Source organism: Meleagris gallopavo, chromosome 3 (genome assembly GCF_000146605.3).
Source record: "Meleagris gallopavo isolate NT-WF06-2002-E0010 breed Aviagen turkey brand Nicholas breeding stock chromosome 3, Turkey_5.1, whole genome shotgun sequence".
Lineage (NCBI taxonomy): Eukaryota > Metazoa > Chordata > Aves > Galliformes > Phasianidae > Meleagris > Meleagris gallopavo.
This window is the reverse complement of record NC_015013.2, coordinates 90,817,437-90,875,308: the sequence shown is the minus strand read 5'-3', so window position 1 is coordinate 90,875,308 and position 57,872 is coordinate 90,817,437. Positions and strand designations below refer to the sequence as shown.

The following is a 57,872-nucleotide window of genomic DNA, read 5'->3' as shown; positions in this document are numbered from 1 at the left end:
GTGGAGACAGGACGAGGGGAAACGGACATAAGCTGCAGCATAGGAAGTTTCGCACGAATGTGTGTAAGAACTTCTTCACGGTGAGGGTGACGGAGCACTGGAACAGGCTGCCCAGGGAGGTTGTGGAGTCTCCTTCTCTGGAGATATTCAAGTCTCGCCTGGACACCTACCTGTGCGACCTGGTGTAGGGAACCTGCTTTGGCAGGGGGTTGGTCTCGATGATCTCTAGAGGTCCCTTCCAACCCCTACAGTTCTGTGATTCTGTGATTCTGTGATTCTGTGATATCTCTATCAATATCTGAACCATTACTCCTAAATTTGCAGGTGTCTGGAAAAAGATTTTGAAGTGAAATAAGGCAGAAGAGTCGGAGCTCTTTTCTCCCCGGGAATTTCACATGCTTGAAGAAAAGCAGTTGGCTTTGCCTTCTGCTGAAATGCAGCTCTCTCTGGGGTAGAGAGAAGCAGCTGTGTAACAACATATAGCGATGGCACACAGGAACTTGTCAGGAAAGGAAAAATTGCACATGAAAGTACAGTGGGATCAGGAAGTTTGCTAGACAAATTGTGCTGTCATTACCCATTCAGATTATCAGATTATTGGGACAGAGAAGAGGATTAAGTTTCCAAACCACACGGTCTTTAAACACTCCTGTGTGGCGAAGTTTGATATCTTATTTGAAGGTTGGCAACCACCACCTCATAGGGCGCTTTGCTTTGATACTGCTGCTCTGCTCCTACTTAAGCTGTACAAGTGTCATAACTGCTGATATATTTTCACTGAGGAGCAACATTTGGTTACAGACTGAGAATGCTGGTGCTAATAACTTGGGCTGTTTCCAAGAAGGTTAAAAATAAATAAATAAATAAAAAAGGAAAGGAAAGGCAACAATCCAAATATGTATCAAAAGCTGCACAATTCACTGAGTCAACAGGGTCCTGAACTGAGATAATAAATAACGGGCTCTGGATGGACATTAAAGGACTTAGCAATAAGCTAATAGGAACAATACATTCATAGACACATTAAATAAGGCAGTGCTGCTCAAAAGAAAGTAAATTATAAATTGCAGTTGGCTAGGGTGTTTTTTGTTGTTGTTGTTGTTTGTTTGTTTTTAATATATATTAGGAAACTCTTTGAAAAACAAATTCCTGAGTACATTGCCTGCTCTTGAGATGTATCCATAGCAGAACAAAAGATCTGCAGGGATGATTAATAAGTAGCTCTGTTTCTCAAGCGCTGATTAACAGCATTCCCACTTACACAATACTCCACTTGAATTAGCAGAACAGGATTGTCAGTGAATGGCACTAATGGGACTGGTAGCAGAGCAGCATAAGGAAGTCAGTTCTTTCCTGCGAGCATATTCTGATTATCAGGAACTTATTTGTAATCATCTCTCTTACAGTCTGCATTTGTACAAGCGAGAAAGCAGAAGAGGAAACACAGGCTTCATGTTAAGAGTGATTATTCATTATTAAATTAACTACTATATTAACGACTGCAATTATTTCAACAGCAGTACGTATGGGTTGATAAGGATGTGTCAGATAACCTCTAGACAACCAAAGGAGGGCTCTAGCATTGGAGGAGTGCTCCCACATTCCTTTGGACAAGTCATATCTGGCTGGCCTGTTTCTGCCTTTCATCCACTGCTCTCTCTAAGAGCTGTCCATAGAGGAAGCCATAACAACCGCAGGACCAGACTTAAGAGCACATTATGTGGGTCCAGAACCACCTGAAGCACATAAGCCTTTTTATGAACTGGAGGAATTTACTTCCCCTGACACTGTAAATACCTTTGAAAACCTCACAGATTCCGATAGCATCCTACAAGAATCAATTAGAGGTGCAATGAACAAAATTGTTACAATGGTCTTATGCCCGTTGGCTGAGGGAGAAAAAAAGATGTGACTGTTACTGACTTGATGAGAAAAAGCAACAATAAAACATGCTGTATGTTTTTAACCTTCTTCTTATGTATCTTTACAAAAGGGAAAGAAGGAACAACCTCTTTTGTTTTAGATTGCTCTTAACTATCTTGGCTTGGGAAAAGTTGGACAATTAGCCCAGTGTACAGAAGAACAGAGGAATATTTGAGTGAAGATGCATTTCTCTATCCCTTCCACTTTTTCTTTCAAAATATGTATCTTTGGAAAAGGACTTTGGAATAAGTTTATTTTGAAATGAAATAGTAACTCTGTTCTAAACTCTGAAACAACTGTTTTTCTGGGTTTCTAAAGAACATCAAAATTAAAAAGTTCAATAAAAATAAAAAGACTTACTGGCACATTATCCACTGAAAAACTGCATTGATGAAAAATTAAGCTTGTTTTGGCTCTTTTTCTGTGTAGTACAAAAATGATCTATGTACATTACCTCTTCCTTAACACAATAGAATTTGAAAGTCTGCAAATTCCTCAGATGTTAAGAACCATAGGAATATACAGCCTTAGATTTCCATTAGTGGAAGTGCTGCATGTTTTCTGTTTTTAGTTAAAAGATTTCCTACCCATATTCCAGAGGAGAACTAATCTTATTTATACAGCTCTGCATAACTGGAAAAGTACAATGAAGGCTTTTATTTTCTTTCTATGAGGCATCTAATGGTTATTACTGGAGGCTAGATACTAATATTTTAGCTACTAAGTTGAAATAGGAAATATTTTACTTTCTTTGTGCTAAGTTTTTATGCACAGAAATTCAACTACATTTTCTAGTCTCCAGTCTTTGCTGTAGCCAATCCCATTTAAATGTTTCCTTTAAGCAGCAGCTAACATTTATACATAACCATAAATTTCCTCTTGTATGAGTCGATTCAGCCAATGTTGAAGCTAATCCTTAGATTTAAAGTGCTTATGAGCAAAGAGAAGTGTGTAGCAGCGTTTAACAGAAGGCTCTGGGAATGAACACTAGGTATGGAAACACACAAGCCAAGAAGGCCACGTCACAAGAACATTTGAAATGGCAGCTATCAAAGGATAAGTCTTTTTCTGCTAAACCTTGGATAGAAGGAGAGGAGGAAGGTAGGCAATAAACATGGTTATGTACACCTCTCTCACCTACTCCTACTCTGTAAAATCCCCTCTATACTGTGTACCAAACCACATCTTTCACAAATTACTGTGACGGCTGTTTTCTGTGAAATTTTCCAAGTTTCTATTTATTTCCAAACCATATCAATTGCCATTATTTTCAGTGTATCAACAAACCTAGATTTGGAACTGAAATATAAGTGGAAATCACCATGCCTCACTTCAGACATCTAAAGATTAAACATACAAATGAGTCTAATCACCCACAAAATCATGGGGAAAGAGCCTGTTGCTTTCAGAGGATGAAACACCTGATCTCAATGTACTTCAGTCTCAGGAAAGATGAGTTATCATTTGAGCCAGTTTCTCTTGGTTGCCTGTGACAGGAGTCTGAGCAACCAGTCTGGAGTTTGCTGTCTGAGTTTGAGATGCATAAATTGTCACAGAAAAACCCTCCAAATTTCTTTTCTTTGATCAAACATACAGAGACTTTTGTTGAAATAACTAGATGCTTTAAAAAAAATTAAAAGCATAATTCATAGTGAACAGTATTTCTAAATGTTTCTTGAATGGGGAACAGCAGCTGTATTCACACATTAATACTAGTAAATACTGGCTTAATGTGGCTTTTACTATTTGAAAAAGCAGTAAGAGATATGTAGAATTACTGTTTTCTTAACTACCAAAATAGAGAATTCTTGTTAATAAAATGTATTTTTACCATCTCAAACCTTGGAATACACCGTCAGCTTGTAAATCAGAAAAAGAAAAAAGCTTTCTTTTGATGGTTTGAATTTTTATACAGTCATCACAGATCCACAGTTTCAGTTCAGATGCAGTTATTAGTTATTATTCAACCTATTCTCCTATGTAGAAAAACACTCAGAAGCTTGTTCTCCTTCATTTAGCTTGCTCCTATTGCTAACCACTGTCTTGTGAGCCTAACTTCACAGAATCACAGAATTGTAGGGGTTGGAAGGGACCTCTAGAGATCATCAAGACCAACCCCCCTGCCAAAGCAGGTTCCCTACACCAGGTCGCACAGGTAGGCGTCCAGGCGAGACTTGAATATCTCCAGAGAAGGAGACTCCACAACCTCCCTGGGCAGCCTGTTCCAGTGCTCCGTCACCCTCACCGTGAAGAAGTTCTTACGCACATTCGTGCAAAACTTCCTGTGCTGCAGCTTATGTCCATTTCCCCTCATCCTGTCTCCACGTACCACTGAAAAAGAGACTGGCCTCACCACTATGGCCGCCACACCTCAGATATTTATAAACCTGGATCAGGTCCCCTCTCAGTCGTCTTTTCCCAAGGCTAAACAGACCCAGTTCACTCAGCCTTTCTTCATAGGGGAGATGCTCCAGGCCCTTCACCATCTTTGTGGCCCTCCGCTGGACTCTTTCCAAGAGATCCCTGTCTTTTTTGTACTGGGGAGCCCAGAACTGGACACAGTACTCCAGATGAGGCCTTACCAGGGCAGAGTAGAAGGGGAGGATCACCTCCTTCGACCTGCTGGACACGCTCTTTTTAATGCACCCCAGAATGCCATTGGCCTTTTTGGCCACGAGGGCACACTGCTGGCTCATGGCCAACCTGCTGTCCACCAGGACGCCCAGGTCCCTCTCTGCAGAGCTCCTCTCCAGCAGCTCATCCCCCAGCCTGTATTGGTGCATGCAATTATTCCTCCCTAGTTGTAAGACCCTACACTTGCTTTTGTTGAACCTCATCCAGTTTCTTACTGCCCAGCTCTCCAGCCTGCCCAGGTCTCTCTGAATGGCAGCACAGCCTTCAGGCATGTCAGCCAATCCTCCCAACTTCGTATCATCAGCAAACTTGCTGAGGGTGGCCACTATCCCCTCATCAAGGTCATTGATGAAGATGTTGAACAAGACTGGACCCAGCACAGACCCCTGGGGGACACCACTGGTTACAGGTCTCCAGCCAGACTCTGCACCACCAACGACGACCCTCTGCGCTCTGCCTGTCAGCCAGTTCTCAACCCACCTCACTGTCCACTTGTCTATCCCACACTTCCTCAGCTTTGTTATAAGGATGTCGTGGGAGACAGTATCAAATGCCTTTCTAAAATCAAGGTAGACTACATCTACCGCTCTTCCCCCATCCACCCAGCATGTGACAGCATCATAGAAGGCCACCAGGTTGGTTCTCATTTAAGATTGCAGAGCTTTTACAGTAGCATTAGTTCTTAAGGTTTTTTTTTTCCACTACTGGTGTCATTTAGTACTTTTTATTCTATCCCTGTGCAAGCAATTATAAGCCACAATCAAGCTTTTCAAGTCGCTCACAGTAAGATTTCTTCTGTCCTTTGAATTATTTTTCTGAAGAGCATTTACCAAGTACTTTAAATTATGTACACATGCATGTAAATACTACTCAGGCGTACATAGCGACCTTTCAATGAGGTACTGATAATAGCATTGCAAACATTATCTGCTTAGTTAATGAGGTTACTACTGCTGTATGAGGGATGCCAATGCCAGACTAGTTAGTACAGATAGCACAGTTATCAGAGATCATGCATAGAACCCACGTTTTGCTCTTACAGGAGACCCCTCTGAGCTAGGACAGATCGCTTCAACTTCTTAACATCAGATATATCTAATTCAAGAGTAAGACCCATGGAATCACGTAGGGAATACTGTGTGCAAAAAATATGCTGTTTTGAAGCAGCCATTACAAGGCCTCCCAGACTAGCTCAGGAAAGCTGTGCTCTGGAGCATAGAAACTTTCTTCTTCCATTCCAGAGTTGGAAATACAAATTGCTTTTAGTATTTAGATTGCTTTTTTAACTACCTGTTTTTCCACATCCAGAGTTTCCCATTAATTAATATGCTTATTCTAACTTCCATTTTCTCCTGTCTGAAATATAATAAAAAAAGTAAATGCAATTGATGATCACCACCATAAAATGTATCAAGAAACTTTGCTGCAATTCCTTATTTGTTACAGTTCTTTCAAGAGGAAGAAGCCAGAGGATCCTCTCTGCTTTCTCAACTTCTTCTGAAGTATAACAATCTTAGAGGGTCTCAACTGCTGACAGAACAATGATAGAATAAGTGAACCATGAAGAAGTACACGCTTATTAATGTGCTGCATAACTGAGAATGTCATCCCTGGTATATTTTAAATGTCTAATTAAAGCTTCTGTTCAAACCATTGTAAGTTAAGAAGCTTAAGTTCAGTAAAAAAGAAAATTATAAACTGAAAATGGTTAAGTTTTGCTTTTGGAAAATGCCAGTCAATAAATGCAGATAACCTCCACAATTCAGGTAGACAGAATTCACCACAGTTAACATATACTTGGTCCTCTCATCGGCTTTCAAGCCTGTCATCAACTATCCTGAAGAGTCTAATGAGTTTTTTAAACAGTAAATACTCATATTGCAATATAAACATTGCAAAACCATCTAATAGAAGCCCAAAGTTCATGAAAAGTACATTTAGCAAAGCAATTCTATAGCAGTCTCTTGACACTGGAGGTGAAAGACTGCATCTATGGATTTATGAGCTGGTAACTGAATTACCAGAATTAATTTCAAAACAGATGCTTATCTCAGATACTTCCTCAATGACAGCAGTGATTTCTGTCCACGCGGAGTCTGCATCTTCTCTCTCAGTAAGAGGTACGCAGGAAATAGCCACTTCCAAATTATGAAGAAGTAAAAAAGAAACCACTCAGAAGAACAAGGAAACGAGACAATATCAAATGAAGATGCTTGGTGGGGTGAAGGGGGTCAGATCTTTCACAGGCAGGTCAACAGCATTAGCACAAGTTACCACTTTAATCCTTTGCCTTAGGAAGCAATGAACAACTGAGTTTGTTTGCCTGAGTCAGCATTTGGAGCAGTTCAGAATGTTTTCTGTTGGAGGGGAAAATCACTCTAAGGTCAGTAAAACAACCTTCTCTTTGACTCCACCAAGGGAGGGGACAGCAATTCACTTCAGATGAAATTCTTCTCTCTTGATTTGATACGTTATATAAAGATAAGGTCACTTAAGCTATGTTACACCAAATTGTTCCAAGCGTAATGAACTGTGGATAACTTTAGTTTTGCAAAAGCAGAACCTGACTCCATGGACTGATTCACATGGGATTTCTCTCAAGGCGATAGGAGCAGAACCTCTTTAGTCAGGAACAGCACAGTAGCTTTCTATCTTGAAATAGCATGAGTTATTTTGATATCTGGAAGAACACATTTCTGAGAAATTTTATCCCATACCCTAATTAAATCTAAATTATTTTTATTTCATAAATCACAAGTATGATGAAAGCTGGAAATTTCCAGAAAGTCTCTTCCCTCATTTGCTATTCTTAGTAATGTCACCATTTCATACTCTCTTAATACTTTCCAATAAGGAGACTAAAAAAGAACTATACAGCAAAGCAGCTTTATTTCTGCCCTTGGCTAAAGTTTCTGAACATTTTAAAGATGCAAGCCAACAGAGATGCACTCTCAGCTTGCAATCGTAGAGACAGCCTGCCTAAAGACAAGCACCAGTGCACTGCAAACTCATTCAAGGCTGCACAAACATTTATCATCTTAGCAATATGTGCTTTAACACTAACTATCTTCAATAATTTCCTTTACCACAGGGGCATTTTTTTCCCCACTAAGTAAAATACAGCTGTCTTGGAAAAAAAAATTGCTGAGCTAGTGAAAAGTAATTCTCAGCCCCTTCAACCAATTAATCTTTTTCATAAACTTGAAGTCAAAGATGCTCGATTCTTGTTGTGCATTTGCTCAGTTCTGACAGCATTAAGGTTATTGGACATCAGTTACTTGGCAATTTTACCACCCAAGGTACCATTTATCGGCATATTAAATATGTTTTTAACTTTTATAACTATTTATTTTCATCTTTAAAGTTTCCATTGTCTTACTCAGAAGTTCCAATTTGAAAAGTACACTCAGCAACATTTTTTAGGAAGATGGATAACCAAGGTTTGATCCAATTCATCCAGTTACAGGTTTTTCCAAAATTCATGTACCTAAATGTGGTTAGACCACAATCATTAGACACTGAAATACACTACTGGGAAGACCAGGATGCAGACTGAAGCTGGAGGCTTATGTCCTTGATCCAAACCTTTAGCTAATGCAACGTTACGACCTGATAACACAGAACCATAGGGGCACAGTAAAGGTGGGAGTCATCAATGACTGCATAGGTGGGATACACCCTTCCTTCCAACATCCATACAGGGTCTTGAGGTCAATGACAAAACACTCCTCTCTTGCAACATGACCAAGATTTCACTCAAAAGAGATCACAAAAACCACGTTTGCACTTACTAAGAATAAAACCCAGCAGTAATGAAGATCAAGACTCACAGTGCAAGTTTTTAGGGGAATCAAGCAAATTGCTTTTAATGCAGAATAGATAGCCTGCAGTCAGCCCACTTTCACTTGACCCTATCAGTTTCCATGTTAGGCTACTCAGTAATTAGAAAACATAGCAAAATTACTGGCAATGCTAGACAGGTTTGATGGAGCCATATTTTAAAGTAAGTAATATTGGCAAAACATTTCAGTATCAGTGTTAGGAAACTCACTCTGGAATGAATATCTTACTCATTAAATAGTTCATATTACTCCTCAAATGAGATCGTGCCAGTAATCCTACTGCCCAGTCCAAACTGCAGCAAGTGAAATTGCATTGTGCTTATCAAAGTTCCAGCCTCCCAACCCCCTCCAGGATCTATAGATAATTTTTATCCTTGGCCAGCACTTAAAATGTTAGGTGCTGTTCCACACTGGAGGCTCCTGTCTGTCAGTGTGAAGAGAATCCATTACAATCCATCTCTGGAGCTTACTCAAATGTTTTTGGAGTTTGCTTTTAAAGTATGTTATTTATTTACTATTTACTTATTGCTTGCTGTGGTAAACATTGCAAAAATGCAGTTGTAATATAGTGAGAGATGACGGCAGGGAAATTCTTTCCCAACTTTGAGAGTAACTGGTAAAATCAACTTAAATATTCAAACACTGGAAGTAGACTTTTTTTCACTATAATCAGAGTTGGTTCCCCCTCCTCCCCCCCATTTATTACTCAAAACATTCACATCAGTGTAAATGTTAACATGAAATCTTAATATTCCCTTAATCCCCCAAAAAATTCCAATCCATTCTTCAATAGTCAGTATTAGAAAATAATATATGCTGAAGAGGAGTCACTTGGTGTGAAGATTTTACCTGACATTTCTTATTCAAAGTAAATTAGGCCCAAGTTGTAGTTTTTGGTGGAATGAGATTCAGTGAATACATGAAAAATACATCTGATGGACGTGTAACAAGAATGGGACATTCTTGGTTTGTTTTTTTTTCTCCTAAATATTACTTCCAAAGCACAAGGACTTGAATTACCAGAATTTTATTTGTTACAAATTATCACAACCACAATTGAAATAAAGCAGAAAGCATTGAGTAAACAGAACTGTAAGTTACAAGATTAATCAAAGTGTAAAAGCCTCATCCAGGACTACTACTAGAAAACCAGTGATTGCATATCAGAGAAAACAATTCTATGCAAACACCAAGTGAAAGAGAATAAGCAGCATAATACAACTGACAGGAATTAAAACACCATGTTATACAAGTTTCTGAAGGAAACTGGATTATCACTACTACCCATGAGTTTTGTTTGGTGTTCATGTTTAGCTAATACATAAATTTCCAGAAGAGACACTGATCCTCCGTTTAATTTATCCATGTTGTTCATACATCAGACAATCTATTTCCAAAAGCATATTTAAAGTCTAGTTATGAGAATTCACACACGCTTAAAGTTGCTGCGTAAGGCTAAGAGTCACTACAGGAATGTGAAGTTGCATTATTGCTTTGTAACAGGAACTTAAATGAAAATTCTTTATTGAGCTGCAAGTAGAACATTTTGAGTCACTAAACAAATAAGGGTTCATATATACAATTATTTTAAAAAGTATATAACATTATACACTTTAAGGCTTTAATACAAGAAATACAGAAACAGAGTTTTCATACTCCGAAGCCTGTCTCATTGTTGCCTAGGCACATGGACAAGTACAATGTTCTAAGCAGTCAGTAATTAACATGGCAGAAGTTCCTGAAAAAGAGAAAAACAGAATTTATTTGTACATAACCTGAGAGTAGTAACTACTAGTTTTCTGAAGACTGTCAGATTACAAGCAGAAGGATCAGGCAACAATGTGTACAATAAATACACACAGACTTAGGGAAACCACTGCAAAGACTGCTGTCATTGAATTCAATGCAAGTATGATAATAGGTTCAATAAAGGCAACTAATTGTGTCACTATAATCATATTATTTGACCAATAATGAAGCAACTGACCTGTGCAAGAATATAAAATCCTACTAGAATGAATCAAGCAACATTTATTCGTTCATTAAGTTTTGCCTTAATAAAAGAAAGGCTGTCTTTTCTCCCTCTCACTTTGACTTAGGCCCCTTTTTAGATTACTTTTCTCTTTGTTCAAAACAGATTTCATTTCATTTGGATTAGTCCAAAATTAGTCCAAAAAAATAAAAATAAAAAAAAAGCAACAGCTCAACATAATACTAGTGCATGTTATCTCAGAAAGTGTCAAGAAAAAATTCATACTACAAATTTGCAGTTTCTACAAATATGCAGAATTTTAGTTTTAAGTGACGTAAACAAATTTTCATAGGAGAAATAAAATCTATTAAAGTGAAGCACTGTAAGAAGGAAGACTTACTGGATTTAACATTCTAACTACCGTTATGCCCTACATACGTATACCTTTTTCTTAAATGAATTTTTGAAATTTTCTTCTCATTAGTAGAGCAAATCAAAAAGGACTGAAATGGTCAGCTCTCCTGTCAAGGTGGGACACGTATACCAAATGGGAACACCACACGGTTGAGGATTATTACATTTCCTGTCAGACGCAGATATGGCACAAGACCAAGGCCGATATTTCTGAGTGTAGAATGAGCGTATGCCTGAACTGAACACGTTCATCCTTCATACAGAAGGACTAACAAAGGATAACATCAAAAAATACAACTTGCATAACCATTCCAGAAGGTTGAATTCACTTCTGATTCACTGGTTCACCTACTCACCAAGCCCAACCACTAGCCATTTTAGTTTTAAGCCATACAGTTCCATCGCATATGCAAATGAATACTTAATGATTTACATGAAACATCATTATCTTTCAGTAGATAAAGAGGGGCTATAAGAATGAAGGGGACAGACTCTTTAGCAGGATCTGCTGTAATACAATAAAGATAAATGGTTTCAAACTAAAAGAGAGGAGATTCAGATTGGATGCAAGGAAAAAGGTCTTTTACAATAAGGATAGTGAAGCACTGTAACAGGTTGCCCAGAAATGTGGTGGATGCCCCATCCATGGATAAACTCAAGGTCAGGCTGGACAGGGCTACGAGCAATCTTATCTAGCTGTAGGTATCCCTGTTCACTACAGGGGAATTGGACTAGATAACCTTCAAGGGTCCCTTTGAGCTCAAACGATTTCATGATTATATGGTATTGAATGTGTCAATAGAGATTTAAACAATTTCACTGTGTGTTTTTTAAAAAGATGCTCCGCTTTGCTGCTTCTAGCAGCTACTTTTTCTCTGTTATTGAATCTTTGCTTTTCGAACCTATTCAGGCAGAAATCTTCTCCAAGCTTTCCTAACCTTTATAAGGTCTTCTACTTTAAATCTTCGCAGTAGTCTCAAAATTGTTCTAAAAGCATATTTGTATGTACAAAAAAGAATCCTTTAGCTTGTGACAGTTGCCTCCTAAATATACTATGCAATACAATGTATAAAATATTTTAAGTATGGAGCTCTAAATCATGTCCACTACAGGCAATGAGTGCATGGAGTTAGCAGTAAGAATAACACGTCCAACTAGGAAGCAAAGAGAATATCTGTGCAGAGTAGTTCAATTATTTCTTACTTTATGTACTGGATTTATCAGAAACAGCACAGCTAGCTATTCTATAGCTAATGTTTCTCAGTGACTTGCTCTCCATTCGTGCCAAAATTAACTTTGCTTCTTGTGCAGAAATGCTCACCTTTAAATCTTTTTACAAAATGCTTTATTCAGCTTTATAAAACCACTTTAGACAAGCCTGCTGACCAGATCAGGATTTTAAGTTCCCATTTGAAAATCAGCAGCATAAAATTACATTCACTTTCATTCACTTTCTCCTTTGATAAAATTCTTAATTAGCTGAAATGCTATCAAAGGTAAATATATCTTTTGTTTCCCAGTCTCAGATACATTTACACAATAAGCAAACAGCCAGAGGACAGTGTCTGCACCAGTACAGTTTAATGTTCAGTTTAATGACAATTTAAAATCATGCCTTTTCCCAGAGAAAATGAAAATGGCCAGTGATTTTGATTGTATTCTATTTCAGTACCTTTAACCATTATGTAATTAAAGCCTCATGTATAAAAAATTAAGGACCCGATCAGAAGCTCCATTTTTTATTTAATAATTTCAGAGATGAGCGAAGGTACCTACCAAAGCATCAGAAGATTAAGGTTTTTGTTTTTGTCTTGGCTGTCCAAGGAGTTGAGTTTCCTGACAAGAGAAAAAAAACATTTTACTAAATCTGAAATATTTTCAAATAAAAAATAAAGAAAACAATATAAATTGAACTATAATAGAAACTTAATGATTAACAAAGCTTCAGATAACATTTGCAATGTTTAAGTTACTAGAATTTATGGAAAAATAATATATTGCAAACTACTGGTTATGAGGTTTTACAGTTGTTTAATAGGGAATAGTTTGTCCACATTTAACTATCTAAGCTAAGGATTTTAGATTACTAACACAAATTAAACGTTTTAAAATGAGAATTTAGTTGTTCTTGAAACCTTTCCTACATTCTGAAATGAAACCTTCTAAGTTGTAGTCTCCCTGTTTTTATTGGTTAAACTAAAATAAATTAGTGAGATTAAAATCTTATTGGATTTATTTACCTTTGCAAATGAAGACCGTTTTAAGGGTTACACATCCTCTGCCTCTGACGAAAGCGACCTCAATTAGTCAAGTCAGAAAGTCTTTAAAAGCTTTGTGTTTATTGCTTCCAGCACGGAGCGAGGTGGTCATTAACGTACCAAAATTCTCATAAAAATTCCAAAGTTGCACTAGTGAAAAAACGCTCAACAAGGTGAAAACTAGTCACATCGTTTTCAGAAAATTCATTAGCTATTTTAACCCATTTTTTACAAAAATATTTTGATCTAATGTGGCACTCAAGCAGATCCATACCATTTGGATACTTTAAACAGCATTTATATCTACGGTGAGTATATAAACGTACATTTAGGTTTATACCTTTTTTTTAAAAAAAAAAGTTGTGCGATGTTTAATATAAGCCTTTTATGCTGATGGCTGTTAAATGGATTTCTCCCTGTTTACTACTATTTATGAAGTTTTATAAGATAGAGCATAAAATTAATCTCACACACACTGATTTTCTTTCAAAAGTTTATTTAGTATCAAGCAAGGGTAAAACTTTGCTTAACACTACAGAACATTTCAAGACTTGAGTTACAAAATACCACATTATTTGCATTTGTAATTTGCTTCCCTTTTTACGCATGTTTGCAAAGAGAAAAAAACTAGCAAATGGCTGAAAATAAAAACTAAAAACTAAGTTGTTGAAAACCTTTAAAATAAAAGGTTACGCTTATGTTAAAAGAACGGACTAACATATTTAGTAAACCTAGTTTAACACTAGTTAATCAAAGGTTATTTTTTTGATCACCTATTTTTCAAATACAGTTTGGAAATAACAAAGTTCCTTGTTTTACATATCTTTCTGTCCAGGTTGTTCTTTCAACAAAATATTTTAAGCTCAGTCCATCCATTCAGATTTTTAAGCGCTTTGATTTAATAAAAAGGGATTGTTCATAGAAAAATTACTTTGAACAGTATACAGGACTGGTGGAGATTGGATATTTCACAACATCAGACAGTACAATCAGTATCTGGCATATGGCTGGTCTCTGTAGACTCCTTTTGTCGTCCTTGCCGAAGGCGCCTTGTGTCTTGAGTTGGTCCATTCTTCTTGCCCTACAAGAGGGAAAAACACAGTTAGACCTCTTTCAATATTTTTCCAATGTTGTCATTTTGTCTTAAATCAATAGAAACACTATTTACTGAAACCAAGGTACACAAATGGAACCTTAACACTTGGTCAAAAAAAATGTGGATGCAACAGATCTGAATGAGCTAGTTTAGTCTTTCAGCCCATAACAGCACACAGTGTGACAAGACTTAAGGTGAAACAATCTAAGGTTCTGGCATTCAGCTGAGCCTCCATAGTGCAAAGGTAAAAAATGCCAGGTACATTAACAGACTAATAATTACACTAGAATGAAATAACTGAAGAATATAAGTTATATTTAAGTAACTCAGAAATAAATTTATTTTGATCAATACCAATTTAGGCCTAATTCATATGTGCAATCTAATAGTGAAAAGCCACAACTTCACTGCAAACACTTGTGGCTACTAAAAATCTCAAGACAACAACTGACTTCATTGAACACTCACTTCCTCTAACTGGCAAGGAATATGAAGGTAGGTTATAAAATTAAGAGCATGATACATCACGTTTGAATTTTTGACAGTAAAATAACTGTCAAAAATGTGAGCTACAGTTAATGCTTCATAACTCTGACATTTTCATGGTCATAGATATTAAGAAAAAATAGCAACACATCTTATTAAATGAAAATCAGAAGGCAATGTCAGGCATTCATAACAAGAGGAAAATTCAGGACCAAATTCAGAGTTTAACAAACGTGGCTTAGGTATGCTTTAAAATGTAAGCACAACTCAGAGCACCATATAATCCTTGAAAAAAAGAAATCCCGAAAGCAACCACACCCCTTCTAGATCTGTCTTCTGAGAACTGCTCTGCACTAAGCAGGTGTACAACTGAATCCAGTGCTATCCAGAAACTAAACGTGAAATCTAAATGGCTAGATATAGTAATCAAAAATGTTCAAGTCAAAAGAACAAAAACATTACAGTCAACAAACAAAGAACCACTGTATTTCTTTGAACGACAAAACAACTTCCTCTGATGGCAGATATCTGCCGTCAGCTGACACAATTAGGAAATCAAGTATTTCAAGAGTACAATTTCATGATCTCTTTATAATAGTCTAATTCCAGCTATTTTATTAAAAAATAAAAAAAAGGAGGTTACCTCCAGTGCCTAGGCTACATATCACACTGAGGTGGGTGGAACATTTGGACTAGTAAGTAAAAGATGCAAGTTCAAATTTCACTGTAAGGCTGGAAGAATTAAAATTTACCTTAGCTGTCCAGTAACAGAGTAATATGCATGAAAAGCAACCTCTGGGGCTTATTCATTACAGAGAAAACAAGGCTCATATTAAGCAAAAGAATGCTGGCCACACAGCTGCCAAAGGTATAAGAAATTAAAAACTATTCTAGTTTTTTAGCACTGCTGTAAAGAACAGTTTACATATAAAAAGCAGTGTTATATGTCCAGATCTGGGCTCCCCAGTACAAAAAAGACAGGGATCTCTTGGAAAGAGTCCAGCGGAGGGCCACAAAGATGATGAAGGGCCTGGAGCATCTCCCCTATGAAGAAAGGCTAAGTGAACTGGGTCTGTTTAGCCTTGAGAAAAGACGACTGAGAGGGGACCTGATCCACGCTTATAAATATCTGAGGTGTAGCAGCCATAATGGTGAGGCCAGTCTCTTTTCAGTGGTACGTGGAGACAGGACGAGGGGAAACGGACATAAGCTGCAGCATAGGAAGTTTTGCACGAATGTGCGTAAGAACTTCTTCACGGTGAGGGTGACGGAGCACTGGAACAGGCTGCCCAGGGAGGTTGTGGAGTCTCCTTCTCTGGAGATATTCAAGTCTCGCCTGGACGCCTACCTGTGCGACCTGGTGTAGGGAACCTGCTTTGGCAGGGGGTTGGTCTCGATGATCTCTCGAGGTCCCTTCCAACCCCTACAATTCTGTTATTCTGTGATTTAGTAGTAAGCACAGTCTGAGGGGACTTACTGTACTTTTGCATTCTTGAAATACTTAGAAATATCATACTTGCTTTGCCAAAGAGTTTACTTTAATGAAAAAAGTAAAGATTTCACTTAGATATATCTACCTATCTATCGATACCAAATGAAAGTGATGTGGGATAAAGAAATTTCAAATTAGCACCTCTTTTGATGAACTGACTTTTCTCTTAAGCAAAAAGAACTAGATTAACCAGGTGACATTGTAGAAACTATCATATTAGGTATATTTATAGAATTGTAGAATGGTTTGGATTGGAAGGGACCTTTAAGATCAGCTAGTTCCAACCCCCCTGCTATAGGCAGGGACATCTCTCTTTAGACCTGGTTTATCATGACAAGGATCTTGGCTGAGGTAATTTTTGTTTCCACAGGAAATGTTTTAAAATATAATTAAAGAAATATTCATGAAATTCTTTTAAGTTCTAAAATCCTGTGACATGCACGACTCAGAATCACAACTCTCATACTATGTACAAGCAGTCCTCAAATGTATGATATTTGAATGATCTAGATTTTAATTTCTCTGATCTCTAGCCAGAGATTTAATATTTATCCCTTAAGCAAAGGTGCCTTTTAACATGCTTTATGCCTCTAATCCGTAACAGATTTCTTTAATTAAACCTGTCACTACCACACTTCTACCTCAAAAAATGTGATCTTTACTACTGGCATATGGTTTTTGCTTCATTACACATTGTTTTGTCTCTGGATGAGTAACTCCCTGCCCTCATGTCTGTTAGCCACCTAAAGTACTTCCACAATCTTTACCTAATGACTCTCTGCTTGATTTCACAGGACTGACGCATGACAATGAAATAATGCAAAAAGACCATAAAAGTTTTAAATGCATTTGGTTTGGCTCTGTATCAGACAAGTTCAGCATATTCTTTGCGGGTATAGAGTTCACCACCAGTTAGGCCATACTAGAAACATTTACTTTCAGCAGCAAACAACTGTTGAACTAAGGACCAACAAGACCTTTTTGTGGTTTAAATCTCACTGAATGAGACATGAAAATGATATTTGCAGCATAATTTAGACTATTCTCTTTTAGTTTGTTTCTTTGATTTCAGATTCACATGAGTACACTAGCTAATAGACCACAGAAGCCTCCTGCAGTGTTCTTCTCAATAACCACATATGGAGATCTGTGACAGTACAGGAATTCCTAGCAGCTGTTAGCCACTGCAGAACTGAAGTTTGCCTTATGGAAATTCTACATCTTTGATTATATTATTTTTTCAGACATCTTTACTACTGTAGTCACTCAGCTCAAAGCTACTCACCATATGATTCATATGTTTCTTCACTCAATCCATGGCCGTAGTCATAGTAATCAGCTCCGCTGTACAGGAGGGAAGCAGGAAGGAAAGCAAGAAATAAAGCAGTTAGATTTTAAGAAACAGTGCTTACCATTACACTTTCTGACTTCAAAAAGGAGAATCTAGAATGTAGATGTGTCCTAAGCTAAAGAAACTAAATATTCAAGTGACAATGCAGCTAAAAGGTCCTCACTGTTCACTAATGAAAAGGAAAACCAAACCACATTTACATTTGTTTAGGTTGATTTTTTCCATCACTGAGACCCTAGTCCACAGTACAAAATGTTACATGGGAATTTTACATTTGTCATTACACCTACAGATTGGAAAGTTGAAAATTTTTACAGTGCCAAAGATTATCAGGTAATGTTCTGAAACTAATTCCTTTGCTATCATTGTCTACCAGTTCCTAGTGGTTTGCATTTGAATCTGAATTCACAGGAAAAAAAAAACAACAATAAAGGATAAGCAAGGGTTATACATCTACTACGTGTTTGCAGAGGTCAGCATCTTCAAAACAAGACAGATGTGCACAAATGCAAAGGCTATCACTTAAACAAGTAGAAAAGAAATAATAATCAGAATTTCAAAGCTTAAAGCAGGACTCTGCAGTCATTAGTATTCAAAAATGTGTATGAATACTACAACAATGGACTAAAACAGTTTTCCATTTCATAATGACATTTTCTATTCACAGTAAGATCATTGAATGGAACCTAGAGAACAAGCACTATTAAAAGTGATACTTCCATCATCCTTTCATATTTTGTATAAGTGTAGCTACGTATAGGCTGTTATATATTGCCCATTCCATCCCTTATGTAAGAAAAGTCTATTAGACACCTTTACAGGATATTAAAAAAAAAATGTCTCATTTTCTTCCCTTTTCTTTCTAACCACAGACAGAGCATAAAGATGATTCTTGGAAAATAAATACTCCACGAGCCAATGTCACCAAATCTTTACTGCTGGGTAAAGAAATCCGTGTGAAATATGATCATGAATAACTAATTGCAAATACTGACAAAGCATTTCCAAAATTAGATAGATTGCTAACAAAATAAAAACCAGAGTGAAAAGGCAATTTATAGCCTAACATGAACTAGCAGATAGAACATCATAATACAAATTAAGTCACAGTCACTTCTAATCTGAACAAGATCATCACAGACTTTGGTTTTTGACTAGCAACTTCTGGATTCCAGAAAATAATCTAAGCCAAATACAGTAAAGCCCTGATGTGTGCAAATACGTATCTGAAAACTGTAGCTGAGTGCTTTTTAATTGTTAATGTAAAACTTCCTGAACGAAAGCGCTAACAGTGCACTATGAAAACCCACACAATATATCTGTACCCAACAGAAATATTGTATGTGGTTTGTCAGTCCATGTGATATACAACACAGAAATAAGGTCAAAGTTTGAAGCCTAACATATAACATAATCTTTCCCTGCAGCAGCCAGTGATAGAACAGTCTTTATTCTGACAACCAACCTGAAATTGACATGCACTATCCCTCCACACAGTACATGATTATTTATTTTAAAACTGTCAAGTTTAGAGGCCTATAGCAGCTGAGCCCTATTCCCGTATCTGTCAATCCTGTCAGAATGACTTCTGCAGGGCTTCATTTCATAGACTTAAATATCTATTAAACAAAAAGTGACTCATTTTACATTATGTAAACTGCAAAACAAACAAACATCTGAAAGGGAAAATCTTCTACTTGCACTAAAAGGATATCATGACTTATCTATGTTAATTGTCTGATCCTTCAAAATTAATAATCTATATAAAAATAGAAATAATAATAGGAAGGAGAACTTGCCCAGTGAAATGCAATACTTTTTACTTCAATTTTTCCCTCTTCTCAGTGAGGAAAGCCAGCTTTTTTTTTTTTTTTTTTTCTTTCTTAAAAAAAAGAAAAATCTGTTTTATACATGGATATCAGAATTAATTTTGGAACTGATGGAAGGCAGAGCATTTTCAGAAAGCAACCGAAGAAAACTTCCAAACAGGGAAGGTATTTTGTTTTAAGAGTAGCTTCATAAATGTCACCTTTGTCCTACAGAATCACACACAACAGCGATGTAAAAAGAACAAGTAAGGATTGTTTTAGCTACAGGTCCTACATGATAGACCCTGACTTGTAGGATCATATCTGAACAGAACTTTTCCACAAGGACAAGCCTCTTTCTCTCCCTCCCCTCAGATCTTCATGCACAGCTGCCACCGCTATCAAAATCCATCTGTCAACAGCAAACAGGAATAAGCATGTCCTAAGTATTACTGCCAAGACAACCATCATCTTAGTGAAGCTTCTCAACTCCACAACTGTCTTGAACATTAAGTTGAGTATATGTTCTTAATGCTTTTGTGGATCATTAAAACAGATTCTGTAATCCAGCTTATAGAAGGGTAGCATGAAACCAGGACATCAAGAGAAGATTCGAGTCCCTTCTCGGATCTTATAGATATATTTTTTATTTACTGCACAGCTGTAACACTTCTTGGCAGAAGTTTCTTTGGCTCATATTCTCAGCCTGCATCTCAGCTTATGTCTAATACAGAAAGCAGCTGAGACCTATTCGTGCAAGCTTTATAAAATACGAGAAAATTATGCAATCACTCTTAAACTACATCCCATTTTAATCTCATAATACAAATAGCAAATCTATTTCCTATAATCCAAAAAGATGACCACAGTGCCCTCTCAAGGATTCTCTTAGCTATCACTGTTTAGAAATTACTTTTACGGCAGCAATTGTAATATTTTTTATTTGTGTGGAAGAACAGTGAAATTACTTCATAAACATCTGCATTTTGAAGCTACCTACCAGGCACAAAACTAGGTCTATGTATTTCCTTAAAGCAAACAGTTTTACCACATGGAATGTCTGGTTACTGATATCCGTAAACTCATTCAAGTCACTTACCCCTGGACTCCACTCTCATCATGTGTCATATCTCAGAAAGGAAAACACAAAGGACAAGCAGCAGGAGTGACTACAGTGCACAAAGCAAGTATGATGACTTCTCAGGAATGGCAATAGTAGGAACCTATAGTGTTACAGTGAAACCAGACTACAGTAACAATCCATTCCATGGATTCCGTGGGAAAGACAAAAAAAACATCAAACCAAAAAGCACCAGCAGAGAAACCAACAAGTTGAGCTACTGGCATTTTGGTTTATCCTGAGAATTAGAATCAAACCCTAACTAACCCCACATTTCTCTGGCTTGCAAAGCAGTCTGAGGGTGAGAGAACAAGACTGCTATCAAAGGACACGAAACTGGAAACCCTGAACAATCCAGGCGTGTACCAAAGTGTTTCAAGAGCTAAACGAGAATAGAAATTTGAACCAACGTGAACATTAACACTGAAGTACGTGTTTTCTTCCTCACATTTCCAAATAGATAAGAACTCTCAGTACAGTGGGAGCAGTGGGAATAACGAAGATCTGAATGGCATCAGTTAGACTTTGCAGTAGAGTCCAGTAATGCATCTTGCATTAAAAAGATGAATCCACTTAACAGCAAAGGCTTGTTTGTTGGTCTTCTGTGAGTCTGTGTTGAGTGTTCCAACTGCATTACACATTGCTCTCATTTGATGTGATTATATCACAATAAAATTTGAATTCTGATGGGTACTAAACTGATCGTTTTTCATGGCATCTCATGCCATAATGGTACAACTTCCATCTGCCAGTTATTTTTTCTAAAGCAAAACTCAAGAAAGAAGAGGAAAAAAAAGTACAAGTTTAACGTTTTTCTGCAACTGTCTAATTTGCCCAATTAAATAGATATTCTCCCACCAGTGGAAACAAGTAGAATTTTTCTTCCAAGAAAAGCAATACTTCAGGGTAACCTCTAATAGATAAAGCTACAGTTTTCAATTAATGCTCATATGCTTACATTCTGTAACATAAAAATTCATCCTGAACTGATAAAGACCTGTTTCTCATGTCTCTGTCATATGCCTACTATTCACTGGCTTCCAGGAAAGCATGAGCTTTCAGTGAAGCTCCTTCTCCACCTAACATCAGGGAAATTAATCTTATTTATGTATATTTTTGAATCTCTTGCAAGTGTGAAATTATGATGCCATCCTTTTTCTTGCTGTAAACGGGTGATGTAGTCTTTGTTCCTTCCTTATCTTTCAATGAAACTGGTTACTACATATGACAACTTTCAAGTCATATCTAAGTGAATAATTTGTAAACCCTGGAAGTCCAATCATCCAGCTTTTGTTTCCAAAGATCATACTTCTGGGATCCCTGCTGCTGCATACTGAGGCTTAGCAACTAGGTATAAATTCATTTAATCTCACTAAACGTAGTCTTCATTATTGAAGCTTAAGTCATCTTCTTAAGTAGAAGCTTAAGTCACAACTGTGTATTCCAAAATTCATTTTACGCTACTCAATATAAGGTCTTATAGTCTTCATTACTGAAGATTAAGCTACCTTCTTTTTAAAAACATACTCTAATTAAATTTAAGCACTAAAATTAATGTATTTTTAATTTGTGACTAATTCCAGAAGTAACCATTAACATCTTCATAGCCTTTTATGTTCAAAAAATATTCACTGTTAATTATTCTTTCTCCTTATCAAGTATTTCTTACACAGATCCAATTTTACCTAACTTTTCTCACACAGTTCCACCTGTATAATCAGTCAAGGAAAGATTTCTAAGTCCCACCAAATACCCTCTTTAATTATACTGTGCCAATTCAACCATATTGTTTTTAAGATTCTGTACAGACACCTAAGTTTAATTAAATCAGTCATATAAAATGAAAAAAAATAAGTCTGTCATCAAATTCTGTTTTTAGATTTCTCAATTACTCACAATTTTACACTACTTTGCTGTACAGTTTTAACACCATTCGAAGATTTTTCCAAGGTCTGTGGATCATTTATTATTACATGCACTTTGTATGTTTTCAAAAGTCTGAGGAACAGTCACAGTAAACTTAAACATAAAAACCAGGACAAATTAAATTAGTTTTGGTATCTAAAAATGTTCTTTATTAAGTATTGTTATTACAATTTCTAATTAATTGTATTTCTTAAGTAGTGAACTAGTGACATTCATTAATGCCTACATAAAGATTTTGAAAAACTTTCCCCTTTTTTTGGAACATACAATGTGAAACACTTGTGTTATGATTTTTTACCCATCTGAAGTTTTCTTCCATCATTACGCTGAATTGGCTTAGCTATATTCCTGTGTACTGAGGGTTCAGATCAGTGATTTTTGTAACTTTATAATTTTTTTAATTGAAACACATGTGCTAGAATCACAATTAAAAGTGACTGTGCCATTGAGACACTAATATTTTATCTTCTCACACCTTCACAGATGACAGAAAATTATATATCTAAAGAAGTACCTGAGGAACCAGATACGACAAAGTGTAGAAAGAAATTTCTACCAAAAAATGACCCTAAAAATTAAACAGGAAACCACATGGCAGAGATTTTCAGTTAAAAGATATATTACCTTGTTTATGATAATACTTTTGAAGTTTTATTTGTGCAGAACTGTAGCCTATAACAAACTTCTACATACCAGGTGCTCATAAGCAACAATTAAGAAATTGCAAAATAGTGGCCATTCTCACTATCCCAACAGTGCTCTGAATTGATTTGATTTATAAGCCAGAGCATGAAATACTAACTGCTACTAGCATTAAAATCCGGAGAATCACATCTTGAAAAGCTACTCTAACAGACACTGTTTTGCATATAATGCATATTTATGGACCCTGGAAATGCTTGACTGCTGACAAACTAACTTAATGTAAATTTAAAACATCAAGCATCACAAACAAAATGATAGCAATTAACATGGAAATGCCAACACCTAAATAAGCTAGCTTCAAATCCATCTACTCAACTCTTTGCAAAATCCCTCCATTCGCAAACAGTAACGCTGCCTGCTTTTGTATAAGTACTAAGCACAGTTTAAGAATATAACTGAAAATTTGAGTTCTTCATTGAAAATGTGCAGGACCACATTTCTGGGCCTGGGCAAGAAATACAACCTCAGAATCAGTTTGCTGAAACTAAGGTGCCACTTCAGTGGCACTATAAGAGGGATGGAGAAATCTGGAGAACTTTAGCCAATCAGTTTACCTATATTAATTCGGCATCAGTTGAGCAACACCATTATCTGACCTTATACCTTTGTTTCCTGATCTTGATGCGACATCCAGTAATATTTTCTTCATTAACTACCTCAAGCTACTAACCACAAACTTCCTTAAACCTTTCCAACCAGAGTCCTTGTACAGTCTTCTGCAAAAAAAAATTGCCTTGAATCAGTCACTTGATGAATGGTGAAGAATAAGGCTTCACTGCATGGCATCCATAACACTGAGTTTTTAACACTCTTAGCAATTGCCACATGTACATTTCTTTTCTCAGGCTTTTAGATCTGAAGTTGCATCATGCACTGTTCCTTCAACACATTAAGGAATAAGCACACTGAACTAGATGCATTGAAAGGTGGACTGAAGAGAATTTGTAAATCCACTCAGAAAGTTCAGATTAGCTTGACAAGATGGCACTAAAGTTTGCAGACAAACTGCAGTTATTTGAATGCATTGCATTTTGGTGTAATTTAAAGAGAAGTAATTGTTCAATATGCAAGAAAAGTGACTGAGAAACACTGCTTGAGGCAACAGCACAATGGTTGTTGCTGAGAGAAATCTGGAGGATTAAGAAGGAAATGTGGAAAGCAGAGAACAGCATAAGAAACTAGACAAAGCCAGCAATTATTTTAAGTGCTAACCTTTCCCTGTTTTTAATCAGTGTTTAGATTAAATTCTCCTGCAACGGAGTCAAGATCACTCAGACTGAAGATCTAAAGCAACTTTAAAATAATAACAGCTGCAAATTAAACACCGAATGACTACATGACTACAGGAATGACTTACTGTTTTTGGCCCTGAACAGGCACAGATTATATGAACCATTTCTTTTATAGTAGAGACTGCTCATCTCCATTGTAGGTAAAAAAATAATGAAAATAGTCATTATCATTATTTTTTTTTTCCCTGACGAAAAGTTTTAAATGCTAGCAGAAAAGCCTGAAGAGTTACCAGAAACTTCTGAGTGGCACAAGCAGACAGATGGGGTTCTCTAAATTTTTTTTTTGTGCTACAGTAGCAGCATTATCCATTCTCTTGATAGCAAACTTAAAAGCAAACAGTAAACCTTTAATGCTGCTGGAGAGGTAACAAACCCACCCCCTTTCTCAGCAACCTTATCACATAATCTGAATTTTAGTAACAAACCTCATTCTCTGGCATGTTAACTCTCTGCAGCATCTGTCACTGCTATGAATGGTTGATCATAAGTACCTCTGTAGTCATCTCAATGCTATTAAGCAGATGGCAACGCTAAATCCGAATGATGTAGTACATCTCCCTAGTGGACTTTGTTTCCATACACTACCATTATTCTACAATTCCTCAGCGATAAATCTTATGTATTCTAGAGAACATTTAACAGTGAACTGACAGTGCCAATTGATTTATTAGCACCCGTTTCTCTTTGCCCTATTATCGTCTTCGCAAACACTTGTGCAGATCATGTATGGAGCCACTAAGGGACAAAAACACATTCGCTCAATTTGCAACACATCTCAGAGATTTAAAATTAACAGATTTTTTTCTTCACATAAAAAAATCTCAAGATTGATCTACCAGCTAAAAAGTAAGACCCCATTAAATTCTCTGATTTCTTCCACAACATTCTTCTCTACGTTTTTGTACTAAAATTGTTCTAGCACTAATATCAGAACCACAAAAATGCCCACTATTTTCTGCAATAAATCTGAGTCAAAGATTGGAGTTCTAGATGGATTTGGGAAGTCTCTCTGAGTTGGTCTCTTCGCACTGGTGACAGCATGAGAGGAAATGGCCTCAAGCTGCACCAGGGTAAGTTTAGGTTGGATATCAGGAAAAACTTTCTTACAGAAGGGGTTGTTAAGCACTGGAATGGGCTCTTCAGGGAGGTGTTTGAGTCACCATCCCTGGATGTGTTTAAAAAACATTTGGATGTATTGCTCAGGGACATGATTTAGCGGAGGGTTGTTAGAATTAGGGTAGTATGGTCAGGTTGTGGTTGGACTTGATCTTTAAGGTCTTTTCCTGAGCTATTCTATGACTCTAAGTCAGCTGTGTTGTGTGAGCATGCACACACTCAGTAAGGGGTGCTATCAAATCTACATGCATCTGACACACACAAGTATCTGAACCAAGAGCCCCACAAGGAGATGCCACAGTAGTATCACTTACAACTCACACATTCCTGTAAGATCCCCAAGTTTTTGACATAGCTCTTCAATATTAATTACTATATGTTTTTATACGACAGATTTCCTGAAGGAATTACTGACTGCATAATAGGATATCTGCGCTGCATGACCAACTATCTTCAGCTCTACTTTTGCTGCTTTCTTTAGCTATGCATTATGCATCTCCCTTAAATGATCAGAGCTTCTGACCAGTTTTCATTGCTCTGTAAGTAAAATTATTGGCTGCTTCAATTGTTTGATTTTCAGAAGTTGAGAAATTTGTGTTAAATTCATTTTAGGTTGTTTAGCTTCTTATGAAAACACTGAACAATGTTTAACCACCTTACTAGTTTGCCCTAATATAAATTTTGTCTAAGGATCCTCTGCAAAAAATTAGATGTAATTTAGTTACATCTCTTCTGAAAATCAGTTAAGATAACCAGTCAAACTCAGTGCAGCTCCAAGGGATATCTTTTTAAAGTTTCTTTAACCATAGCAAATAATTCTGATTAAAAAAAAAACACCCCCGAGCACTACAATCTGGGGCTTTGTCGCATGAACAAACAACTGTGGATAAGGAAATGTTTTAAATGAAAGCAACCTCTACAGGATTACAGGGCATTAAGATGGATCAGAACTTAGAAAGAACTCTGATGTTTCTCTCCTTATTAATGCTGTGACAGGCTTTAACTAAAGCTTCACACTGTGTACGACTTAGATACTTTCTCGTACTTGACAATGTTAAATAAAGCAGCACAGAAATTTAAACAAACATGATGTGGTAGCCTCAAACGATTAATAGGAATGAAGAACTGTGCAAACAAATACAAATTCTGAGCTACCACACTGCACTTATAAATATACAGTATGTTCTTCTTCGTATACTACACCATCATAGTCCATCTCAAATTTGGCCATTTTTGGAAATTACACTAAACATATCAAAATTACAAAGAATACTGGAGAGTATTGCTGAACTGTACTGAATGGCTGAATTTGAAGAACTTATGCTCCTGATGCATACATCTTAAAGATGCAAAAAACAATTTGGAACTATTTCAATACTAGTGCAAATTTCCATTTTTAACAAAGGAATCATAGAAATAAGGAAAATCTTTAAAAACAAAATAAGTATCCAAACCAACTCAACTTTATCACACAAGAAAATACATCTGTAAATATTAACAAATTCTAATGAGGTGCAGGAACAGAATTCATGCACTGAAGAACTACTGCAAATGATTTAATAAACAAAACTCATCTTTTCAGTTTATTAGTCATCTCCCAAATTTCCTTGTTAATTTAGAATATCTTTACTATCAGAATATTCTTGAGAAATCAGTACCAGAAGATACACTAAAATACTATTACTTTTTAAAAAGATCACTGCTTTGAACATACAAATGGAAATAAGAATACGTTTGTTATTAAATGCGTTTTAAACATGTGAATGCTCTCTAAGCATAAACATCTTTTCTATCCATGCACCACAAGTGAGGTAAAATATAAAAAAAGTTTAAACTATGACAACAATTCTATTTTCCATAATTTTCTTCACAGAAAGAACATTGCAATGCAACTAAATATGATAAAACTTCTCTTTGTGGTTAAAAAACATTTTGCAATATGGACTACTACTGATATTCAAATTAAATGCTATTAGTCTAGGTAGCTCAGATGGCTGTTGATAGTTACTACTTATTGCCTGCCAAGACAAACTTAATATTCTTTTCTGCCAAACCAGAAAACATGCAGAGAATGAGCATCCACACCCCAAGAGAAATGTACAAATGAACCATTTTTTGTTTTCTTTTAGCATACTTAACAAAATTATGGGAAAAATAGTATTTTGAAATTAAGTGGAAATCACACAGTAATCAATTTGTGAAGCATCTCCTTCCATAACAAGTTTAAGCATATCAGAAGAATATATAATGTCCACACATACACATATCATTGTTAGGTCTTTATATGAGCAATTTCATCTCTAAGGAAAAAATTTGCTAATTTTAGTTCAAAGGAAAAGAAATCCTAGTGAAATCCTTAGTGTGAAAAAGAAGCAAAGCCTAGCAATGTTTTCAGTTTTGGCTCAGTCAAATGACTTGGTAATGAAATCTGATTGCTATGTGCAATAAACCCTGTTACCCAACACTAGAAGCAGTAAAATAGTACAGAATTACCAACATAAAAGTTGAGGACTATTCTGGTAATTTTCTTTTTGGGAAGAAAAAAAATCTATTACCAGCAGCTGGTCTCTAAATGCTTACAGAGCATTGTATTTTGGAGGTTCTACACTGCTGGAATCATGCCTTTTTTTTTTAAATCCATTTTTAGCAGCTTATAACACTATAGGAATCAAGTACCATATATACAAAGGTAATATTTCCCTTGTGTTAGTTCTCAACAATAATGACATTGGCTCTTTCCACTAAGATTTTTCACATGAAGTTGATGGGCACAGGGAAGTATTTATAAATATAACAAAATTTAAGTTGGGTGTGTCAACACTAAAGTAAAGCAGATGTCAGTTACAAACAGCTTTGATTTCAATTTTGCTTTGAATTGTTTTGTAGTCTTTCAGACTACACTGAAAAAAATAGAGTAAACACTGTTGAAACTAAATGCTATTTCTCTGATTCTTTCATTGACGCACATCCAGCAGCATCTCCCTTCCCTTCTGTCTTGCTTCCAGTGGGCCTGGTTTAAAGCTCTCATTATTCCAAGCAATCAAATTACACCTCAGTAAAACATGCACAAGAATTCCCTCTCCTTTTCAAATGTATCCACTAGAAACAGCTCATACTGTGGATCATCAGCAAAACTTTGTGCAACATGGTGTTTGCTATTAATTCAAATTGCTACCTAATGCAAGTAGCTGGTACTTCACAGCTTTTTTTTTTTTTTGTCCCACTACTGGAAATCTGGACACATTATTTTTCTACGTAATTCATGGAATTTTCAAGTAACTTCTTTATGCAAAAATCAAAGAAAATAAATCACTTCTGTAATCACTTCTGTTTCTTTTCAACCGCTCAGTAATTGACTTTCATACTCGTGATACTAGAGACAAAACACAGCAGGTTATTTCTAATAAGCTTTTTATAATATTTTTGTTGCCTAAAATGAATCTGAAAAAGTCTAAGGAAAAATTAACTTTCCAACTGCACAGTATTTCATCTACAGAACTTGAAACTTACCTTTGTGCTTGAGTACTGTAGCTGTTATCATACGAATCATAGCTTTGCTCATCATAAGCAGTTCCATAGCCATCATCGTACTCCTGAAAGGATATAAAAGAAACATAAAATATTAACCCCCAAAAACTTCACAAACAAGATAGTAACTCAGTCCTAAATATGAAAGATTATACTCTCGAAAAACAGACATGACATATGTGCACCCTAAAATAGCAAAATCTTGATGTTCAGAGAAACTAATTCCACACATATCTAAGATCGTACAGTAACTTTGAAATTCTCATGAGCTACTGGCAGCAACATGCTTCAAAACAGAACTTTTAGTTCAACACATTGGCTTGTGTAGAGAACAGTACAAATGCCTCATGTTTACACATACTTGAATTTGAAGCATGAGAGGCATAGAGCTTCAAGAGTTCTGGAAAGGACTTCAGATAGGAACCAAAGCATCTGAGTAAAAGACTGTGGACTTATGTAACTGACTCTTTATTTTGGACACCAAATTCAATATTCCTATGTAGATATAAAAGATAGCACTTGTAAGAACCATGACTTTACTTCAAATGTCTTCTGCATACTCTTCAACCTGTGGGAGTTTAACAACTCTTACTTAAAACATTGAAAGTAAGGAATGTAATAATGTTCCTTCTAAAGTTTAAGAATATAGTGTAATACTGCTCTTTCCACAATAGCACTGCGTTTCAAGCTGAAAAAAAAGCTCCAGCTACACACCACACAGAAGTTTAATATGAAAACGGTTGACAACGATGCTGGGCTTTCCTTAACAGATGAAATGCAGAAAAATAAAGAATTGCCACTAATTTACTACTAGATAACACAATAAGCTGAACTAAACTCAGCTAATGATCAGTAAAAATGACATTTCCTTGGTAGTGATCTCTCATAAAGGAGAATTAGGAAATCCTATGCAAATATCTCAAAGGCCTCAATGAATATTTAGAAGTATCTTGTCCAGTTTCACCAAGTAAGAAAGCCCTCTGAAAACAAAGGCAGTTAGAGAAATGAGGATCATGTAATGTCATATAAATTATGTTTTCTGAGAAAGAGGGTTATCAGCCCTGGCAATATAAGAATAAAGTATCACAAAAGAACAACCTCGCTCATAGAGAAAGAAAACTTATAAAGAATCTTTCAGTAATAACTGAAAACAATAAAAGCAACTACTTGTGACAATTACATAAAGATTGTTCAGTGCCAGTAGAAAACACCTCAAGTGATCTCAATCTGACAGTCTGCTGGAAGGAAAGTTTTCTAAAACAGAGTCAATGACATCCTCAAACCAAATAAGAGCTGTGAAATTGCTGTCTATGAGGCTTTTTAGAACTTTCCGTGTCACTTGATATTGTGCTTATATGGAAAACCAAGCAATCAGCCCATCAATACTGCTTTACCGCTGACCAGTGAAAATTATTGTTTCCCAACAGTGATTAGTAGAAGGATGTCTACCAATATTTGCAGGTAGAGGTGAATAACAGCTGATTCCTATGTCTGGAAGAGGAAACAAAAATTCCTCCAATTGTGAAAAGAAATGCATGCTTAAAATGGAAAGGAAATTCATTGTTTTCTCTTTCATCAACTCACTGCCCTGAAACTAAATATTAAAATAGAATCTTAGTATTTTCTTTGCCCATCTGATAAGGATATAAATTTTTCTTGATGCACCGCATGCTAAGCCCACAAAACCACTGCCTCTTGGCACTTAATTATGAACAAGTACTTTATTACTTATTGATGCAATGCACAGACATCTGTTAACAATAGAGTCATTGATCAACAGCAGAAGCTGTCTGAGCCAATGTACTTGCTCTGTTCCAGAGCACTTACATGACATTTGGGCTCCTCTCATAGAATCTACCAATTGTGAAAGCTCCAACCCTAAGAGGGGCTCCCGGATTTCAAACTATGTGTACATACAGTGACAACAAATGAAAGCAGAAGACTGAAATTTACCTTTTGGCATTTAATGAGAATTGGTCCTGTTCTTCACATTTATATCATCTTTTTCATTAAAAACAGGCATGGAAAAAAAGGGGAAAACTAGACTACTCCAAAGCTATGGTGTGTCTATGACTTCTCATAGAAGAACATAAGAACAAAGTAAAAAGGAATAGACTTATCAGGTTAACAAAGCGTACAACAAAATGAAAACAGAATTTTGGGAAAGCTCATTTTTTCATATTATACTTGAGTGTCTGGTGCTACCTTTCTCTTCCACAGAAAGTTTGCTTGGAATTCATTACTGCTGACTATTCCACATGCTAATTTCTGCAGTAGTGAATCCAATATCTTTTTCATTATTAGTATTTTGCTGTAGGTAACTAAGCTTTGATTGAAAAAGAGCTAGATTCTATTTTTTATATGTAGGACTCCTATCACTTAAGCATGATGTTGTTGCTTATTACCATAATCTGCTTAAATAGATTGATTTTAGTGCTATATTTACATTTATAAAAATCACAAATTTACATAAAAAATAGACATCCAGTGCTACATGCTGCAAAAATAGAATATTTTTATAAAGCTGCTGACATCTCGTGAACAGAAAAGATTCAAATTTCAAAATGTTTTTATACTGTGCACTTGAAATATCAAGGACACAGTAGCAACTGAAGTCTAGTCCATGAACTAGGTCTGACGTTGTATTTTCTGTCAATCATACTGGATTTGAAAACTGTCTCTTTCAGGAAGTCATTAACAAGGCTGGGCAAAGTAGTGTATTTTAATGCAATCATAACCACACTATTTTTATTTTTTATTTCTGAAAAAGACCTCTTGTGACTTCAATAAATGTCTCATTTAACATTAGTTGATACCTATATGAAGGATTCTCAGCCACCTGACATGTTTCAGTTAATATAAAACATGTAAACATGAATATTTGCATTTATATTTATATAAATAATACAAACATGTAAATGTAACATTATATATTCAAATATAATAAAAAGTATAGAATATAGGTGTATATTTAAGAACATCAGATTCACTGGCCAACACTGCAGCAAGTGAGCAGAAGAAAAATGTCACCTTCATACAAATACTTACATTTTTATGCCTTATTTTGGCATTTTTCAGTTACTTCTAAGATATTATTTTTCTATTTAAAACCATTATTGCACTTCACGTAGCAGACAGCATTTGTACTCCTACTACCTATCAAAAGCAATACAACGACTTCCCCTATACTCCAATTACACAGGGCTAAAAAATACCTCTAGCTGAAGATAATCAGTAACCACAGAATTATAGAATCATAAAGGTTGGAAAAGGCTGCTAAGATCTATAGTCCAACCATCGATTCATCTCCACCAAATCATGTCCCTTGGTGCCACATCACCACTTTCCTTGAACACCTCCAGAGCCAGTGACTCCACCACCTCCCTGGGCAGCCTGTTCCAAATGTGCTGCACAGTTTATGCTTACAATACAAAAATGTAAAAATACTGAGCTGAAAATGCTACAACTGACTTAGAAGTGCAGATATTTTTATATTTTTCACAGGACAACTGAAATATAAACAAGAATGGTATCACAAGAGACTGTCCTGATTTAAATCCCGATTTCAGGAATTTATTTTCAAATTAAGAGATTAGGTAGAATTATATGGCAGATGCTCTGAAATGATATGAAACAGTTCTGTAAAATCTCAAACCTTCTTAATTACTACTCTATTAAGCTAGCATCACATTACATTTCCTCTTAAAGAGAACTGATGCCTGCAATTGTCTTAATGACTGCTTGCAAGTGATGTAAATCCATAGAGTGGAGAGTAGCACAGAAATTTTTCACAGGCAGAACCAATGGCAACATGTAAGCATTCATCATTCAAGTATGTTAAACACTAAGTTACAGTCACAGGTCAAATGGTAATAAAGCTAATGAAAGTGATCTCTGTCAAAACTTCTGCACTACCCTCAAAACATCATGAATTGTGCTGTCTTGTACATCTGCATTTCCTCCTAATAACCTAGTACTTTAAATATTCCCTTGTTCATAGGGAATAGGAAATGGGGGCTTTGGATTATAACCTGCAAGCAATGACAATAACAGATAAGTGCTTGGTACATCTTTAGGTGAAATTCACAATCTTTCAAAGAGAGCATGGCAGAAGCAGGCACTAAAAAAAAAAAAAAGAAGAATCGTAAAAATTTCATTTTAGCAAGGCCATTTGCAGTGCTGAAAAAAAATAATTAAATCAATAAGAAATCAAATTCCCAGCTCTCTCTCAATAAGAAAATTCACCCAGGGGAAAAAAAATTAAGGCTGTTATCACTACAATGTAAGGGTTTCTGTTTCCTTTCCTCATCATTCTCAGAAATTAATACTCACACCAGTACTTTATCACCCAGTGCCGGTGGAGTGCCTACCTTTCAGAAAAGAACTATTACATTCAGAAAAGTACTGAGTGCAGAGATGGACCTGACGGAGAAAGCACATGAGGTAATATCAGCATGAAGCAATGAAGGATTTTTTTAGGCAAATTAGACTGGTAAAAGGAAGCAACAGCCGTTTTACTGCGTAAAAATGACATCACCCCATCATTTAAATAACAGGGAATAGCGAGCTATCAGGACAAGCAGGGCCAGCTAGTACCATCTGAAGTCTGAGTGATAACACCAAGTACATTTGCAGCAAACAGGCACAGGCTCTAAGCTCTTAGTTTGAACATTTTCATTTGTTCTCATTTAGGATTGCACATTCAACCAGAACAAGCAAGGTGTTTATGAAATAAGAAAGGTGCACTGGTAGGTTCTGTTTCATACACTTTAAAATAAAACAATAATTAGAGAAGTTGCTAAAGAATATAGGCAGCAGCACTGAAATCAAGGTCAGAGTATTTTAGTTTTCCTGTATACAATGGCAAGAGCCAGAGTCAGAATCACAAAGACTTACACCTACAGAACTGCATCAAGTCACAGAGGTCCAAATTATGATTAGCAGCTTGAACTCTGAAATAATAGAGGGAAATATTTTATCTGCACAATACAGGTTGTATTTCAACCTCAAGATAGGCAGGCAAGAGAAACTTTCCAGCTTTGTCACCAAAACATTTGACTGTTTCCATAATCAAAAAAACATGTCTGAGTTCCTGACAAAAACCGAAAGCTTTTCCACTGTTTCTTCTGGCCCATCTTGAAAATCCTAACAGTTAAGTTATTAAAAGTAAATAAATAAAAAATAAAAAGAAAGAAAACAAGCAACGACTTGTGGGACTTAGTATCTTTTAACTTTTTTTTTAACATTTATTTTTGCTTGAGCTACTTAGCAAGTAAAAGAACTCTGAAACATACAAAAAGACAAGAAACGATGTTTTTGTGTTCTGAACTTCCTTTCCAAAAGCCTAACCAGAATTTACCCTGACTTTAAGTACTTCTGAAAAGCCACAACTCAGTAAACACATTGCTTTAAAAATCAAGTAAGATTTCAGTGTAAACCACAGCATTATCCACAAAAGGGAACAGAAACAGAAAAGAGAGAGTATTTTTGTAATCCCTGGAGAATGAAGTTATGACAAATCCTTTTCCAGGAACTGAAAGCTTCACTGAAAAAAAACTAAGTAAACAAGAACATCCGAATTTAATTTGATTAAAATGATCACAAGTTATAAGGAAAATATCAGAATTCAGAATCACAGAATGGCCTGGATTGGAAGGGATCTCAAAGATCTAGTTCCAATCCCAGTGCACGCAGAGGTGAATGCCCTAGCAAATCAGAACATGGTGTAATTCCTGCAAAGTTAAACAAAAATTATACTGGAACTCAATTCAGTTAAGACTTTCATCCTTTATAAAATCTTATGACTTTTGAGTTAGCTCTTAGCCTAATATCTTGCCTTGCATCCTGAGAAATGTTCACTTGGAAACAAAAACTTCACATTTTTCATATGGTATACAAACATTTTGCTGTCACTTCCAAGAGATCTTTCCTTTTCTACAAGCAACAGTAAGTGAGCAAATTAATGTTAACGAGAAGGAAGTCCGGTTTAAAAGCAGCCTGCCCTGCAAAATCAACATAGCTCCAAGAAATTGCTCCCACAATATGCTCTGTGTGACCCTTTCAGTTTTTGACATCTTCCAAATTTGGTGTGATCTCAGTGAAGAGATGCAGAAAGGATATTTACAAATCAGAATGCTGTGTTAAATGGTTGAACTTCAGAACTTCTTATCAGCTACACTCCATATAGCCCCTGAACACCTTATAGAGTGGATATTAAGACACCCAGTAGGTACTGAAGCCACCTAACACAAGATTAGTGGTAAAAATGAAGGCGTGAAAAACATTTATTGTGGCCTCGATCCTGTTTGTATTCAAGAAGCATTTAGACAACAATCTTACGTACTGGTTTAACTCTCAGACACACTGTGTCTCATTCTCTGTGTGGAGCCAGGAGTTGGACTCTGTCATCTTCATAGGACCCTTCCAACTTGGGATATTCTATGGTTCTGTGACTGTGGTATGAACAATTCTTTAGGAACTGATGCATACACTCCTACACTCATTGCTCTAAACTCATCACCATTACATCGGGTGTTTTCCACAGAGGAAAAAGGACTTGGTATTTACAGCCAATGCTCAGCATCTGCAGAATTAAAGTTGAATGCTGGAGATTAAGCCTGAGAGAATTTGAATAAACTTTTTAAGAAGATGCACTAAAAAAATAGGTTGATCAGCTGAATGGGCCCTCACCTGGAAACATTAAGGCTTTGCATTCATTCCTTTCACTAATGGATACATACATATTTTATAATCATCACTGGGTTGTGAAATGGAGTCTAGACTTTTGTTCTTAGCCATTCAGCCAAACATCACTTGTAAACAAACCACCCCCACCTCCTCCTTCCCCTTAATCTTCCCACAGAATTCTTAGAGTTCCTTCCAAAATGGAAAGGACGGAAACTACAGCTCATGACGCTGAGAATACCAGGACAGCCAGCAGCATGGTGATGAGCACATGCTCCCCGGAGAGAACTGAGGAAATGTGAATATCTGCAACAGGAATCTCAACTGAAGGCCTTCCACTGCTTTCAGTGGAACCAAGCTTTCAATTATGTGAGACTTATAGCATTACATCTGATTGTGTAGATCTTGTTATCCAGAATGTTATTATATCCTCTGAGTTTTCCCCATTTCTTGCAGGGAACAGTATGAGCATAGCCGCACACTACTGTAGTGGATGTAACTTGTAGTATGAGTATAGCCTTGTAGAATAGACTTAGCATGACAATTAAAAGCTCAAGTCTGAATTCAGTCTGAAGCACCTCTGTGCACCAGTAAAAGCAATATATTTCTGGAAATATCCACAAGTGTATGCTTCAGAAACTGTAAATTTTAGCAATTTCTAAGCTTTAGGATCTTCCAGAATCAGATGATAGCTGAAAATAGATCATAAAATTTAGATTTTGAAGTTTGTTATCAACATCTATTACACATCAAAGTGCTCTATAAATTCTTTGAAGAAGGCTGCTTCTTCAAATTAAAAAAAAAAATAACAATTTACAATCATTGTAAATTGTTCACATTCATTTTCAAGTTACAATTTATTCAACATTAGAAAGGTTCCCCAGGTCTCTTACTGTTAGATGTTCCGTCTTAATTCAGTTTCTTATTACAGAATATTTCAATGAGAGTGCATTCTACTTGAAACTCTAACTGCTAAACATTGTGCATGTGGCACTAGGAAAATGTGTCACTAAGGTAACCCTTGTCTGAACATAAGAAAGCATCAGTAAACTGCCAGAAACAGGACTAAAGCTCTGCCATCACTCCCACACACAAGGAGGGACATTCAGAACTGTTTTCCAAAGTAGTGCTTAAGCAAGTCTTGTCCATAACTTGCTAGATTACCAAATTATTTTTTGGTTCAATAAACAGTGTGTTTTAAATACATGTTTAAAGTTTAATATTTAATGCCTGAGAACTGATTATCAGTTCAGGTAAATATCAAGTTTTATTTAACACATTTAAAAAAAAGAACTTGACTTGGCATCACAACAAATTCAAGCAGTAGAGAATTGAGAGAGATATTTGCAAAACATTTTTGTGAAATGAAAATAGCAGCAAATAAAAATCTAATCTTGAACAGCTTCAGTCACATTGCTGCATTACTAATTTGGAAAAAAAGCCTCAAAGTTTTAAAGCTGGTGGGAAAACAACAGCAAAAAAAATAGAGAAGAATTTGTTACTAGACAGTACTTGAGATTGAACAGTTACGTTCTAATCCCACGTTTGACTGAATATTAAGAAATCAACAGTAGAAAAAAAAGGAGTAATATTACTTATTTCCTGCTTATTGAAAATTATGGAAAAGATTAAAATCTCCAAGTAGGAGAAAATTTATATTCCTTACCTTCATGGAATAAATTGGCAGCTTAAAAATACATGAAAAATATTTTCACTTACCTACTTCATGTTTGGTTCTGTAAATACAGCAACTCTTGTTTAAGAGAACAGCATCCCTGAGACTATCTGGCTTAAATAAAGCCAGCAACCATCTAGGATGTTTTCCCTTTTCCAAGTATTATAAAAATAATCCTGGACATCGTTCTACCTCATACTAGGCTTTCTCCTGACCCAAGCATATGAGGATTTAGAAAGGGGAGGTGTATTAGCCTTCCGAGAAAGTTTATCACACCAGAGCAGAGAGATTAGAACAGCCATTATAAAGCTGGCTGGCTGCAGAGCCCTGAATTTTTCCTATCACACGAACTGATGCTACAGCTATTAAAAAGACAATGTTAACACAAGACGATAAGGAGCTGTGGTTTAGTAGCTTCAAAAACTTCATCATGGTACTAGCAGTATGGTGAAGTTCAAGAGAAATAGGTCTTGGGGTTGAATGCGATACAGTAGTGAGACTGGCCAAAATGGAAAAACTATACTGAATTGGAAAAAAAACGTGCAGATATTGCTGCTATTCCACTACTTATGTGACTTCAGCAGAGAAGGCCACATCCAGCATCCAAGAGTGTTATAGGCCTCTCAGAAAGCTGACTGAGCGATGAAGGCGGTCTATCTCTATTTTGAGCCTTCTGTAAGAGTTAAGTCCAGTGCTCCAACATCCAAACGTGGGACAGATCATCTATTCCTGTTGACTTTGAGCCCACGTTAACTACCATTTATGTCAAAATGAAAGAGTCTTTGCCCCTGGCATCATCTCCCTAGTGTGAAATACTGCCTCCAAAATTAACCCTTCAGATTTGTCAGACTACTGTAGGTATTTTCAATTTTGATTTTATTTATTTTTACAGATAGTTTCTTAAGTAATAGAAGATAAGAGAGAAATTAGGATAGACAGGAGGAAGAACTGAGTAAATTACTGCTAGATGTTATAGATTCATTGGTCTGATGTGTGACGGACTAGAAAATAAGTAATTAAAGGGAGTGATAAAGAAGAAACTAACTGTTCATGTGACTCAGCGATGGCCCCATTTTCTGTCACACCGTGTACATAATAGTATGTTAGAGAAAAGGGCAAAGATTTTATGTACTGACAGCTCTGCATCATCTTAGATTACAGAATTACAGAATCAAGTGTTTGAAGGCTTCATCCACTATATAGCTTGCTTCCTTCCAAACTTGCACAGTTTCACACTGTTTGAAAGAGAACAAAGTAGAGATCTGTTGGAACTGAAAACCTTCACAGATCTTTGTAGACATTCCAGTCCACAACAGAAATGTTTCAAAGGCTGCTTTGTAAGATATCTGGCTCTCTGCGGTTCAGAAACTACGCCACAGATGCTGCTTAAATAGCTTCCTAATGATACTCACATCTACTGTCTATTGTCCTCTCAGCAAACTGTGACACCTTACCCAGCTTGCATATTCAGGATTGCAAAACAGCACTTAATACTTACCAGCAATTAGAAAGCAAAGACTGAAATAGGACTCTAATCATGTTTCCTTACTCACTAAAATATACAATTATGGCCCTTTGATTATATGCTAAAATTGGACAGGTGGATGAAGTATCATGCATTGACACAACATACAGTACTCTAATGGTTCATGTTTTCATCAGACTTTTCTAGCAATGCTTAATTTTAACAAAGGAGGTGCAAAATTTGATAATTTTAAAATGAATCTGCTTGCACTGCTTCATCAGTTAGAGCATAATGTATTTACCCTTGCTCAGATATTTGGAAGATAAGTGATCTAGTTTTATACAAGGTGTTGTTGGTTTTTTTTAGCAGTTGTATAACACAGCACTGTTTTTATATGTATTTCCTAATATTCTCTCAAAAGAAACATACATCAGGATAGCAATTCAAAAGGCTGTTACGTCCATGTCATACACTTGCTACAGACAGGTATTAAAAAATAAGAAATTAATTAGGTTTACTTTCTATCAAACTGCCACTTAATCTACTACACATGGTCTAGAAATAGGCAGAATTGGTATGAAAGGACTATCAGGACTAATTGATTTCCAAGCCTTATGAAATAACCGCCTACTTACATTATCCACCTTGAACAGTTAAGTCAGGCATAGCCAAGGGACAATTGGATAAGTTGTTTAAGAACAAGTTCTCATAATATTAATAAACTACACTAGTTTATCCTTTATTGTTCAGGTTCGTGAAAAAATGTTCATACTAGCAATATCCACAAAGCAATGGTACATAGAACTTATGTTTCTGACTGATGGACAACAGTTGAGATTTGATTTGAAACTTTTGTGCTAAGATAGAACGTAGGTAGAAGAAAGTTTTACATAGAATAGGAGAAGACATCTGAAAAGAAATAAACATTTTCTGGAACTCCCAAGCTCTGTTTTTGCAAGCTTGAATGAAGAAACACGAAGTCTGGACAACAGAGTATGCTGTAAAAAGGGCGCATGGAGTTTAAAGATATATATAAGATCAAAAGTATTGTCCTTGAAAATGTTTTCTATTAAGACAACCCATTTTTATTACTACAGTTTTGATTTAATAATCTTTTTTCTTTATCCTACTATTCTGTAAGTTCAGTACAAATTAAATTTACCCTTACAGTTCATAACTGTAATTTTCAGTCATGTACAAAGTATTCTGCTATGTTTAATTTTTACTGCAGTGAAATCAAGACAAATATGTAAAGGCTGACTGAGACGACTGTGAATTGGATGATTGTGGTAAAGTTCTTTGGATCAATTCTGATGCATTCATAAAGCCATTTTAATTACCTAATCACTGAGCAAGTATTATGGCTATAAACATGGCTTTGGGCTCAAAAGTAGAAATTACTCTAAGTCCAGAATTAAACATCTACCAACAACATGGGTTTTCAGATTTTTTAAAAGAAGAAACCTAATAGATTTAAGAACTACATAAATATTTTGCTGAATGCACTGTAAATGTCTTTATGATAGTACATAAAACCTGAAGTCTGAGCAATATGAAACAATTCAAGCCTAAGAGGGTGGATAAGATTATCACACTCTCCATAGATTTTGGATGTAAGACTTCATTAGGTACTAACTGAAGAGGTTCTGTTGGGTTCTAAAGCTGTACTTTTGCAATCCCATCCAGGCCCATCCCTTCAAAAATCCAAACACCTCACGTTAATAGCTCTGAGAACAGCTCAACTTACATATTCACCATATGTCTCCTGTGCCGGAGGTGGTGGAAGAGGCCGGTAGCCTGCAGGTGGAGGTACTCCTCTCGCTCTGGGTGCTAGAAGTCCACGGCTACGACTGACTGGTCCTCTACTGGGAGGCACTCCTCTGGGCGCTGGTGCCCCTCTCGGTACTCCTGCAGGTGGTGGAGGCACCCCTCCACGGCCCCTGTGAATACATGGATTACTTACATAAATATCCCCTTGGTATCTCTCTCAGTAGCTCCCTCCCACAACAGCATGACAACCGGGCTTTGCTACAGACAGACAAAAACTATGGAAGAGTCATTTTAGTTTGATATATTTCTGTATGCTTTAATTCAATTAAATGCATTACGCAGTAAACGCTGGAAGATTAAAAACTAGTCATATGATTCAGCGATGAACCTCTCAGTAGTTTGAGCCATTCTTTCTGCACATATAAAGAAACACTCAATTTGCTGGAATCAATCATCTTCACTAAAATTTGGTTTATAGCACGTGAAATCACAAACAAGGAATATCAAGTTAATTTGAACCTGTCAAGCTATTTCATACTCAGATCCTGCACAGAGGAATCCGTCCCATCGCCCTTCTCATCCTGAGCAAGCTCCAAAATGCAGTCCAAAGATCACACTGCATGCAAGAGCTTGAATGGGTCAGAATAAATGATTTTTCTTCTGGTTCTAAAGAAGTGATTTCCAGCTGTTGCACGAAACTTTCAGACATGTAATAAATGTGTAAAGTGTTCAACTGGACATAACCTATACGTGTATTCAAGGACAAGAAATAGTAGCAGTATATACATATATTTTTTAAGAATTCTGAAGGTGTAATAGAGGTTAACTTGCAGCCCATTAATTTCAACAATTCTATATTTGAATTACTTCTACATTTCCATATTGAAGTAAAAAATCAGAGACAAACAGGGACAGTTTGCAGATGTATTTGACCCATTTACAGGTAGAGTTCTCTCCTGCCTTCCTATAGAACACGACTTGCCAAGTTTACATCAATTATCCTCTTTTCAACAGGATATCTAAAATATTGCTAATAGACATCTCCTTCCTAAAGGAGTCCATTTTCCCCCCATTTACTATAATTGAGTTTAAATGACTGCTCTGTAGGCATATTAGACTTAAGACGCCATTATTGTCTAATATAACAGTTACACAGAAGAAAATGAACAAAAATTCTTCACTACTGTCTCTATACACCATTATCTAATTTCTAGAGCAGTAATTGGATAAAAATATTCTGTCCTGATTTCAGTAGTTACTTCCAACTTCACCAATACTGTAGAATAAGATCCAGATCTAGTTTCGAGATTCCAATTAAATTACATAAAGATCTTCTACTTCCAATGATTCCTAGTTAAGGTCCCTTCCAACCCAAGTCATACTATAACTTTTTCTTTTTAAATAAACTTATCAAAAAGTACTATTTTAGCAGAGAATTCTTATTTTAAAAACTATATAAATGGTAAAAGAATGCAGAAATGTAAACACTTGCTAAAATCAGTATCTAATTGCTTCTAATTACTGATCAAAACACAGAGAGTAAATGATTTAAAACTGTGCTTATTACTTGTTTTTGGCTAATCTGTAGAATGCCTCCTCAGGACAGGGTACCAGATGCTTATTTGACTTCACTGAAGTGGGGGCAGGGGTGAGCAGTGATGTTCCCAGACACAGCCTGCTGAAGTAATATAAAGAAATAGCAAATGTGACACTTTCCAAGTGAAGCCAAAGAAAGGGAAATTAGTCTACTGGCATAGACAATAGTCAATAACCAATTTAAAAAAAAAAAAAAAAATCAGTCAAAAAACTCAAGAATTGCAAGACAATATTCTTCACTGCATCCTTCATGTTGGATATAAGTGAAAGAAGGAAGAAATTGGATATGCTGAAAAACATGGAAAAGCATTTGGAGGAAGAAAAGAGTACAATTTTTAGAGCCTGCATCAGTTTATTCTTGGAGAGATATTGTAACGCCAGATACACAATTAAAAGCTATCTTCTGCATTTCAAAAAAGTTAACAGGATTGATGTAGTGATAGTGGGAAATCATAAGAACATTTATACATAAGTTTTCTGAGTTCTTGAGACATTTATGAACAATCTGTGAAGTACAGTACTGAGCTACACCACTCAGATGTTAACTGCATCAGGCTGGGAAAGACTATAAAAAGTTGCAGAGATAAGAAACCCAATAACTGAAGAGTTCAATTACATCCATGCAGAGCGAGCCTATCAGGGCAGCTAAAAGCTAACATTAGGAAACTAGAGAAGATATCAGGAACTGAAGTTTGACTGACAGGAGCAATAATAGAAACTGATACATAACACAGAGGAAACTCTTGAACAGCAATTCATGTCTTTACAGAAAAGAACACAAGTTCTATCATTGCTTAATTTGAAAAAGGGAAAGTATATAAATTATGTCTGAAAAGATTAAAAATATATAAGAGCAAAATGTGTACACACAGCATGGGAAGAAATTCCAGTACATCCCATGTTAAGTCACACCAAATACACAACAGTTATTTAAAAAAAAGGATTTAGAGAAGGCAAAAGGAATTCAGTAAGGCCAGCAGAGCCGAAGGGGAGGTATTTAAACAGGTGTCACTTGAAAATCTGAAACTATCTTTGAAATTGAGGGACAGAGACCATTAAAATAAGTCTAAAATACTCAGAAGCATGTCAGGTTAAGGCATTTTTGAAAAGCCTAAAACAGCTATAAGTCATTCAAACACTCTGGAATCAGGAAAGCTGGCAAGAGTCTGAAATCATCAAAGAATGATGAAAAAAATCAGCAAAGAATGCAAAGATATTTATCTGTAACATCCATTAAGTTTTTTGCAACACAATCAAGAAAGACTGGACAAAGTTCTAAAGCCAGAGACTTCTCTTACTGGGAATGCATTGGATGCTGCAGCCAACTATCTTAGAAACAAGTTACAGAACATATAAAGCAAGTATAGTATTATACTATCTTTGTACAAACCGTAATATGAGTTCAGATCCTTAGCTCCTTAATCTGGAGCTGAATGCCAAACTGAATGTCAAGGAAAGAAAAAATAGCAACCAAAATTCAAAGCAGAAAACTAAGAGGGTGCTGTTAGCGTGTGTGTGTAAATTAATAGTGAATAAATAGAACTGTAACACTAGTATGTTTATTTACCCTTCTGTTTTCTCATTTGCAAAGGACAGTACAGAACAACTTAAATATAGGAAAAAATTAGGTAGATTAAGGCACTTGAGACTACAATTGGCAACTGAGGACAACATAATGTGACAGAATCCAATAGAAACCAACAACAGAACAGAAGTTATATCTCCGAGGAGGAAACTTCACAGCCTCTGGGCAACCTGTACTGGTGTTCAGTCACACACAGTGAAAAAATTTCCCTGATTTTCAAGGAAAGCCTCTGAAGAAAAATGGTCATTGTCTGTACTTACTCAGATTTATGATTCTGCAAACATGCAGTACATAAGCACTACGAGAGACAAAAGTTTGCCTATTTTGCCATATTTATGAGAAAAACTCTACTCTTGAATATTAGTATGCTAACCAGAATCCCCTGCATTTCTCTGGATGAAGAAAATTTTACACCTTAAGTATATTTATATACACAAACATAAACTGTATTATCTACTGGACTGTCTGCAACAGTTAAAAGTAGTACTTAAGCACACATCAAAACTTAGCTTGTAGGCTGGTGCTGTGAACATGACCCCCAGTCATATTCTGAAGAAAAAGTGATAGTCTGTGCACTTGAGGCCACAGAGTCCTGTTATCAAAGAAATACTCGCCCTAAAACATCACTACAGCTAAGCACATTAATGTTCCACTTTTATTATCCACTTGGTTTGTATTTTCCAGATTGTATCAGTCTGGCAGTGGTGAAACCAGTGGAAAAAAAACCTGTGTATTTAATGAGGATGTAAATTTAGGTGCTTAAAGTAAGAACTCATTTTATTCCTAGAACTTGTTAAATTAACTTGTAGATTTTGCAGTGAAAAAAAGTCTTTTAGTCCTATTCCCAGGGCCTAAACTAAACAAAACATCACATTTCAATATACATAGGATTTTTTTGGTACACTGATCTGTACTCCAGAATAACATGTGAAAGTAACATAATTCGTTCACTATGTCATGAAAAATATTTGCTTGGCATCTGAATAATATCCCATAATACCTTTCTAAAAATTATTTATACTTGCAATTTAGCATGAGAAAAAAATTACAAGTAAAAAACAATGTATATGAAGCAATTTTCTTAATCTGTTGTTACAAATGCATTGAAGGATGAAAGAACAGGCCTTTCAGAAAAATGTTTCACTGTGCTACAGCACTATTTGTAAGATTGCATAGTAATTATATAACTTTACTACATGAAAATCCCAAAGTGCACCTCACTGTGTTCAGATAAAAATAACTAGACCACTGAATCTTGTAATTTATTATCTTTTGCTTTTTGACTCAAGAGTTTGACACGAGGAAAAACACTCTACTCGTACTATTCAAAACCAGTCTATTATTAGACTTGGAGAAGTAATTTACAGGTAGTAGTATAATTTTTGACTGCCAATGAAGTAGCATTGTATCAGCTCATACAGCTTAAGTACACAACTATTTAAACATTTTCCTTCTGTCTTCACAAGTAATAAAGTAATAATTTTTATAATCACTACTACTTTATAGTAGTCTTATATAATTTCTATGATTTATTTACAAAAGTAATTATTGCCCTTGACTATTACAGTCAGCTTCTATCTAGCACGTCCTATCAGTTTCCCTTGGCAACAGCCCTGCTGTAGCCCTGCTACATTTTTTCCCCTAATTACATACTGGATGCTATTACAAGCTTCTCCTTTCACTCAATGACTGCATAAGTTAGTAACTCTGATTACAAAATCACAGCTCAAGTTTGTAACTTTTTGTATTTTTAGTAAAAACAAATTAAATTAGTACCTGCTAGAGCTATGAAGCTCTTTTTCAGTATCTCTGAAGAACAGAGGGAAGTACATACAAGAATGGATCCAGTATGAAAATGCTTGTGAAATTTAGGACCAGCCTCCTAAAATGTTATTACTCGGAGACTAAATGCTTGGAATTCCTTAATTTTAACATTCAGAATTCCATACATCGGCAATATTTTAAATTTAAGTCAACCACTGTAGCATTATTTTGACTGAAGTATCTCTTTATTTGAGCACAGGCAGCTACAGTCAGCGCTCCTCAAATAGGTAATTTTGTCTAGGTTTTACAGTAGACATCTGAAAAGTAAGAGTTCCATTATATTATTTTTAAGTGTGAGCACCAAATTATTGAACACTTCAATACCCAGCTCACCCCACAGAAAGCAAGTCTTCCTCTGCCTATTCATCTTTACACCATTAATATGGCTGAGGGTAGAAAACCTTTGCAGAGGCATCTGGATAAATTAGGTTGTTGGGCTGAGTCCAATTGCATGACATTCAAGAAAGCTAAGTGTCAGGTGCTGACCTGGATCACAACAATCCTATGCAGCAGTATAGGCTCTGTAGTCACAAAAAAAAATATTAAGGCAAGAAAACCTGGAGCTATCCAGAAACAGTGAAATAGAAATAATTAAGAAATGACTTACCATATATAGGAATACCTGTGCACAAGCTAGAATTTTATATGATAGGACAAGACATTAATTTCTACTAGGAGAAATTTTTGTATGGAGCTAAACATACATGTAACAAGTTCTCATAAAAGAAGGCACCTTATAAGATACGTTATCTCCAGTTTCAAGATGTCTGATAAGGAGTAAAAAGACAAAAATTAGTATTCAAGTGAAACTATTCATGAATTATGTATTATAAAAAGGCTTAATAAATTGGGAACTTTAACACAGTTATCACATCCTCATTAGGATGTTGTAAGTATTAAGATTGATGTAAAAATATTCTGCAGATTATAAAGAGAGGTTAGAACTGATTTTCTTAGACTTAATTTTATAAGTCCTCTCAGGCTGCCTACTACTTTGAAGATATGCAAGTAAATTTTCTTATTCTGAAAGCTCTGTTTCAGCCTCTCTTATAGGTCTCACACATGCTTGTAACTCAAACTGTCTCAACAACGGAAGGAAAAGCCTTTAACAAAGTCTTACTTCAATGAAAATATTACGCACTGAAGTCAATTTGTGCTAAAAGGAATGGCAGCATTACAACTGAGTTTGAGATCTTGAACTCAGTGGCTGTAGTACCATTGCTACTGAGATATTATAAGTCTCATTCAAGTAATCTTTTTTGCAAAAGCAAAGCTTCAATTTCCAAGGGGAAAAAGGGGAACTAAAGTTTAAGAAAGTCTTAAAGAAAAGGAAAAGAAAAAAAATTACACAGCAATCTTTCAGTTTTGTTTAGATCATGTGAAAAATGAAGTAAACAAATAGAGTTTTTAGCTGCCATCTCTAAGTCATATGCTAATAAAACTTACATTTACCCTGAAGATACTTCAAGAGCATGCCAATTCAATGAATTGCAAAGAACTGAGAGATAGATAGAAGTATGCACGTCTTGCATAAAAAAGGAAGCTTGAAAAAATAATTTATTGAAGATGGAAGTAGTGATAACTTGTTATTATACTGAAATTCTCAGATAATTAAGTATGTATGTACTAGATACTTCACAGAGGAAATTACTTATGAGGAACTTCTGTGAGAAAGATGGAAGATCAGAACAAACTACTTATATTCAGTATCACAGAAACACTAGCTTAGGATACATTTGGAATAAGAATACATGCAAGAAAAACCATAAATGTCTGTACTGAACCCTCAGAATCTGTAAAAGAGTTCTGACAGAGATCTGTAGAAAAGTTAAAAACAAGGTACTGAAGTAAATCAGCAAACAAAAATCATCAAAATCAAATAAGATCTGATTTGCAATACTTTTTAATAGCTGATTACAGTGGTAAAGACAGGAACCTCAAGATATAATTACCACTACTCTGAGAAGCATTAAATAAAAAAAAGGAGAATAGATATATTTACTTAACACTACTTGACTAAGAATAAAGCAACAAATTTGTGTTGTTATACAGAAGGCAGTTATATTCTTACATGATGCTCCCACTGTAAATTCCCTAAATTAAGGTCCATTCTATATTGTGTTAACAATCGTTGTCGGGACACACAGAACTATAAACAGTCTTTTTTGTTTTGTTTTGTTTTGTTTTTTGTTTTTTTTAAGTGCAATAATTTCTCAGTACTTCTAACATGCTCAAACTAAAATAGAACACTTCAAAACACTATTTGAAAACTATTTTAGAAGCTACAATTTAAGTTTCAAGCCTGCTGTAACGAAGATCCGTAGTAGCATGATAAAGAAAGCAGATCACCACAGAAAACTGTTGCACTTAGCTGCAGCAGTCCCAATCTCCTTGTGACTGAAAGAAACTGTTACGGAGTTCATTTAGTTTTGCTTTCACACTTTGGAACTCAGAGGACTTAAAGCTGTCATTCCCAGAATTTCAACAAAGAAGGGGGTTTCCAGAGTGAAAACAAAAACAAAACATCTTAAAAAAAAAAAAGCAGTAAACTTTCCTATTCTTGGATCAAGCAGAAGCTATTTGTTATGTAAAACGTTCCAATAAAAGCAGCCAAAATCCAAGTTCTATCTCCACAACATTTCTCTAAGACTATGTAATCACGATCTTGAAAACTGACTGTGATACAGTAAAGAAAAGGAATGCATATATTCCATAGATTAGAAAAATCACTCTGAAATCTGTAAGGCAGAACACCTTTTAAAAAGCTGTGAGCTCCACACGGCCAAGACATCATCCCTACATGTGCCTAAGGAGCAGCTGGAAGTTAACAGTTAAGCAAACAACCACAGGAAGACCGAACATCTTGTATGACGTACAGTGTTTCTTAAAGTGTATCATTCAAGTTTCATAAGATAAATTCAGCAGCACTGTTAATTCAGTTAATTCAGCCTAAGCTGTTTAAATGATCTTTGAAGAATCAAAATTCTTTCTTCTTATTTTTGAGGGCTAATGTACATTAAGTAGATTGTTTTGTTTTTAAATGTTTGAAGAGATAAACTTAAAATACACACATTCAAGTGAAATTCCATTGCAGCTGAGACATCTACCTGGTCAAAGCAGGAACCGGTACTCCTCTTGCTCGAATGGATGGCTTTCCACGAACTACTGGAACCTCTGCATTCTCTGAACCACCATTCAAATATGTTAACTCTTGAAGCTGCGCCTGTCTGATCTCATCATTGTAGTCCTGAAACAAGGGAGGGTAGTAAAGGGTGAGAAAGCAAACTGTTCAACCATCATACCAAGTTACAAGCAGCGAAACAAAGATCTGAAAAGGACTTCCTCTTAAACAAACTTCCCACTGAAAAGTTTAATACACAGAAGCGTGCTGTAAGCATATTTCTAGAAGAATTCTATGCATTAACTGCAATTTGCTCTCAGGTCATGTTTTTCTTCCCTACTGCATATTACCTCCAGGTAGTTTTATCACTTAAAATGTGAATGTTAAAATGGTGTAGATGACAGGTGAAAATAAAATAGAAAAATCAAGGTCTTATACTCTGAGCTGAGATCTAGCCTGTAGTTATTTAAGATGGATAGCTCATTAAAAGCAGGAAACATCTATTGCGTAGTGTTGCAATGTGGTACAGAAGAAATGCACAGTTCAGAACAGCCCCCCATGAAGAAGGAATAGATTAGCCACCTATGCTATTAAAATCAGGATTTAAGGAGAGAATAAAAATGAAATTCAATCAAACGTTGACCATTCTCTCAAAAAGAGCTCCAAAATCTTCAGTTCTACAATAAGCAAGGATGAACAAACTGAAGACAAATGATTTGCTTCTTATTCAGTACAAATCTTCACTCAAGGTCTACAGAAAAGAAAGCTGAAGTCATTTACATGGAATTAATACAGTATTTCTCAAATCCACGAGAGTCTTTTCAAGGGACTTTGTGCCAACCTCCAAAACTGGCACATAACAGGAATTTAAGAGATAGCACAATGAACTCTTTAGAACTGAACATATTTTACTGTCATTTCTCTCCACTTAAGATGAACCAAAGAATGAATATGGCGAAGTGAATCAAGAGAATATTTTATTCAGCATCTATATATATACATTAAGTATCAAAATATATAGGTACTTTAAGAAGAATGAAGTGATGGTAAAAATTGCTCTTATCCTCTGCAAATCTTGCCATTTCAAAGAAGGAAGGTTTATCCAAATACTACTGATTTTACAATTCAGTTATGAAATCAAATGATCTTAATCTCTTACCAGAAATCTGATCTTTGTTACGTTTATGTACTATGCAGATACCAAAAGACCATAGGGCCGCCTTTCATTGAAGAACTCCTTCTAAAACTATGCTGCACAGGAAGATTAATACTTCTGTGAATACAAAGATCTCAATTATCCTTGGAACATTCTCCTTCCCTTAAGTTTTCACAAAGAAAATATGGAAGTTTTCCTTTATACACCATTTATGAAGATAATTACTAAATTGAGAAATCTGTGGCACTATACAAGCATTTTGTCTATCTACTGTTTTACAACAGGATCTGAAATTTAAATCACAACTGCCCCTTTGAGATCATTCTCAAAATAGCATGAGAAACCAGCTGGCAGAGGATGAGAAATAACTGAAAGACTGAATCAACTGAACAGTTTCAAGAACTGTGTATATGAAGCGTTTGAAATATGGACTCCATTGTAAAACAAAGCTTGAGATCCAACAAAGTCACACTACCCCAAGGAAGAGGCAAAAAACATTGTTCTGATAACTACTGAACAGAAATCCAGAATGAATTCTGGGTAGATTAGAATCAAGCACAACACCCACAAGTCTAGCATTTTTGACCATAAAGTCTGACAAGAACAAAGCAACTTGGTAATTTAAAGGAAAGGAAGAGAATATACCAAAAGACAGATAAGAGTCAAGGCAACTTGATGAGCACAGCAAAAAAGAAAAACACAACAAAAAGTAACAAAAAAAACAATGTCAGAAGCTTTTATGTCTTACTTTCAAGTCATTCTGAAAAAGTTACACACTGTTGCAGGTATTGAAGGCTCACCTTCAATATAAAGGTGGTTGCCTGTGGATCTGAAGAGTTCAGTAAGCCAGTAGTATTTTACCATACTCAGCTGCAAGGATATTTTATGTTTTACATTCTAGCACCAACTGTGATTGCATAGTCAGACCTGATCTGGAAACTGAAAAACTTCCATAAATCTTCCATAAAGAATCAGCATCTAATATTGGAATGCATAATTAGCTAGCACTGTTCAGAACAAAAACTGAGGTCATATATTGAAATCAGGTCTTCTTTCTGGAAGAAAACTAATAGTTTGACTAGAAGCCACAGCAGACCTTACAGGAAATAAAATCAAATAGCATTTGGCAGCAGTTAACCCAATATTTATTGCTTATAGAAGGGACAAAGCCAGTCCTCATTCCTTTGTGGGGTTACTGCTGCAAGCAGTTGGGGAACAAGAGATTGCACCTTTTAGAACAACTGCGATAAGATTACATTTGAAAAGCCAAAGGGAAATTAAGACATGATCTCACATTTCATAAGAGATCGTGCAGTTCTGCTCAGTACAAACAAGGCAATGATCAAAACATGAGTACAAATGTCTATCAATAAATGGAATTGCTCATTATCATCTAATTTTGCTGGTTTAATGGCAGTAAGGACTATAATTTGCTAAGTATATTTATTATGACATAAGGTAAATTAAGCTCAATGAAGGAATAAGATTCGTGCACAGGAATCAGACATACACTCTGACTTCCAGTGAATGTAAAAGGCATTTCTTATCAAATCATCGGCATCTTCATCTATAAACAGCTGTTTGCCCCCTAAAGCAAACAATCTCCTTACATCTTACTAAGAAGATATTTAAGCCTTCACACAAATTTGAATCATGTAAATACAGTAACCTGCTATGTTAAAATGTCTCAGCATTCCTACAAATACTCTGCTGGGTTTCCCTTACCTTACCATTTGTTTGTCTGAATTGAAGAATATGAAAAGAGGTAAATATATGTCAAAAAAGCTACTTGGAACTTCTAGACAGATTTTTGATGTGGTGCTTAGTTATTCAGAAACAGAACATAAATTGTAAACACAGAATGGCTTAGCTTAGATGGACCTCTGGGTCAATCTGCCCAATCCCTGCTAAAGCATGGACCCCCAAAGTAGGGTGCCCAGACCCACATCCAGGCAGCTCCTGAAGATCTCCGAGAAAGAATCTCCATAGCCTCTCTGGGCAACCCGTACACTGGTAGGTGGTGCACTGGCTCTGCCACTCTCAAAGCACAGAAGTGCCTCCTTATGTTCACATGAAACTTGCTTTGGTTTGCGTCATGGAGTGGTACAGGAGCATGTGAACTACTTTTCATTAAGAAAGATGCAAGTCAGAAGAGCCAAGGAGCACACAGACAACTCAAGTCACTTGTGGAATTCCAGCTTCAAGGATCCAGATTGATGCTAAGCGAATTAATTCCCCAAATACATATGGTAGGTCATCAGCACCAACTGCTGCACCCAAGAGCAGAACTTGCAGCTCTACTCAGGCTGTAGTAGCCATACAGAACAGGCATCCAATTGGTTCTTATACTACTACACTAACTATACACAAATACCTGTACTACTGTCACTCCAAGATAAGCACCTCTGAAAAGTTTTCTACCTAAATCTCTCACATTTTCAAGATCTTACACCAATCAAGAACAAAATTTAGCAACATTATCAGCATTGTACAAAAAGAAGGTGAAATCAATACACCTTGAAGAAATATAGAAATCAAAGCATGCTTATTCAATAAAACTATTTCAGAATTCTGATTTCTCTGAATTCTGGGTAGCACACTCTCTAAACAAAAGAGTTGCCTTATACATTAAAAACTATTTTTCCTGGGATTATCAAGATATTAGGATAATAACTTTAATGAACATCAAGATAAAATACCTTATGAATTGATTATTCCGCACAATTTTATTACTTTGATCAAAGCCTAAGAAGGAAATACAGAAATAAATACTAACAGGGATGAGAAACTTCTTGATTTCTTCTAATGCATGCCCCATTCTGGCATATGCTTCTGCTGGTGGAGCAAACACTTCAATTAAAACATGAAGGTCATCATTTAGGTGGAAGTATTTTGCCTCTCCACTTTTTCTTAATTCTTCCTCCTAAAAAAAAACACACAAAGGCTTTTGTTTTTTTTCACTTCATCATTTTAAGCATTTTAATGTAGGCTTTAGAATTGCTTTGGATGCATTTATGCTTACTGTCTGTTCATGTTTAGATATCAACAACTAAAAAGCCTTTTAGAATTTTATACTTTTCTAATACACTTCAAACAAGCTTGTTGCCAAATATCAGAATAGTATCAATTTGCTTATCAACACTAGAAGCCTAATAACCCAGAATAGGACTCAGCAGCTCCTTCTCATATACAGGAATAGTACTACAAAGCAGAAAGCTTTCAGTTTTCCCCAAGTGCACCAGTTTTATATAGAAAACACAAAGATAAATAAATAAGATAAAACGGAAAGCTTCTTTGCTCAAAGGTAACATCTTTAGAAGTAGGTTTCTTCCAATGGCAGGATTTTTGCCAGTATTATTTCCATCTCTTAGTTTTAATGCACTGCTCAAATACTTCTCATTTATTTTCTGTTCTTATTTAGATGGTGTGATGAATGAGTTCCCAAAGAACAAATGAGAAACGTGGCCAGCTGGTTGAGGGAAGCGATTCTGCTTCTTTTTTCCTGTTCTCAAGAGACCCTACCTGCACTATTCTATCCAGCTCTGGGGTCCCAAACACAAGAAAATGAACTCTGAGCGATCTGGTCTAGTGCAAGGTGTTCCAACCCATGGCAGGAGGGCTGGAACTAGATCTTTAAAGCTCCCTTTCAACCCAAATCACTACTGCTTTGAGCACTGCTCAGGCAGCGATGATTAAATTGCTTGTTTCAGTACCTGCATTACTGTCAGACAGAAAAAGATGCGTAGTCTATTTTTCTACTGGAACAAACAAAGCTTCTCTCCACATTTTAAGGATTATATCATACAGAATGATGTAACTTCATTTTTTGTTAAATATCACATTAAAATTTCAATTAGAATTCTATGATTCTATGATTTTCTAAGAAATGCATGCATTAGTCACATCTCAGAACTTTGCAGCCTAACCAGTAACTTGTTAATCAGTAATTAAATTCTAAGCTGCACTTCACTGTAGATTACTATTCCTTCTCATACAGAAGGAACAGAAAGAAGTGATTTTATATTTTAGATAACATTAGTGGCCAGAAACATTACTGGCCAGAAAAGGAGGCCAGTAAATCATGACATACTATAGGCAAAGTAGTATTTTAATTTGTATCAGTAAAAAAGTGCAATTCACTAGGCAGGTGATGGTGATTGTCGTGTTACTGATTTGCACTGCCTTTGTTTTCTACAGCTTGAGTCAGATCATAGGATCACAGAATCACATGATCATAGAATCGTTTGGGTTGGAAGGGATCCTTAAGATCATCTGGTTCCAACCCCCCTGCTATAGGCAGGGACACCTCCCTCTAGACCAGGTTGCTCAAAGGCCCATCCAGCCTGGCATTGAATGCTTCCAGAAAGGGGGAATCCACAAACTCACTCGGCAACCTGTTCCAGTGTCTCACCACTCTCACAGATATGTTACCACAGTGAGAATGAAGCTGGTTTGCACACACATACATGAACCTATAGATTTCTGCTGTCTTCTAGGGCTTCTTGCAATGCATACTGTCACCATAACCAAATACCTTCCATTAAGACAACTGCAATCAGATGTTGGCTTAAGCTGTATACAGCATCCTAAATCAGGGCTGTGATTATTTTTTCCTACTTGTACTTAATTTGCTTTAATTGCCTGTTATTCTTTGTCTATTATTTGTTATTAAATGTTAAGTGCTCTTTTCTGTGAAATGTCTTTGTTTGACTTCATCTAAAAGTCTTTCTGAGGTGAAAACAAACACTGTGACGTGAACATTATATGTTATAAGCAGAGTAGGACTGATCTATAATGAGCTACTGCTAATGCCACAGTTACTCTCCCAGGAACTCTAGTTTTGGGACCATTCATACAACTTGTAGTAGCCTCAACATTGACTGTGACAACAGGCTCCTTACAGAAAACAGATTCCATGTGAATCTAATTAATACAAGCATATTTGGTGTTTTTTATTTGCTCCCTGACTTTTTGTCACAGGACTTGTTGACCTCTCCAAAAATTTTAGGAAGAAATTTAGGTATCTTAAGCACTCTCTACTGAAATATTCAAGTCTTACCTTTGTCTTATCCCTCATTGAACCTTTTCCCAAAATAGACATTTTTGTCAGTGTTTCTTCCTGCAAGCGCTTTAAAGAATTGCCACGTGGACCCAAAAGCTTTCCCACAAAGTTAAACTGTAAGAAAACAAAAAGACATTATGACCATTGGATTTCTAAGCACAGAAACAAGCAAAATTTGCTGAAAAAACTTTTTGTTCTAGGTGCAAAAAAGCGACAAGTATTAAATCATAAATGACAGTCATTAAGTAGAAACGTGTAGGACAGTTAACAGCATGTTACGGACTACCAGATGCCAACTGAAACCTAGAAGTATCTGAACTCAAAGAACTTTCAAATAGCACAGATAAATGACACATTCAAGGCTGAAGCCAGATGTGCTCAAACTGCAATTCAGTTTTTCAACAGTTGTTATCAGGTATATAACCATAAAAACAAAGCTGGCAGCAATCCCTCACAGATGCAGTAGCACCCAACAAAAGTTTTGAAAATGAAAAAATCTGAATTGCCTTATGCTGCCTGTAAGATTTATGAAGTAATATAGCAACTCATATACCCTACACTAAAACACAGAAACAAACAGGGAATTAAATCCAGAATTTATATGCTTATATTTTCTGTCTCAAACCAAAATGAACATTCTTTAAGGCATTCTCAACTGTCACTCAACTTCTATTATCACTGAAGTTTACCAAAACCAGCTGCACTTCATAACCAGGGCAAAACACTATTAAGTTAACTAAGGGGAAGCTAGTGGAGCACCACAAATATCAAGCAACAATATTACTTGGAGAAAATCCAAACACCTCCCTTTGCACAAAACATCAAAACTGGCTACTGTGAATACCTGGTGCTCCTTCAGCCCAGAAGGTAATTCAGAGGGAAGATGAATCAAAAACACAAATTCAAAACCCCACCCAGAGCAGAGAAATAAGAAAAAAGAATCTGTCTGCTATCATTTAAAGATACAAAATTGGTTTCAATGGAGTCAAGAGGCGCGAGAGATCTGCACAACACATATATTCCCAGATGTATACAGAGAGAAAAGGTATGTAAATTTAATAGGTCGCTTTTGTCCATCTGTGTTGCATTTTGAAGATGCATGAAATCTGAAAGATAGTTAGAGAAGATTTTAAGATTAATTTGAAGTAAACATCCACTATTTTGATTTTTTTTGCATACTAAAATGTGCCAATAAACATGAGGTACACTTTGAAATTTGTATGGAATGGCACTTATTTAAAGCACTAATTTATTCTATTATAAATAATACACAAATTTGGAGATTACTCTTCAGGTATATTTACTATGCCCTGTAAAGCTTTATAAAACCAAGATATTCACAAACAATTGCAATCTAAAGCGACCCACTTATGGTAACAGAGCTTTAGGCAGAAGTAATATATAGCGACACTACAAACAAATACCTTTGGACTACTTGTTTTTCTGGCCTCATTTATACAACTGTTTTCTAGTTGTCTCTTCTCTAGTACTGTAACACTAGAGAACCACAATGGAAGACTCATTAGAGCTCTCCATAATTAGACGGCTCATTTGATCTCCCTGTTTCTCTAGACAAATCCAATAGCAATTGACAATGGGGCAGTAGCAGCTCTTACAAACTCCATTGTTGCTACAGTGGAAGTGCTGATGGAAAAAGTAGTCCAGCTCTAGTTCTCCTACAATGAAGAAAGTCTACAGCTCCAGTTCACCTACTTCAATTTGAGACAAAAAGAAATGCAAGCAATAAAAAAAGCCTATTAAAAATGAAAATGTAATTCTTCTCTCTTTAGTACCTGCAAGCTCAATTCCCGACTTAGAAACAGGATACAACTGAATGAATGGCTATGGATGACTGGTCTACACAAGCTATTGAATAAGGCCTTTCATGAACTAGCCTTTTCTGAAACTAAGAGATCAAATCTCAAAAAATACTAAGATGACACCTTTAACTGCTGTGGTACCTCATTTTATCCCTTACAGTTTTTTTAGATACTGTCAAGGAAAACACACTGGAAACAGGTTGGCCAAAGGAACAGAAATCTGCCAAGCTGAGAGCATTCATAAGGTCATCAGGAGGTTGGACCAGACATGTCTTAGAAGTCCCTTCCTACCCATACTTTTGACTTTATAATTACAAATGTGGAACTGCAATGAAAACACTCATAATTAGTTGCCAGGGAAGGGAAGGGAAGGGAAGGGAAGGGAACCCAAACATTGGACTTTCAAATCAGCCATTTTCTTAAATAAATGATCACTACTAATGAACAGGGACTTTATAGTTAAACACAAATGGAAACCTTCATGTAATGGAATACTACATCAACTTTTCAAACATTTCAGGTTACTCATGTTTTCAGTAAAATACTCTTCTAAATTAGGAAAACAAGTACTACATATATTTTTAAAAGAGATTTTTCCATTTACAGTAGACTATACTAAAAATATTTCTGAATGTTGAGTAGCTGCACTCTGATATAGGCTACTTTTAGTCTATTTTATTATGTTTTCAAAGGGAATTTTACTAAAAAATGATCATAATTAGACATAGGTAATTAACTATTCAGAGCATAGTGCTGAAAATTTAATTGAAACAAACTAGTTGACCATTGAAAACTAAAAATCTTAACATACAAATACAAATGCATGCTTCCAACAATAGAAATGAGTTCTACTTAAGGGCTGTTGATGTAGTCTACCTAGACTTCAGCAAAGCCTTTGACACAGTCTCTCACAGGCTTCTTCTGGAGAATCTGGCTGCCCGTGATCTGGACAGGTATACACTTCTTTAGGTAAGAAACTGGCTAGAGGGCCGTGCCCAACAGGTAGTGGTTAATGGAGTTAAGTCCAGCTGGCGACCCGTTATGAGTGGTGGCCCCCCAGGGGTCAGTACTGGGGCCCATCTTTTTTAATATCTTCATTGATGACCTAGATGAGGGGATTGAGTGTACCCTCAATAAGTTTGCAGATGACA

At 36.0% G+C, this 57,872-nt stretch overlaps 1 protein-coding gene across 1 annotated transcript; it reads right to left on the bottom strand.

The window, feature by feature from the left end:
• Positions 1-13,519: 13,519 nt before the first annotated feature.
• Positions 13,520-55,021, bottom strand: KHDRBS3 (KH RNA binding domain containing, signal transduction associated 3; the record flags this gene model as incomplete). Its single annotated transcript, XM_031552981.1, has 8 exons — positions 13,520-14,124; positions 17,403-17,461; positions 28,946-29,028; positions 40,535-40,727; positions 42,125-42,235; positions 48,670-48,809; positions 52,616-52,762; positions 54,899-55,021. Coding segments are annotated over 8 exons (948 nt in total), but the record flags the coding sequence as incomplete, so codon positions are not given.
• Positions 55,022-57,872: the final 2,851 nt, after the last annotated feature.